The sequence below is a fragment of the Plectropomus leopardus genome, chromosome 8 (assembly GCF_008729295.1).
Source record: "Plectropomus leopardus isolate mb chromosome 8, YSFRI_Pleo_2.0, whole genome shotgun sequence".
Classification (NCBI taxonomy): Eukaryota; Metazoa; Chordata; class Actinopteri; order Perciformes; family Serranidae; genus Plectropomus; species Plectropomus leopardus.
In genome coordinates, this window is record NC_056470.1 from 11,384,137 (window position 1) to 11,456,225 (window position 72,089).

General features: G+C 39.3%; 2 protein-coding genes across 4 annotated transcripts; both read left to right on the plus strand.

Moving 5' to 3' along the window:
- The first annotated feature begins 840 nt into the window (after window positions 1-840).
- Window positions 841-12,650, plus strand: ifrd2 (interferon-related developmental regulator 2). 3 transcript variants are annotated; one of them, XM_042491977.1, is made up of 13 exons: window positions 841-1,354; window positions 3,185-3,241; window positions 6,673-6,789; window positions 7,031-7,115; window positions 7,230-7,354; window positions 7,479-7,636; window positions 8,431-8,484; window positions 8,773-8,951; window positions 9,113-9,221; window positions 9,378-9,512; window positions 9,672-9,800; window positions 10,707-10,799; window positions 11,030-12,650. In XM_042491977.1, exons 1-13 carry the CDS (start codon window positions 1,312-1,314, stop codon window positions 11,108-11,110), a joined length of 1,365 nt encoding a protein of 454 aa, XP_042347911.1. In that variant the 5' UTR covers window positions 841-1,311; the 3' UTR covers window positions 11,111-12,650. The 3 variants fall into 3 exon arrangements, with proteins under 3 accessions (XP_042347911.1, XP_042347912.1, XP_042347910.1); XM_042491978.1 differs by lacking the exon at window positions 3,185-3,241; XM_042491976.1 differs by lacking the exon at window positions 841-1,354 and having other exon boundaries at window positions 2,779-3,241.
- Window positions 12,651-13,749: 1,099 nt separating this feature from the next.
- zgc:136971 (S9 family peptidase) lies at window positions 13,750-25,474 on the plus strand. Its single transcript, XM_042492685.1, is given in 25 exon segments — window positions 13,750-13,761; window positions 14,042-14,168; window positions 15,617-15,720; window positions 15,722-15,753; window positions 16,559-16,634; window positions 16,722-16,797; window positions 16,920-17,032; window positions 17,190-17,312; window positions 17,315-17,326; window positions 17,577-17,630; window positions 17,632-17,669; window positions 18,309-18,346; window positions 18,443-18,564; window positions 18,967-19,027; window positions 20,298-20,392; window positions 21,478-21,529; window positions 22,469-22,572; window positions 22,787-22,919; window positions 23,081-23,164; window positions 23,269-23,349; window positions 23,702-23,790; window positions 23,888-24,081; window positions 24,187-24,289; window positions 25,047-25,153; window positions 25,329-25,474. Coding segments are annotated over 25 exon segments (2,130 nt in total). The 3' UTR covers window positions 25,429-25,474.
- The last annotated feature ends 46,615 nt before the right edge of the window (window positions 25,475-72,089 follow it).

The window sequence follows — 72,089 nt, forward strand, 5'->3', positions numbered from 1 at the left end:
CATCTCCACATCAGATATAGCCTGACCAAACTGTTTATAATATCATAATTCTGATGAACCTGAAAGAGAAGTTAACACATGTGGTAAAATGGTAACCTAACTTGAAAATATGATAATTGTCATATGTGTGTTGTGTCTTGCAACTAATGAAATACAATTTAATTTTCTTTGTACTTTCTGCTGAGCTCTGAATGTATTGTTTTGTCAAAAATAATAACATACTTAATGTAAAAGTAATACTACTGATTGATGGGTTGCACTTATTGAGTCACTGTGGGTTTTAATATTTTTCTGAATTTTAAAGTAAACATTTTTTAATAACACTGTTTCTTTGATTAGAAAATATTGTCTCTTTATTAAAGACATTTCCATTTTCCCATTATTGACTGTCATTTTTTTTTTGTCAATTGAACACTGCTGTGAAAACATGACTGCAGAAATGTTTATACAATATATTCCTCTTAACATCTCTGTGATCAAAAGAGATAGAGCAATGTCTGAAGGTTCTTTTAAGAAATGCTCAAAATTCTACCTTTAATGTCAGTATTGTGATTTATGGAATAGTAAAAAAGAAAAAAAAAGAAAATAATGTTTCTTTAATAATTCGCTGTTTCTTTAAATATTTCACCACTAATCTAAATGTGTTTATACTATATTGATTTTTCATTCACTTTTTTTTCACCCAAATCTGACATTCCCTTTGAATGAGAAAAAAAAATCATAACGGGCTTCATGCAGCATGTCTGCGGTTGATTTTCTAAACCGGAAACGGGGGATGCTAACACCACTAACCTGGCAACCCCGGCTGCCGGGTCGTTCAGTACTGTTACTGAGAGGAAGATGGTGGACTTGGCGACAGCAGCGTGCTCAAAACTCCGTCCCAAACACTTTGGAAAATACTTACCATCTCAACGTGGTATTAGATACAGATTACCGGGGGACAATCACAGATAATACATTGTCAAAACAGCTGAGCAAAGTGACTTTTTCGCCGACGGACAACTATTTATTCCACAAGTGAAGAAAGCAGAGAGTTGCTGAGCGTGTTGGCGGTGGCTCCTCGGAAACGACGCTAGCCAACGTTAGCCAAAGTGTCAACAAAAGTGCGAGAGGAGGTGTAATTTTGGGAGCTTTTTACCCAGCTGTCAGGAAAAACCGCGGAGACTCTCCAGCTGTCTGCTGCTGCCTTCTCCACATCAACTGTCAAATCTGTGAGGAGCGGAGTTGACAGTTTGACTGAAAGCAGGCTAACTTTAGCTAGCAAACAACAGCTAGCTGTGTTGTGAACTGTGGATCAAAGCGACACTCGAAATGCCACGGAGTAAAAAGGGGAAACGTGGCTCCGGCAAGCCGGGTAAGTGCAGCAATAGCGGCCGTGCTCACGCAACATTCAGCGTCTGGCAAATAACCAGCAGGAGTGTAAATGACTGAATATGGTAGTTATGAAAGTGATAGACGCTGTAAATCACGATCGCCACACCTTTCCAATTGAAAAAGATTAGTAGCGGTAGTAGTTTGCCATATGGCTTTTATGATAAAACTATGAGTCAGCTTGTTGCTCCTTTAACTTCAGCTACTTGACTTGTATATGGATTTCCAGCTTGCCATGTACAGCCATGTGGCTTATAAATAGTGCTGCAGCTTAGTAGTGCAGTCTGCATGAGTCTGACATGTATGCCGAGGCCACTCACTTTAATGAGTATATAAATTAGTGTAAATCATTGAAGAATTGTCCAAAAAAGTGTGATTCATTTTATGACACCTGCTAGTGCTCAGGAGGACCCTGATTTGCTAAAGCTGCAGATATAGTGCTAAGGTTAACCACGTTATTTTTAGCCGGAATGACATACATGCTATTTAAAACAGGTAGGTGGAAAAAACTGTGAAGAGGAATGTCCCGTGCAACAAGTGCAACATGGTTTTTCAGTGCATTTACACACGATCTTTGGGTGCTGTGAAGTTCCTGCATCACAGCTACACGTTTTTATGATTATACAGTAGTGGTGCGGACCATGCATGTGCCAGCAAGGGCGTTTCAGCCCCCTCACGTTTCATGGAGTGACGTCGCCCGGAAAGAACACACGTGCCAGCTCCTAAACGCACACGCGCACTCACACACACACACTTCATTTTTATAGATATAGATTGTGCTGAACTAGGGATGTCCCGATCAAGTTTTTTTTCCTCCCTGATCACATATCATTTAGTATTGAGTATCTGCCGATACGGAGTCCAAAACCAAGACTTGTATTTAGCTCGGTAATACAACTGCACAGTGCAAACTCTGTACTTTAAAGTTCTTAAAATCAATCCAGTACGTATTCTTGACAGTTTAGTAGCTCTGCAATGCAATACAAGACAACATTTTTGCATCTAAACCACTCCTTAAGGTTAATTTTTACAAAATAAATAAGTAAACAAACACAAAATATTTTTATATGATACAGTTCATTACAATTCCACTTGGTGCAGCATTTAAATAACAAAATAAAATAACTAAGTACACAAACTAAAATGTCTTTAGAAATTACTCTGAAATCCACTTAGTGTAGCATTGTAATAAAAGTACAGAACACTATAAATGAGTAATATAATTCCACAAATTCTACCAGTCACAACAAATAAAACTTGGTCACAATTCCACGTATTACAGCATTTTAGTTAAACTAGTTAACTAAAAATGAAAACCAAAACTTCAATTCCACCTAGAGTGATGTAGCAGCTTAAGTTGATCATGAAAGAAAAACAGTTTATACATATAGTAGTAGCAGCATTACAATAAACCTGAGTATTGGCTGTAAATTGTGCTCTCTGTTTAGGAAACCTTTGTGACAGCGAACTTAAACAAAGATTTTGGAGGGGTGCATGCTCAAAATAACTGATCCCAATCAATTAAAAAATGGGTGATCGAACCTGATGCCGATCCTTCCGATCCGATCTGGACATCCCTATTAAAAATATGCTAACTTATTAGTTATGCAGTTCTGTTAATCATGCGTCAATATTTTACAATGCAGAGTTTCATGAATGGAAAAATAGAGCTCACCTCTGATGTTTTCTTCTCCATCATGGTCATTACTGCATTTTTTCATTCATTCACAATCCCGCCCATCATTCCTTCTCCAATCTACACCCCCTTTATTTCATCCATCCATTCATCCCTCCGTCCACACGTCATCTCCAGGCTCTCTTCGTCAGGAGGTTCTTCAGCTGCAGCTGTCGTCTAAAGCCTCGCTGAAAGGTAACTCTTCTGACCCTTGACCCCTGACCCCAGCTTTGGAGGCTTGTCCAGAAGCTCTTGGACCTCACTGCAGTGCATGGAGTAAACCCACCAGCCTCTCTCATGCTATACTCACTGCGTTTTTTTTCCCAGCAGCTCTGAAAAAATGTAACTTCTCCCTCCCTCACAAATATTACCTGCCCAGGCTGACTGCTGGTTGACTTTAACACAGCAGCTTTTGTAGTTTTGCTGCACAGGGGCATTAAAATCACTTTGTTGTCTTCAGTCATGATGCATGTCACACCATGAGCAAACACCTCACCATCATGCTGAGTGTGATGGCCGTTGAAAAGATGAACAGCACAGGACTGTAAGGGAGGTTTATCCACATCTGACCCTCTCATACACACAAGCTGTTCACCTACAACTGGCTGCTAACATCCAGTCTTGCTTCATCACTGCCAACCTTGCCTACGCCTGAGTGTGCCCCCAATGGGCAATAATTTGGTTGAAATCTCTCCAACCATTCAACCTCTTTCTCTTACCTGCGCTAGCCCCAGAAAAATATGGAATTCAGGCAGTCATTGCTCCCTGGAGTCTCTCTTCTCGACCCTGTGTACTAATCTTGGCTGCATGGTATACTGAGGAATTGGTTTAATTTGTAATTGTGTCATCATTGCTCTTTGTGGCTTACCCGACCCACATGTCTAACTGCTGCCATGTGTTTATTAATACCTGTTAAAATGTGAAACGCACAGCAATTATGACAGAATCTAATGTTACATTTGTGAAGTTGTAGAGAGGCAACAGCTTGTAGAGAGAACACAAGTATATTTAGGTTTTTATGTTAAAGTTTGTACTACAAGGCTATGGTCCAGTAACTTAAACAAGCTCCCACCCTGTTTCGCTTAGACTTCTGGTTTGTCCACCATCAGATACTCTCTCTGACTGCTGGAGCTGTTTGACTGATTGCTATGTAAGCATAAAGTAGCCAGGTGGAGACAACACGTGAGTCGTAGCAGGGAGCCCACACTTACCATAACTGAAATGTGTGTGGGCAGGTCGGCGTGGGAAGGTGTGTAGCTGTGTGTGCATATGTAACACGATGTGTGTGTGTGTGGCTTTGAGGGAGTAACAGGTTCAGTGGCCTGGGGTTCATGGATGATGACTGGGAAATTGCTGACTGATACAGGCTCGCAGGCAGGGGTGTTATCTCAGTGGTGAACGATAGCTTTGTGAATGAGAGAGGCTGCCGGCTGTTTTCCAAAGAAATCTGAATATTGCATAAGGAAAGCACGGTTGTCAAGGCTCGAGGGCTGCAGCCAGGTTTTTCTTGTAACAATGAAAAACTGGATTTTTTTTCACAAGGTTATCAACCAGTAAAAGAACAGCAGAAAAAAATCTTTTATGATTTCCAAGTCAGGCAGGCGTTACGTTGTGTTGCTTGGTCAGATCTATAGGCTCTTACACACCCAGTTTTACAACAGACTGTGTAATATACTGATGTGAGTGAAAAGGTAACTATTAATAGAAACTCAACATTCAGCTATTGTATCATTGTGTTACAGTACAGTTTTGGCATTGAGCAGATATCCAGCTATTATCCTGTCAGCTCAACTGTAAAATATTTCATAAGCAGCCAGCAGTTAGACGTGTTAAAACTACAGTGCCCAAACAGGTTCCACTAATTATACTGCTATTGTTACGATTTGTTAGGCAATGGCGTTTTCCAAGCCCTTAAATGATAGTCTAGTCCAGGGGTCTGTAAAGTTTTTCAGGGCAAGGACCCCTTCGCTGAAAGAGAGACGGGGCAGGGACCCCTGCATATATTGAGCTGGACTAAAGATAATTCTCTGAATCTTTTTGTGTCTCTCATTTGTGTTCAGTAACTTCCCACTACAACTTTCAAGTTGCATTGTTGCAACAGTGAGTGTGACCTCTAGCTTACCTCGGCTGTCCTGGTTGACCTGAACACACACACACACACACACACACACACACACACAGTCTGAGCATTCTGGATCGTACACACCGAAAGAATGAATGAATAAATGAATGGCCACTCTGGTCTCCAGTAATCCCAGCAACAGTAGAAAGTCCTGAGCCAGCAGGAACCTGAGGGTTAGCTTAGCTTAGCCTGCCTGGCTCTTACCCCCTGTTGTGTTCAGACTCTGTGTAACAAACTAACACACTCTTCATAAAGACAGGGCAGAGCTGTGATGGAACAGTAGAAAACATTAATAAATGCCTTGTACCAATAAAATCGTATAAGATGATGGAGAATTGCCAAATGGAAAAATGGAAACTCCCTTTGATATCTGCCATTTCCTGTTATCGTGTCCTGCTTATTAACAAAGGGAACATCAGCTCGCGTGTGTGGGCGAGAGTGATGATAAAACATGACAGTGGCCTGTTGCAGGGTAGTTGTAAAATTGACAGGAGGTGGTTTGATGCCTTATAGAAGAAGACTGTAAGTTGAGGTTTGTGGATGACAGATTTGTGTTTGCTGTTCATCCTTGTATGTGGGCCTGAGTGTGTTAGCATGCGGGCTGTACTGGTGTACAGTTACTGACAAAGAAAGACAGCTGAGCAGAGTAAGCCTACAGTCAGCTTGCTTAAACCTGCTATTAGTCACTGCTGGAAAATATCCTGCAGCTAAATTCTGGTTAATTTTGGGATGCGTCCTTTTATTATTTACCATTTTCGAGGCTCTTTTTTTAAACCTTTTTATAGAGAACTGTTAAAAAAGAGTTTTCTGAATATACAGTTTGGATATTCACTCTTGGAGCGCAGAGCATACTCTGGGCACAGAGGGAGAAGCAGAACGCCAGTTGCAGTGAACGTGAAACTTAATTCTGTTTTTGCAAAAGTATTATTACGAGTTTCTGCTATTTGGTCCACTCCCTCATGCCGTAGTCTGAGGAAAAGACAGTACAAAGCAAGCTAGGCAACATTTTGGACAATAAAGGGAGAAAATGCCCATCAACATTGTGGCTTCCTCTTTGGAAACTTTAATTCCCATAGTGCTGCTCATCATTTCCCATTTCTACAAGCTTTTTTTGTATTCTGTCCCTAACTTAACAACTTCTGGTTATAAGCTGGCTGTCCTCTTCATGCCTGTCATGAGAGATGAGATAGAGATGCTCAGCATTGTCCAGATCAGATGATTGCAAGTCGCTTTTCACCCAGAGTGAAAACATCCTGCACTCATACTTGTTTGTTTTCAGCGATGATTCATCCACATTTGCTCCGTTGAGTGAACCAAAAAATCTGAGCTTTTGCATTGACCAAGACTCCAAGTTTGAGTTTTGAAATTGCGGAGTTATTATTTTTTCTCGTCCTTCATCATCTAAATATAATACAACCACCTCTATCTTCTTATCCTCACTCTTTCCTTCATTCATTATTCCCTTTCCTCACTATTTCCCAATCTGTCTGTATTTTTTCTCTAGGGATGAGAAATGGGGTGAAGGGTGAGTCGGGTGCCAGCGATGATGAGCTGACATCTGATGTTCTCAGTCACTGCAGCAGTGTCAGTGAAAGCACCTCTGTGCTGGAAGATGGCACAGGTTTGTGCAAAAACGCAGATTATACACAACGCTTTTTAAAATTGTGTCTATTTTTAATAAAGTTAAAAAAAAACAACTGCTTACATACACCAAAGGAAATTAATGCAGCAAACAGTTTATATGCATTTTAATTCCAGTTAGCACCCTTTTTGTGGGGTGACTGTCAAATTTAACCTAAACTGAAGCATTAGCGTTGCATACAGTTAACAAAATCATGTACATGTTGACTGGCCAAACACAGGAGGGGAGCAGGTGGATGAGCAGACTGCCCAGGAGGAAACAGAAGACAAACTCAAGCAGTGCATAGACAACCTGATGGATAAGAGGTGAGGACAAGTCAGAAATACACAAAAAGACATGTAAAAGTTAATAAAAGATCTTCCAGTTGACACCAACCTTGGTTATCTCTATCTCCTTGGCTCTATTTGTGCATCTCTCAGCACCAAGACACGTCTAGCAGGTCTGGAGTCATTACGACTGGCCTTCTCCTCCAGAGTGCTGTACGACTTTCTGACAGAGAGACGCCTCACCATCAGCGACTGCCTGGAAAGGAGCCTTAAAAAGGGCAAGATAAGACATATCAGACCTGCTAGTGCAGAAAACATTCATCTTCAGTTTCTCAAGTTGGCAAAGAAACGCAGTCAATAACAACTGCAATTAACCACATCAAAACTGTTCCTCCTCTCCAGGCAGCGTGGAAGAGCAGGCAGCGGCGGCCACGGTCTTCACCCTGCTGTGCATCCAACTGGGTGGTGGAGATGAGGCAGAGGAGGGTTTCAAGATGCTTCGCCCCATCCTCACTGCAATTCTGATGGACAACAGCGCCAGTATAGCAGCCCGCCAGAGTGTGAGTAATCACATAAACCTTTTTTGATACTGTGCAGAACTTTGGACATGGACTTGTCTGTCATTTACAGCAACTCCCAAAAAAAGAGCAGAAAATTAAAAATGAATGAATGCACGTGTAAATACTGGTGACAAGAATAAGTCATGTAGAATGCAGTTTAAAGGGCAACAATGTAACAACAACAAATCCAAAAACATCTGGTTCAGCCAATGGTTCCCTGAGTTCAACTTCTTCATAATGGATTTCTTCCACCCAGCCGACCTCATTTTCACCTCCGTTGTTGTGCAATAAGTTTAGTGAGTCAAAACTCAGAAATTCAGTGTTAGATGGACTGTCCACTTAATGAGGATCTCCAGGCCTGTCAAGGCTGTAGCTTTGTGTCATACGGCCCTCATCAAACACTATTTTGTGCTCACTGTGTCAATTTTGGAAACTAACTGAAGACAAAAAAACACAACACACATCGGCGTTTAGGGGACTCTTGAGGACCGCTTCCACAGTGTGACATTAACAGCAGCCATTTGGACTGTCAGAGATGGAAACTCAGGAGCAACAAATATAATTCAACAAGTCTGAGTGACATATGCTGTAATTTCCCAGATTATTTTCATTAACAGCCCAGGACAAGATCAGAATATTAAGGTTTTAGGATCATGGCAGCAACTCTATTACAATAGTCATACATGTTTTGATGTTAGCAAACCTCAAGTTTGCATCAGGGGGATCTCAGGTTCACTCTGTTTAATTAAATGTCTTAACTGTTATTTGACTTGGACTGCGTGTGTCTCCATCAGTGTGCCAGAGCTTTGGGGATGTGCTGTTATGTCTCTACCGCTGAAGAGGGAGAGGTAAGAACAATTTGCTTTGAGTCCATCATGATGCTGATAATTGTTTGGGGGTGGGGGGCGGTGTTTTCAGTTTGCCAATTGTTATTAATATATAAACCACAATATATCAAGCAACAAAAGCATCTTATCAAATGTTATGTGGGTCTAGTATCTGTTGCATGTGTCTGCAGCAGCTTAAGATTAGTTGCGTTTACTAATTATTGTGCTGTTATTCATCAACAGTGTTTCCCATCGCTCAAAACATTTTCTCTCTTTTCTCCTCAACATCACGCCTGAACCCCCCCTCAGGACTTGATCAAGTCATTGGCCCTTCTGGAGAGCGTGTTCAAGTCTTCCTACCCCAACAGAGAGGGAACGCTGCCCACACCAAAACCCGGCAGTCCAGGCCTTCACAGCGCCGCACTGCAGGCCTGGTCTCTTCTGGTCACCCTCTGTCCTGCATCTAAACTGACTGTGCTGCTTGACCTGTGAGTGAAATAAATAATAAATAATATATTCTTCATGATAATCCAACAGTTTAGTTCTTTTAAGCTTCATGGATGTGACATTTAAAAAGTATGTTGCAGTAAGTAAAGAGTCATCAGTGGTGAGTAACAGTGACTCTCTCCCTCTGTTGTCTTCCTTGTAGCCACCTCCCGAAACTACAGGCGTGTCTGCAGAGCAGTGACGTCAACTACAGGATAGCAGTGGGAGAGACCATCGCCCTGCTGGTGGAGCTGGGACGGGACATAGACGAGGTAAACACACACGGACAATTTTATACCTTTGGGAGCAGGTGCATGTTTACTGCTGAAACTCACTTTACCATTATACCCATATCTTGGCCTTGAGGGTTTTTTCGGGGGGGTTCAATGTGTTTATGTGCTACAGTTATATCTCGTGTGTGTGTGTAGGAATTTGAGGTGGAAGACAGCGAAAGTCTGTGTGAATGTCTGAAGAGTTTAGCCACAGATGGCAACAAGCATCGAGCCAAGAACGACAGGCGGAAACAGCGCTCCATCTTCAGAGAGGTGCTGCATTACATAGAGGTATGTTTTATAGCTGCAACTATGATATTTCAAATTCAATTTTATTTGTGTGACTAAATCGGTTCTTGAACTATGTTTTTTTTTTTTTTTTTTCATTTTTGAGTTGTGCACATGTGCTCTGACTTTGACATTGTACTGACCTCTCTCTTTTCCCTGCAGAACGACGACTTCAGCGAGGAGAGGATCAGGTTTGGAGTGGAGAGCGTTTATATCGACAGCTGGATGAGGAGAAGAATCTACGATGCCTTCAAAGAGATCCTGGAGTCTGGAGTCAGCCACCATCTACAGGTCAGAAAACACACTGAAGCCAGCAGTGTTCTCCAAAAGTGTGAATCTTCACCGTCCGCTCATTTTCCATCACTTACAACTGGTCAGCACTGCAGCGTCACATGATTGCTGTTGTTTGACATTTTTGGGGTTTACTTCGATAGAGGGATACTAGTTTTAGTTTTTAACTGTGTGTAATTTTCTGCCGCTGGGGCGCTCCCAATCACAACAGTAACATGAGACGGAGCATGGCCATCATTGCAGTTTCTCCCAGTTTGGATTTCTTCAGTGCTGATTATTCTGGAGGATTTTACTGAAAGCCGAATTATCTGCATACATATTATATCTTAAAGCAATGACTGTGATTACATCTGGCATGGACACCATTACACAAACCCCATAAGTTGAGTAAGAACGCTATATTTGTCTCCAGAGCCAGTTTCAGCAGCAGGCTGTGAGCAAAGAAAATGTAGTTTTGTGTGGTGTGTGATGCTGGTGACACACACAATGACACGTGTGTGTGGCTGAATCGCACCACCTCAAAATGAGATTTGTAAGGTAATGTGCTCTAAATACGATTTTTAGCAAAAGGGCAACTTTATGTGCCAAAACGTTACAGTTATTGACACCTTAGAAAGGAAATGATCATTTAGGTCCTTGATAAGCAAAACGAGTTTACGCTTCAGTTGATTTAATTAAATTCATCATATTTTAGCAGATTTTAAAGGTGAAAAGTTTTCAAAGCTGTCATAAGTATATATTTCACATTTAGACTGATCCATTCATTTCTATTTTTCAGTTTTGTTGACTTGTAAAGGTCTTGCCATAAAATAAACACAAAAATCAGCATTTTCACAGTTGTACATTTATGTCCACACCCCATGTTTGGTCATTTTAGAGTGTGTTTTTTTTTTTTTTTTGTTGCAGTTCAACCCACTACTGAGGGACATCTTTGGCCTCGGCCCTCCCCTCATCCTGGACGCTACCGTCAAAGGCAACAAGATCTCTCGATTTGAGAAGGTAACAGCTTCTCTTCTGTCCTTGAATCTCAACCGGCATGCTGGAACAAGCTGACTTTGGAGTGTGTGATTGCATGTGTCAGGATTTTCCTTCCTCGTCTTGCATTCACGATGCATCCTTGTCCAGTTACAAGTGCCAGCCATAAAATACAAAGAAAGGTATCCAGTGTATTTAGAGATAGAGGAGAAAAAATACAGTTGCACTCATCTCTTCATCTCTCTCTTCAACAGCATCTTTTCAACTCGGCTGCCTTCAAGGCCAGGACTAAACAGAGGAACAAAGTCAGGGACAAACGGGCGGACGTCATGTGAGAAAAGGACGAGGATGGAGTGAATGGACGAGCGTGTGAGGAACTCCTCTGGCTATTTTGAAATGAATGCAAAATGATGCCTTCAACACTTCAGCTGTCAGACACACAAAATCTACAGGGCTTTTTCACTTGTGCTCTTCACCTGCAAACTAATACTCCAGATTACAGATGGCCAGTTATTCCTGGCTGCCACAGACAAATGCTTTTCTGAGCTGCAAAAGTTGCTCACAGTATTTCCCAAATATAAGTTCTGATGCTTCAAAGTGGATATCAACCGTAAAACAATGCTAAACCTCACGTGGGAATGAAACAACTACATTACACAGCAGAGTAAAAGATATCAAAGTGTATTTTATAAAGTTTATCATTAAAAATACAAAAAAAGTATTGAGTTCCATTGTAAGACTCAAACATTTTGAAGCTTTTTGGGACACTTGACATCTGTGGAAGCCGTCTGTGTTACAATCACTGCAACCCTCTTTGGTGCTGATGAGTATTACTTCTGATACTCAGCTTGAGCTGCTGCCTGGTGCCTTGACAGGTCAGTCGAGTCTTTTTAATCCTAATTATTGACTTCACTTTCCACATAAAGCTGCTTTTCTTGGATATAATCAGTCCTGGTTAATCTCTGAAGTGTAATGTCCAACCATCAACTTCTGTGACACAAAGCAAAAAGAGCCATGGAAATATTCATCCTCCGCTCTACTGTGGACTAAATATTCCTCGTTATTCCTCAGTCGTCGTCTGTCTTCAGCTGCCAAACCAGAAACTGACTTCACAAACAATGCAACCCTAAGAGAAAATGTGTGTGGTGTTTGTGTGAGAGTGTGTTTTAAATGACATTTTATTTAACATCATGAAATAAAACACATAAAGACACATAAACATGAAGATGCCTAATTAAAAAAAAATCAGTGATTGTCATCTTTGTATTAATATTCTTTATTAGAGGAAAAATGCGTTTTAACCATTTCTGGTGGATAATGTATTTCACCTACTAATTTATTAAAAGAGCAGTACTGTGTGATTTTTAAGAAACTTAAAAATGCTAAGAACTGTTTACAGAAACAATAATGGGATGACAAGAAAGAATTTCTAGTTTTTTTTTCATGTATATTTTTAATGCAGGTTGGTGGTTCATGCAGTTTATCCATGTGCATGCATCGCAGAGTGTACATAGGGATTTATGGTAAAGAGTACTTGAATCATTGCATTTGAATGATTTTCCTTCTCTTGAGCTGTAAATACAAACAGGCCACTGACCAGAGCTGCTGATCAGAAGTTCGATGGTGTTTGTAATTGTGGTCAAGTGTTTTGAATTATATTAAATTTAAAAACAGACTTTAAAGTTGCCTGGGAATTTCTGTACCTGGTGTAAAAGTCATCAGCTTTGAATTGCTGAATCAGGTTTGACACCCTGGGTGAAAAGCAACAACAGGCCTCTCAAATAACAGCTTCACCAAACTGTCTCATCAGTGGCTCTGGTGTTACTGCACATGGACAGAAGATGGATCAAATGAAATAAAGACTATTTAAGCATGTTCTTGGTGTTCTTTGTAATTTCAAACACTTCTGAAAGGAGATGTAATTTCTGTCTTCCCTGGCAAGAACAACAGATAATTACGGGTTAAAATAAGTGTTATATGTACACATTGTGATCTTAGTTAGATTGTTATTTAAGAAAGTGATGAGATTTTACCACTATATTAACATTAAGAAAGGGTTAGCCTGAGGCACAGATGTGGCAAACTATAGTATTTTCCACTTTGCCTTTAATAGGGTTTACAAAACACACACTTCCAGATGATAAATGCTGGGTGCTGGACAGAAGAACAAGTGAAAGTGGTGAAAAAAGAGTCTGCACACTAGATAATGCACACACAGTATATTTATTTGACTTGGTTGCTATGAAATCATATGTTCATGGGAGCAATATCGAACAGTTTTTCAGTCTTCCACATTTTCAAAATTTTTGTGGCAAAGATTTTGTAACAAAGCAGTTTAAGTTTGAAAAATTCAAAAGCGGTTGTGAGTAATAAACATCTAAAATGTTAAATCTAGGTGAAAGGATACTATGAGGCCATGATGTTTACAGTTTTTCAGGCAGACAATGAAAGATAAAAATGGGACCGTCATATTTATTTTCAGAGAAAATAATCCCTTGAACACATATTGAACACACTTTTTTCCCCAGTCACAGTTTGTGGATTCTGCTTTGCCATAATTTCTTAAAAAAATGTTTAGAACCAAAACTCTCTTATATGTGGTTAACCCACAGAAGAGATAACAGACTTATAGAATTGTAAAAAATAAAATAAATAAATAAATAAATAAAATAAATAAATAAAAAAAAATGAGCGCTGGTGACGTACATTAAAATAGCTGAATTGATGGTAGTTAAATACTCAAACACTTTGATGATATTATAATTGAGTGTTAGCATTACTAATATTAATTAGTAGAAATAAAAATGTTTGAAACTAAAATCATTACGATCGAAACGGACTGTTTTTGTGATCTTCTGCTGCCTCTGTGCGGTCTTTTTTCTCTATTACACCCCTCCAAACTGAGCCCAAGTGGTATCGTCCATTCATGAATTCAACATGGAGGCGCTGCCGGGGTGAAAATCATCGCTGTGAAATGTTGATTCAGGTCTCAGGGAGGCGAGAAACCATTGACAGAGTTTTGTGGATAAATTTATGAACGGAGCCGCAGGAACCGGGAGCCTCGCGACTTGTTTAAGCGTCTGAGCAGCTGCGGACGGTAAAACGCTGTGCGTGAGTTTGCATGTAACTTGTCTGAGCTCCTGACGTTGCAAGTGTGGCAGGTTGGTGAGTTGACGTGAGCTGTGTTTCTGTGTTTCTGTGTTTCTGTGGGTCTGTGGGTCTGTGTGTCTGTGTGTCTGTGGGTTTGTGGGTCTGTGGGTCGGCAGTGGACGCAGATGGACTCCGGACAGGTGACCGGGGTTTACGCAGAGGTCAGCTGCGTCCCCGCGCCTGTTTCTGCCCGCGTGAGTGAGGAGCAGCAGCCGGAGGTCCGGATATACACCGTCACTACAGGTGAGCTGCTGGCTCTCTCTCTGTCTCCCAAATTTCAGTTCAAGTCAGCTTTATTGGCATGAATGTTCGTCACATTGTTGCCAAAACATGAACAAAAATATGTTCCTGCCAAAAGCAGTTCAATAATAAATAATAAATAAATAAATAAATTTACACATTTTACAAACATTAATTCATAAAATACATATATCTAATTTACATGTACTGATATTGGTTTTTCAGGGTCACTACTGATATCTGTTATTATTGAGACGATAACCAATATCGATATGCATTTAAAATTGCAATCAAAATCTTTCCGCCAATATTTAGAATTTGGAATATGACAATTTTCAGTGCCAAACTTTGTTTAAATAGCGTTGGTTGATGTTTAATCAAAACGGAGACTTTCAACATTATATACAGTTTGTCAGTGTTGAAGACATTCAGAATAATTAAGGTATAGTTCAGATTTTTAAAGTGGGGTTATATGGAAGTACTCATTGATAGTCTATTAGATATTAACAGCTAACAGCTAACAACTTTTTTTAAGTAAAAATTTAAATAAAAAGTTAAAGTTAAAATGGCTCTCTGAAGTTTTACAAAGTAAAAGTTCCTTCCAGGCCCGTCGGGCACGCTTGAAATCCTTCTGTGGGGATGATGCATTACCAGATCAAAATGTATGACAGTCTGGTCAGTAGTTTTTTGGATATCTTGCTCACTATAAGCTATAATAGTTTATAGAATCCATCCCTCCAGCAGGAATAAAAAACCCCTGTGTGAAAGACTATGACCTCAAGTATTTCCTTTGATTTCGTGACAACCTGCCGTTCAAATGCTCTGCTACTGACAACAGTGATCTCGTCTCAAGGGTTTAAAAAGGTTAACAGAGTGAATCCATCTGTTCCCCTGGACAAAAACCATTCAACCTGTCTGTTGTTTATTGGATAATGTACAGATTGTAGGTTCGGTAAAAGGACACTCATGTCGTTGTTATTGCACTACCGTTACCTCTGATTCAAACACAACAGCTGTTCAAAAGGCCTTGACACAACATAAATAACATAAAACATTACATAATGTCATGACATATAAGATTTTCTTTACGCAACCTCAAGATGCCGTAAAGTTATAAGGCAAGATATTTTAAAGCTGAACAATAAACACAATCAAAGATCAGAGTAACAGTAAATTAAGGATGGTTTTTATGTGTGTTTATTGTTTTTTTTTATACAAATATCATTATCGATTCTGCTTATTATTTCTTGATTCCCAAATTTTTTTCTTTTTTTTTTTGGATTGATTCCCATTCCTAATAAAATGAAGTAAATGTAATATTACATTTTAATCAGTAAATGTTACTGGAATTTCTGCATGCAATTTCTGCAGTCTGCATGCTTGTAACACTCAGGTAAGGATTTAAATAATTTGATTCAATTTGTGAAAGGTGTCACCGTGTTTATGTCCAGAGTGGAGTCAGAGCGACCTCGTCCGCGGCTCCAGACTTCGCTACTCGCAGCAGTGGACTCTGATCACCGACAGCAACGACCGCAAGAACATCAGGACTGTCCTCCCCACCAGGGCCCTGTGCACCTGTGTCTGGAGAGTGAGTATACACACACACACACACACACACACACACACACACACACACACACACAGACGAAAAATACTGTGAGAATTTTCCCTGAATGACCCTCGCTTTAACCCTTTAATAGCTGGAATTACATCAGTTTTTCTGTGCTTCATTCAGACACCTTTCACTGACACTTAAACCTGAGAACATTAGTTAGATTTCTTAAGGAAAACAAAAACGAATGAGCAACATGACAAGAAATATCCCGCAAACAGCAAAAAAAGTAAGTAAAGGGTGACAAAGCAATTATTTAAAAATTTAGCTGGGCGGGGGAATCATATATATATAGATATGATCAAAAGAACATGGGAAAAATATCAAGGAAACTATATTTAAAATTATGTCACAAAAAAGATAAAAACGTCTTTTTAAAACTTTTTTTTGGTTAACTTTTCTTTCTTTAAAAAAAGTATTGTCAGGTATTTTTCTTGTAAGTTTTACTAATTTCTTGCAATTTTTAATTTTTTTTTTTCATTACAACTTTGCATTCAAATAAATCACTGTGTTTTTGTAGCCTGAATATTTAATCCGAGCAGTTTAGGATATGCAGATACTTCTCACCATTTATTTTAAATCTGCTGGCTATGGTGGGATTTAAAACAATGTAACAACAGCTAAAAAATCATGTCTTTGTTTTGCTTGAACTTCTCACATTGCTGCATTGATGTAGCAGCACGAGACCACAGTGTGTGTGGTTACAGATGCAACAGAAACAGCTGTTAAGAGTGCAGTGAAGCATTTAATTTCTTTAACTGAAGCGAAATCTGCTCTCCAGGTTACTGAGTGAACTCTCTCCCGTTCGAGGCCAGAGGGCTGTTGTCAGGGAAACAAGTGGCCACCAGCTCCTCGAGGTGAGAGAAAAACAGGACACAGTTTCCTCTGAGATCAACGTAAGAGCATTATACAGACTGTTGTTGTTTATGCTTGTTGCTGTTCAGATTTGGGACCACCATGGCCTCAGGAAATGTCTCAACCTGACTGCTCTCAACAAACACGGCAGAGTTTACGATGACGGTGAGATGACGTTTTTGTGTTTCCACACATTTCGTTTCCCCAAACAAGAAAGAAATAGCTAATCATCACTGAGCCAGGTTATATATGCAAAGATTAAACAGTGTGTGTTTGTGTGTCTCCAGCCCAGTTTGGCTGTCTGTCGTGGTCAGAGTGTGAGAACAAACTGCTCTATGTTGCTGAGAAGATGAAGAATGCATCAATAGGAACACACGAGGGGGAATCTGCATGCAGAAAGGTATAATATGCACACATGATCGAGGTGCATTAAGATGATTAACAAGCAGAACGTTAATCCAATTGTACAATCAATTCTTTTGAAAATGACATTAATGTTAATTGAAAAGTGCTGATGTATATGATGTTTTGCTTGTGTGTGTTTTGTGCCCAAACAGGACAGGAGTGTGTACTGCGAAGACTGGGGCGAGGCTCTGACCAATAAGAGCGTTCCAGTGATTTGTGTGGTGAATCTGCAGAGCGGCTCCGTCAGCATGCTGCAGGACGTCCTGCCTGACGTCTCTCACCGGGACAGGTGAGGACAGACAGAGAAACTTTCAGATACTTCATCTGACACTACAGGGTGTTTGTGATTTTGGAGTGTAATTGTGTGGAGTTAAGTGTCCCAATGATACCAACAGAAGGATGTCCTCTTGGCTTCTGAATGTTTTTTTTCTTTTTTATTACTATTTTAAACACATCTGTCTGTGTGTGTGTGTGTGTGTGTGTGTGTGTGTGTGTGTGTGTGTGTGTGTGTTTGTGTGCGCGCACACGCTGTTCTCCAGGCTTTATGGGCTCCTGGGAGTCAATCAGTGTTTTTCGTTGGTTGGTACCATGAAACCATTCAGACTCGGACTGAAGTTCTGCTCCAACCGCAGGTCAGAGAGTTTTGTTTCTTTTCAGTTTTAGCCTTTTCTTCAGCACTGAAATAGACGAAACTAATGTCAAGTGAATGTTATTTATATATTTGAAAATTACAAGTTTTCATTTGGGTAAGTGTAAAAAAAAGAAAAATAAAAAAAAAAGAAGAAACTGTTATTTCTTCTAATTCTCTCTCTTAACCGAATCCTTTGAAGGATACTTTACTTCCCAAATTACCATTTGTTTATTAATTACTCCCCCGTGTTATATTGAATTAGTGAAGAAAACATTGTTTTGATAACCAAATCATCATTTGGGGGTTGAAGTGTAATTTGATCATTATTGATCTGTTTTTAAACAAAACCTTATTTTTAAACACATAATGAAAGCACTAATTATGATCTTTTTCACGTCATAAAAGTGATTAATTGTTGTTATGGTACGTTGGTGGCAGGGAGGAATTTCTTTGTGCATGTGCTGAATCAAAACCGAAAAGGAAAATGAAAAAACAGCAGCAACAAAGCAGAAAAAAATGAAACCTTTAGTTTAGTGAGTCATGTAAAAATACAGTTAATTTGTACAGGTTCAAACCAAACAGTGGAAATAACCGTCTGCAGTTTCTTTTTGTTTCTCTTTCCCGTAAAATCCTGTTTCAGATCATCGTTATTCAAGCTCGACCTGGATGGAAACTGTGGTGAGCACTTTGTCTTTGACTGTTAATAAATCACACTCACACACTCTCTCTGCTCTGCCTATCTGACGCCTGTCCATCCTTATCACTTCAAAACAGAGTGTTTGTCTGGGGACAACCTGTCGGTGTCCTGTCCCAGGCTGAGCCCAGACGGGTCCACACTGATCTACCTGCAGGGTCGAGTGTTCGGTCCTCACAACCAGTGCCTCAGTCTGCAGCAGGTACACTGTGTGTGTGTGTGTGTGTGTATGTGTGCGCGTGCGTGCGTCTTTTTGCAGGTGTATCTGTGTTTTCCTTCTGTACAGTCAGTACATTTACAAGATGTTTTGAAAAAGTGAAATTATTGTGTCAGTCTGACTAAAAGTGGACTTCTTAAAAAACACGTAAACTGGCCAAGGCATTCTGCGCACGCTCCTGTAGCCGCTGACGCCTCCCTCGGTGGTTAGGGACTGTTAGCTATTTATGAGGGGGAAAAGGGGTAGTACAAAACAGGAAAGGCATTTAAAAAAAAATAAGCACTGGGGAGGGAACTGTTTTTTATTTTGGCTTTGGTGAGGGACACACAACTTTAAATGGTTGTATTTTGTATTTCTTTTAATAAAGTGACTGTTAATCCCCCACAGTTGGACCTGAAGAGCAGGAATACATCGACACTGCTGGATGTTGTCAACAGACCACAGAGTGGTAAGTTACATACTGTTACAGTAGTGATGTGGCTCTAGAGATGGTAAGGTCTGCTTTTTTATTCATTATCACCAGAGGTTTAATCCTAATGACTTTGGTAATCCACTGACTTTTCATCTGGTGTCACTGGTGTCTATGAGGTTAACCTTTATGGTTTTGAGTAAAAAGTCTTGGCAACTATTGGTTGGATTGCTGTGAAATTTGGCACACACGTGTTTGCCCCCCTCAGGATGAATTGTGGTTACTTTGGTGATCTTCTGACTTTTCATCTTGTGCCATCAACAGGTCAAAAAAAATTGATTTGCTAATTAGTTGGTTTATGTTCAATTACCTGCAAGACTAATGGCATTCCCATCAGCCTCAGCTAACGTCAGCTTGTGTACATGTTAAATTAGTGAATATGGTGAATACTTGCTAAACATGAACATGCTAACATTTTCATTGTGAGCACGTTAGCGTGCTGACACTAGAATTTCGCTCAAAGAAACGCTTTGCCCAAGTATGGCCTCAAAGAGCAGCAAGCCTGCAGATCTCTTTAGTTTAATAGAGTATTTTTCGGGGTCTGCCCTTTGTTCCCTCAGTCCTCAGTATCAAAGCTGGCACTTCCAAAACTGGGTTAGGGGTTAAGGTTGCCCGTGTTATTACGGGGGCTAAAACATTACCTCATTGGCGGAGGTACTAATCTTAGGGAACATAGGTCTGGGGGAACATCTAACATCTATTTTCTCTACAGTTTGTCTTGGACAAGGTGAAAGAGGATTTGATTGATTGTCCAATGTCCAGAAATAAAACTTTTGTGCATAGTTTTTGGATATTTTTCTCCATGTTTTTTTTTTTTTTTATGGAAGAACACTAATCTCAGAGTTATCATCAATACAGATGATGATTAAAACTTTGCACTTCAATCCAGACACCTCTAAACTGGCACCTTTTTGTTATGTCATCTGCATTAATTGACTTGAATATACTGCTGGTTGGCATCAGAAAGTCAACATCTGTACAATATATTAGACTAAATTTATATAATTATCTTTGTCCAGAGCAACTTGCTCATTATTCACAACTATAAATACAATCCTTATTTGGCTTTTTAATGTCCAGTTTAGCACTGAATGTCCATGTTTGTTTATAAAGCTGGTAACTCTTGCTTACGCCGAAATTGGCAGGTGCAACAAGTCTGAGTAAAATGTAAGAATAAAAGATCTGATATAGGATTATTTTAAAAAAATAAAATTACAACATCAGTTCTGTCCATGTCTGTCTGTTTCAGGTGAGTTTGCAGGTGTGTATGAGGCTCTGCCATCCTGCTGCTGGTCTGCAGACAGTCAGAGAGTGGTGTTCAGCAGCGCCCGCAGAAACTGGAAGGTAATAACCACCTATTAAGTGTCTTATCTAATGTGTGTAGTAAGCACACTAGCCAAAATGTAAAAATCACAACTTGTCTTTACCAGTAAGTTTTCTGTTAGGTGGATTTTGTTACATTTAGGCAGAGCCAGGCTAGCACTTTCTTTTTAGGCATCCACATTCCTGTGAATGTGATCTCTCGAGAATGCCCTGAGGGAATTTCTTCAAATTTCACACAAACGTTCACTTCTTAGACTCAACAATGAGCTGATTAAAATTTGGTGGTCAAAGGTCAAGGTCACTGTGACCTTGCACATGTCTCAGTTTTGTGAAAGCAATATCTAAAGACGGGCTTGAGGGAGTTTTCTCAAATTCTGCAATAATATCCACTTTTGGCCATCATTTAAGAATTCAAATGCTCAAATTTCACACAAATGTCTCACTGGATATAACGCTAAAGTCAAAGGTCAATTGTTGCAAAATAATGTTCTTTAAAACAGATCAGATCAGATCCCTTAACTAAGTAAAAGAGGCCACACCACATTTTAGAAAATACTCAATTAAAAGGGAAATACGTTCATCCAGAAAGATAAAAAATTATATTCTCAAAGTACAGAAGTTAAAAAAAGTAATTGAGACTAAAAATACTCATTATAGTAAAAGAGTCGGAGTTTGCCCTTTTTTGGCCATTACTCAACGTCTTATCTCAGGAACAAAAAGGGAGATATTTGGTCAGATACTGAAATGGAGACTGTAATCTCAAAACTGTTGCTGATCTGCTGGAGGAAGATGTGTGTGAAGCGTTCATGTTTTCACAGACGTGGATGTAAACTGTGCAACTTGACTGGTGCGTGGAGGCATATAACCGTGTGGCAGTGATTCTAGTTTATTCCAGCTCTGGCTCGAGCCTCACAGTCAATACACACACATGGGAATGGTATAGATCTTCTCGTCTAAATTTTAGCTAAGTGTATTTCACAAAAATGTTGAATTATTCAATTAAATAAAGAACGCTTACAGTACACTGTTTTCCTGCATTTTCGAAATTGTATCATTTTGTGCTCATCACGATTATGTTTAAACACGACTCATTTATTCTCTCTCAGGATCTCTATATGGTCGACAGAAGATCAAACAAAGTCACCTCCCTCTCTGATAGTAAGAGTCCATCCTCTCCGCCGCCTTCTCTCTCTCCTCTGTCCTCGTCTCCATCTCTCCCTTTCCCTTTCCCTCCTCCTCCATCTCCTTTCCTTCATCCCCCCCTCTCCCCTCTGCTTCCTCCTCCTCCTTCCCCCTGTTGGCCTCCCCATCCGCCTATATCTCCTGCTTTTCCCTCTTGTCCTCCTCTTACTCCCCCTCCTCCTGCTGTTTCTCTTTCACCTCTGTTATCTCCTCTTCCTCCAACTCCCCTCTCCCCTCTTCCTCCACCTCCCCCTTCTCCCTCTCTTTCACTTCCAGTTCCTTCCCCTCCTTCTGACTCTCACCCTCCCTCTCTTCCTGATCCCCCTTCCCTCCCTCCTCCTTCACCTTCTCATCTTCATCATCAGGAGCACAAGAGAAAACAGGAAGGTACGACAAGACCTACAGGTGCAGTCTTTCCATCAACATCCTGTCTGGGAATTTCAAAATAAAAGTCAGAAGTTACAGAAATGCCATAGGAGCATGCACTGAGCACAAAGGATGACACAAAGTTCAAGTGAAACACAATTTATAGATTACCACATTTCATCACAAAATGTAACTCTAATTATTTTGTTGGTACTTATATTTCAAAATGTCCTCAGGAGAAAATAAAAAATTTGCAAGAGCTGAAAGTTGCCAGCAATGTGCATTTATAATTAAGATAATTTAACTATTCAAAGTAAAATTATTTTATTTCAAATGCATCATTTTAATACACAAGTACTGAACACAAAATCATCAACAGCTGCACAATTGAATGTGGGGACATCATTTCAAAATCCCTTTTAAATTGTTTAGCAGAGCTTCATCTTTGCGTTTGTTTGTCTCTTCTGTGTTCTGCCTTTCCGCCAGTTACTTTTCTTTTCTCTCTCTCTCTCAATTCCTGTCTTTGTTGTTGCCTTCTCACCTCTGCAGGTCTCTCTGATCTTTCCAAAGTTTATGGCAGCTGGAAGCTGCTGACAGTCCAGAAAGACCTGATGGTTGTCTGCTGCTCCAGCCCTAACACACCTCCCACGCTGGTTAGCACACACACACACACACACACACACACACACACACAGAGAGGCATAAAATATACAACAATGAGCATTATGTAAAAATGCAGTGTACGGCACTGTTAAACAGGATTAGTCAAAAAACCCATGTAATTTCTTTGTTTTATGGACCACATGTGTTTGTGTTTGTCTGTGTGTGTGTGTGTGTGTGTGTGTGTGTGTGTGTGTGTGTGTGCAGAGAGTGGGTTTCCTCCCATCAGCAGGTGAGGCTGTAACCTGGCGAACCCTGCAGCAGCCCATCATGACCTTCGACTCTCACTGGACAGTTCTAGATGTTACACCTCCGCCAGAGGAGGACAACACACACTACTGTGAGCATGAGACACACACACATCAATGAACACACTGACAGTGGGTCAGAAATGAGGAAGATCCATCACTCTGTTAATTTGAATCTTGCTGTGATGTCAAGCTCTCTTTCTTTCTCTCCCTCTCTCTGTCTTTCTTGTTGTCCGTGTCTTCCTCTCATCAGCTGGGTTAGACTTCGGGGCTGTTCTGGTTAAACCGTCTCGTCCTCTCCAAGAAACCAAGATGCCTCTGGTTGTCTTCATCCATGGTCTGTGTTTACTTATCTGTGTGGTTGCTGTTTTTGTCTCCATGGTAAGACATGGCTTTACTTACCATAATGGTTTTGCTGTGTTTATTTGTTTGCTCCCCCAGGTGGCCCCCACTCTCAGTTCCCAGCAGAGTGGAACTGCACCACAGCTGGACTGACTGAACTTGGCTTTGCTGTGCTCATGGGTGACATGCCATCACTTCTGTCATGCACAACACATGCAACATGCACAAACAAACAAATCAAAAAATGCTGAACCACCGCTTTAATCGAAATGAAGGCTCGTTTGCATTCTTCAAACGTCACAAGAGAACAGGGTTTTTTGTAAAAGTGATCTGTGTCTTTTTTGTGTCAGGGTATATAAAAGCTGTTTAAAAAAAAAAACTCTGAAGAAGCAGATTGGTTTAGTTTCTTTGGTGAAGCCCAGTAAGAAAACTAAGGCAGTAAATCCCAAGTTCACATGATCAACGGCTTTCCCATTCGTCTTTTGATTTAACTGTCTTCCTTCTTTCTCTCTCTTTGTGTCTCTCTATCCAGTAAATTACCGTGGTTCCACTGGGTTCGGGCAGGACAGCATTTTGTCCCTGATCGGTCAGATAGGAAGCCAGGATGTAAAAGATGTGCAGGTATCTGCTGACACAGAGTCCTGGGTAGAGTGAGGTTGGCATACTTTTTAAGAGCTCAGTATTACTCTGGAGCTAAAAATAATTTGTCCTTACCCAGACAGCCGTGCTTACGGCACTGCAGAGGGACAGCACCCTTGACCCCGAAAGGTTGGCTGTGTTTGGTGGTTCTCACGGGGGTTTCCTGTCTTGTCATCTGGTTGGTCAGTACCCAGAGTTCTACAAAGCGTGTGCGGCCAGGAACCCTGTCATCAACGCTGCTACTTTACTGGGCACCAGTGACATAGTAGACTGGTGAGACACACACATGAACACAAACAGCTCATCCGCATATAAGTTTTACCCTCACTGAATCACATTCAAACCAAATGACTGTTCCTGTCGTCTCTGTGTCTGCAGGCGTTACACCAGTGTGGGACTGCAGTACTCCTATGACCAGATACCCACTGCTGAGGCCCTGGCTGCTATGTTAGAGAGGTCACCCATCACACATGCTGCTCAGGTCAGACACACACACACACACACACACACACACACACACACACACACACACACACACACACACACACACTTTTAAATACAGAACTTTAATCTGAATGTGAAAACAACCCACATAGACTTCTATCCATCTTTTAACTTCTTTATATCAAAATGAGTCAAACTCTTCTGAGTGAAAGTCCACATTCCCGATCTAATGCTGAACCTAATACTGTCTTTTTACTTTATATTTGCACTTACAGTTCCTCTTGGCAAAATGTAGATGAACCTAAATCACTCTAATAACCATATTCATACATAAGAACCTACCTTACAGGACCTACCTGTACAGGACAACATATTCCTCTTACCTTGATACTTACCTGCAGTGCTTGAATAATAAAAAGATGATATGACCAAAAATCAACTTAAATGTGGTTAAAAATGATCATGAAAAGGCCCTAAAAAGCATTAAATTTAAGCGGCTATACCTATAGACACCCCAGTTAGAGCAATGGCTTTGCTTGTCTCACAGCTTATCAGTAATGATTTTTTAAAAAATATAGTTTGCCTTGCAGGTCGTAAAAGAGGAAAGGCCGATGGCGATGCATAAAAAAAATGGTTTTAGCGTTCTATGGCAATCTGTCCATCCGATTTCTGTATTTATTTTGTTTAAGTAGACATTTAGACCTAATTCAATAAAAAATTTGCTATGAAAAAATTCATAGCACATTACTTGGAAATGGTTTCATGCCAGTGTGTCTACCTGTGTGTGTTTGCAGATCAAAGCTCCAGTGTTACTGATGCTGGGGGGCAGAGACAGGCGAGTGTCTCCTCACCAGGGTCTGGAGCTCTATAAAGCACTGAAGAGCAGAGCTTCACCTGTCAGGTACCCAGTACACCCAATAAACAAACCTGGACAATCTGATCCAACATAACAGCCTGCAACAGAGGTTTTAACTCAGTGCCGGCTCCCTATTTTATTCACACCCTCATAAAGACTAATAAAACTGATAATTACGACAGATTTTTAGCTCTGCCCATCATTCTGTTTGCCCATCTAGATTATTGTGGTTTCCAGAAGACGGACATTCTCTGTCCAGAGTGGACACACAGGCCGACTGCTTCCTCAACACAGCGCTGTGGCTGCACCAGCATCTCTGACACACACACACACACACGCACACACTCACACACAAACAAACACATACTCATGCAGGCAAACTGTGATGAAACTTTGCTGAAGGAGTGCTGCTGCTGATGAACATTCTTAAAAAAAGTATAAACCAGTTTAACATAACAGCAGTTGACAATCTTGGACACACCTCTGCTGTTTTAACAACAAAAACACACTGTATGTCACAATATATCCAAGTTTGTAAAAAACTTTCCAAACCAAAGCATGCAATAAAACAAATCTTACAAACCTGTATTAATACACATATTTGACATGTGTGGTTACTCAGTGCTACTTATAAAAAGTGTCCCAAACTATAACCATCGCATTTATTTATTTTCCCCTTACAAGGACTGAAAACCCTAGTTACTACTCCTCACTTATCTGCCAAAACCAATACTTAAACTGAATGCCTGATGAAAATGAGTCATGTTTGGAGTGAATATAATGAAGCAGGCTGGCAAAGTGTTATTTTCTTATACAGTACAATGTAATTAGTACAATGTCCAGCAGATGGCAGTCTCTGCCTGTTCTAACAGCTCGACTCTCTGAACATTTATTCCTGAAATAATTTGACCTTTTATTGTACTAGCTTTAGTTTATGTATATGGCTGTTTTAGAAATCTTCAAGAAAATATGTAATGTATATGTAATGTACAAGGATAAATCACACTGGATGCACACATATTGCAAATTAACCCTATGAAACCTGAGCAAATTGGCATAATATCTCACAAAAACATGGAAAAATGGTGATGAGTAACCATAGAAAGACATGACACAAAAATGTGCAAGGAATAAGTAAAAATTTACAAGAAAATTACCTAAAATTATAAAAAAAGAAATAAAAGAACAAGACCAGGAAACAACCTGAAAAAGTGATAAAACTGAATAGAATAAAAAAAACCCTTATAATTTTAGAGATTTTTTTTCTATATCCTAATTTTAACACATAATTATATTACTTGTAAATAAACTTTCCTTGATATTTTTCCCTAGTTATTATTATTTTTTATGATTATCCTCCTTGTTTTTAAAGCTAATTTTCAGGTCATTTTCTTGTCACATCTCAATTTTTTTTTTCAAATTTTCTGGGACAATTTGGGTCTAGTTGCTGATAGCTTTTTCTCCAGTGTATTTTTTTATTTGCTCATGTTTCAAAGGTTTAAATGCTTGTTAAAGGCAAAGGAATGCAGCACAAGAAGACTGATGTTGATCCAGGTTTTAAAGGGTTAAAATGAGTAGCTTTGTTTCGTGTAGTGAGACCCTCTTAGTGGCCATATCATAACTCTTACGAAAAAAGTGAAGTAAAGAAAAAACAACAACTAGACACCCAGAGCTTAAAGTGTTAAAAATAAAGTGCTGAAATGTAACTTTAACAGTCAAACTTTAAAATGTGACATCTGAAGCTTTGTAACCACAGAGACCCACTGCAGAGCTGTAAAACACCCAAACCACTCGAAATCTGATCTGGAGCCTTTAATTGAGACTCTTGACCACCTTCCTCACGGGGCTGCCCGAAAAAATAACCTACTGTAACCCCGCAGCCAAGTTAACATTTACAGACAAGATCCGACTGTTCACGTCTTGTTCCCTCACTTCTGGATTTCTTGTCGTGGAGCTCAACTCTTGAAAAAAATACCTGACTCTGTTGCCTGACAGATATTTACGTCTCCTCACCAGACACTTGTTTGGCTTATTTGTTATCCATGTGGCTCTGGGCAGCTCTTTCCCACATTTCTGGATTTTTTTTTTCAGTCATGGACTACCCACAAATTCTGGGGTCAACATTACAGACTTGAATTGTCTGCCACTCAGCAAACGGACCTCCCATGCAAACTGTAGCTTAGATCTCAGAGGTTTGTTTTTTACAAACAAACCCTGTCCTACTTTTCTTGTTGAAAGGACGAAATGTGAAGTTGGTGGCCTTGTTGAGACTCGATCGCGGCCTTGAACAGTACCCCTACTCTCATTTCCCAGACAACACTTGATACTTGATACTGGCGACAAATGAAATTCACAGATGCAGATTTAAAAAAGTAAGTGCCTCGATATGAGAAACGGAGGTGGTTGATATCTTCCAGAAGTTTCCTTTTAGCAGTCTCACCCTGGCGTCCCAGACACGGCGGCGGTGTTAATTGTCCCCTCCACCAACACTTTGCTCTGCGGCCTTGACTGCAGCTGCTGCCCGATGAAGTCACTGTAATGTGGGTGTGGGGTGAGGTCACCACTTTTGAGAGACGGAGGGAGTGAAGGATGGAGATTGCAAGAGAGACCGTCGATGAGAAAGCGACTGATAAAGAAAAGAGGAGTGAGACAGCGGCGACTGGGTGTTCGAGACAATGAGTGTGCCAGATAGAGGGAGAAGTTCACGGCGCCCCGTTGTGGTATTCTGCTGTGTGGGCCGGGGGCACAGAGATGGAGCATTGTTGAGAGCTGAAGACAGGGGAAAGACTCATGCTCATGCTGGGTGTATGTAGGAGGTAGACAGACAAAGGGAGGAAAGAGTGCAAGCGTGTTTTCTGATGCTGGGGGACAAAGAGTCTTTTGGAGTTGGTTTGTTCTGGTGCTTCCCCTCTCCAGCCGGCTGCAAAGAAAGACGGAGAAAAGCTGAACAGCACAACAGAGGAGGACAGAAAAGAGCTGAATACAATATAAGAAGAGAGAGAGAGTTTAGGTTACATTGTCCTGCAAGCAGACATCAGTGAGTGAAGGCTTCATTCCCAAGACAGCATGAATGTACTCGGCAAATGTCAAGGGTTCCATGATTATCACAGATATTTTGGCCTGTGGATGGTGCTAGAGGGAAGCTCATAAAACACACAAATGGAAAATGTTCTGTCTTTGGGCAAAAACTTCAAATATAAGCTTAGTTCCAATTAGACGCCCAGTCCCTTTATGCCCAGTCCACTTGCCCGGCCTGGCTGCACATTTTGACAAATAAAGGCCCGCCTCTGTTAGAGGCCTGGCCTGGTTACCATGCAGTTTATTTTTATAGACGTTCTTTGGATGTATAAAATGCCGGTTGTTGGCTAACCTCTGGAGATAATGTAAGTTAGCTGCTTAGATCATGCGTACAATATGCATGAATGTTTGAACTTTTGTCAATATAAACACAACTTACAATGATAGCTTGGTAATATTATCTACAATTTAATCATTGAGTTAATTTTTACTGAAACTGTCAGCACCAAAGAAGATGTATTATCTGTATAGTAAATGAGAGAAAAGCAAAAGAAGTCTGTTTAAAAAAAAAAAAAAAAAAGTCCAGTGAACTGTATTCATAATCATATATTTAGAATTATATTACAAAATTATTAGAATTTTTAAACTTTTTTGGGTAATTTCCAGCTTCATATTTTTTATTTTACTTTCTCCATTTTTTGAGGGCAAATTTCAGGTAATTTTTTGTATTTTTAATAGAATTCTTGCTAACTTCTGGGTCATTTCTTTTGTCGCTCATTACCTTCTTCCCATTTTTTTTTTTTAAAAGAAGCCCTTTTGCCTAGGTTTCAAATGGTTAAATAAGTAATTTGATCATACTTCCATCTTTGCTGGGCAACAGTTTTGTGTAAAAGGAAATAAAAGCCTGTCCCATAGACATCTGTCCCAAATATAAGCCTGTTGAGTTCAGTGATTCAAGCAAATAATAGTCTGGGTTATTATTTACATGTTCATGAGCATGTGGTTTCGAAAAGAGGCGGTACACAAAATGATTCTTTAACTGTCTGACTTCACACGATTCGTTCCCCGTTATGTTTCCCTCTCGCCCCCATCCTCTGAACTCTCTTCCTGCCCTCGTTATTTTCTTTGTCTCCGTTTGTTTTTTTTACCACGATGCAGCATTTGTGTGTGTACACAGGGTTCATTCACAAGCCTGTGAACACAGGTCTTAACAGGGGGAAGCAGCATTTTACCATCTCCCCTTTGATTCGCCCTCTGACTGTTAAAGGTTGTTTGAACAGCGAGGGCCCCGCTCAGGGAAGGCCGGGACGTTCTGTTACGTCAGTGCTACGTGTGGTGTGACCTTTCACTTTTTTAATTCTCATTCTTTCTCTCTCATCCATTCCTTTCTGTCCTTCTCTCACTTTCTCTCCTGCTATCTTTCTTATTTTTGGGTTAACCTTAGGTCAGTGCTTTGTTAAATGCTGACGATTCACAACTGAACTGTTGGTTTGTCTGTGGTTTTACAACGCAGCCGGTTGGGAGACGAGACTGGTTTGTTGTCTTTCGCAGGTGGAACCATTGTCTCTGTAGTGAGGGAGGTGGAGTGTGTTGGTGGTTATGAGGATGCTTTAAAGGCTTTGGGGTCTGGTTTGTGTTTGCTTCAGGTTCAGTAGAAACGTGAGATAGCTACATGTTGATGGGTAAACATTGGGGAAAAAAAATATGTCTTCTGAGTACTTTTGTTTTCATGTTCAATCATTTTTTCAGAGGATGAGATTGTTAGGACTCAATCGCGCTGTCATCATCCACTTATTTTTATGTGCGTTTTTCGATTTGTGCTTAAAAAAGCCCGAGTGTAACGATACAAAAATGGTTTCATGCTAAGGTAGAATCGATGGTGCATCGATAAGTCTTGCTCAAGATTGCTTTTTGAAGGTCCTGGTATTGTTTTGGACTCAATTGCATTTTTGCATATTTTTGGTCTCAAACAAAAATAGATATTTGTTTTCTGTGGGTGTTTTTTCATGAAAATGTGGATCTTTCAGATCACTTTAGGGAGAATATGCTTTGCAAGTTTCACATTTTATCACAAGTGTGTCATTGCACTGGTCTTGGTCATGACTTGGTCCCCACACCTCAAAGTCTTTGTCTTGTTGTGGCCTCGATACACTCTGGTCTTGGCCACAACTTGATCTCAGCTTAGATGGTCTTGAATACAACACTGCAGATGTGTAGCACAATAAGGAAACAGAAATGTTCCTCAATTTCATACACAAAACAAAAATGAATATTTCAATCACTTTTTTTTTTACCCTGATAAACTTCTAATATTTGCATAACAGAAGCAGATGAAAATATGCAGGTTTTCTCCAAATTTGGTTGACAATTGCATTAAATTTAAATGTTAAACTGGCTTATAAAAGATAAAATACCTTGAATGGAGAGTGGTGATTGCTTGTGTAACCTTAGTTCTTAAGGCATGTTGGAAAGCTTATCGATTAAGCATTATAGTTTTCCATTGAATTTGCAATAGAATTCTGTATGTTTGGCATAGTAATGCCTGTACTGTACTATCTACTTTACTATCTTAAGTCCACAGTTCATGGAAATATTTCCCCTCTGCTCTTCTTTAGCTGTGGGAGCCATCTGAACTCTGTCACACACACAAACCTCTTTAATCTCTCCTCCTCCATCCGTTTGGCTCGCCTCCATCTTTCTTTTGTCACGTTTATCTATCTCGCTATTCCCATGCTGCGTCCTAAGCCACTTTTGTACCGTTGCCATACAGGATAATGTAGAGAGGGGATTTCTTGGCTCCAGGTTACTGTTTAGGCTTTTGGCATGGCACTCTTATCTGGAGAACAACTTACACTGAAAGAAAGACAAGTGAAACAGTGATATCTGTTGACCTTACTGGTGTTGTTGTGATTACTAGATGATAATGCAAGTGTAAATGACCTGTTGGTTTAGAAAATTTGTGAGCTACGTTTGTTTATGTGCAGTATTATGTCACCTCCATTTGCCTATATTTGCAAGATGAGTTCATGAGTTATCCTTAGAATTAAAGGGTCCCTCCGCTGAATGTGCACGTAAGGATCGCTTTACTTGCCTGTGGCTCTGCACTGAACTGTTTGGAAAAACAATTATGTCTGCAATAATTATCTTGGCTTGAGGACTTCAAATTCATAATAGCAGGCTTATGTTACAAATTGAGGGGGTGGAGTTTGAAAGACATTGGCATTTATCAGGCAGAGAGGATCTAATGAAAGACTCTAATACATTATAAGAATTGCAGGATGCTGTTTTTTTGTAGCTTGACACTAAAAGTCATAAAATGTGACAATTAATGTTTTTGTTAGTCTTATATTGTTTTTATTTCTTTTAAACATTTTTATGCCTCAGGAAGTGCTACCTGAATTTCATTATTTTATTGCCTATTATGACAATAAAGCAACTTGAACTTGAACTTTTTCTCACTAGATGTGGCACTTTGCCTTGATGCTCAACCGATGATGCAGATTTAAAAAAAAAAACAAAACTTGTATGATAATCTTTTAGAGAGAAAAGGTAAAGTAAACACTGTTTCAAGAATTGTAACCAGAATACAATAAGCCTAAATAAAGGAATGAATGAGCTGGAATCAATACAATCTTTAATCCAACTTCACTGATATTAGATTTGTTGGGTATGAAATTGGGGATGTAATAAAAAAAACCTCTACACGAATCAACATTTAAGGGACAAAATATTTTAGAATAGATGCTGTAAAACAACAAATTTACCAAATCTTTCTTTAATGTAATAAATTCCACTTGGCATTTTATCTGATGTCACTAAAAGTATAGTTGTCCTTATACTGTCATTCATTTTTCTGTTGTGTTGCAGCTTCTCTGTCCAGCTGTCAGTAAGTCCATTCACTGTATTATGCTCCCAAACACTTCTGCCACGATTCTGCTGTCATCTCCAAAACGTCAACGTCAGGACTCAGGAATGACAAGAATTCAGAATAACAGCCGTGAGTGTTTTTCAGGACTTCTGGAGTTATTGAGACTCCCAGAGCAGTGAAAGGACTGCACAAACTTTACAGATATAAAAGACATCTTTAAAGATCTTTAAATCATGTATCACTGTGCTTTCTGACAGTTGTTTTTCCACTCGTAACCTTCTCTATTATAAAATCGTCACCTTTTCAAAATCACTCAAACATGCTGTTTTAACCTCAGTTCACTGCAAACTCATCTGTGGTGAAGTCTAACCTGACCCTGCCAAGTTAAAATATCAAAATCTATGCGCCTGAAAAGTGTAGAGAATAATGACTAGAATAAGCGTTTTTCAGCTTCACCATCTCTCAAATGTTAATAAACTTTCTGATCTCAAAGTCAGTCGACTTCGACCCTTTGATGTTGCGGTCAGATGTTATGCCAGTACTTAAAAACCTTCACTTTCTCCAAAGAGTGTAAACACATATAAACACCTGGCCTTGTTTTAACACTATAGTTTCCCACTGTTGTGACTGGGGTTGCAGAGGGTCGGAACATTTTCAAGGGAAGTTAAACTTTGGAATTTTGGAAATTTTGCACAATTTGAATACAAAAATCGTACTTCTTTATAGTGAACTTGTGCAATATGCCTTTATAAAACGCTATACTAGATGTTTTGGCAAATTTCGGTGAAAAAGTGTACGAAAAGCACACAAAATCACGAACACCCAGATGAAGGCCTGAGTAGATAACCTGTATATTTGAACTTCTCCACATTATTTCCCCTGAATTCCCTTAAATTCTTGTTATTATCCGTTGAAAGTGTTCACCCATAATATTCACTACAGCACTAATTTGGACCTTTTGAATGATCACAAAGTGAAAGCATTCACTTCATGTACATAACTTAGTTAGCCTATGCATTTTCTTTGCTCAGTCTTTTTATATCAATAGTGTCTCAACATACGTTTGCTGCCTTTTCTTAAACTCAACCCACATTGGCCATCTGCTAAAACTACTGAAGGCTAATAAACTTGTCCCCAAACACTCGTAAAAATACTTCAGTGCAGATGTGCAGATGAAGCTGCACTTTATTGTAGAATTTTAACTGTCATACATGATGCACATCACTGATGCTTCAAACAGTTTTTCTTTTCATCTCATAGACAGTTAAAGGAAGTCCTGCAGATTAAATATTATCTGCTAGTCTGGCGTTATCTCCCTTTGCTCTCCCCTGCAAAGCAGCAACAGTTTTCACTTATCTGTTACCTAACATAGATTCTACTGTCTCAATTGATCAGAATCTGTTTTATTGCCAAGGTTTTGCTTTACTTTGATGTTTTGGTGCATAAGAGACTAAAGAAATAAAAACAAACTTAACTATTGCAATAATCAAGAAATATAATTATAAAATGGTGGAAAACTGCAATAAAAATATTCAAATGTGCCATGCTATAAAAAAATAATGGTATATCTGCATTAAAATGAAAGAGCTGTATCTGGGATGTAAATACAAATGCAGGCAGTGCTGTTGCAGTGAGGCCCATGAAGTGGGGGTACCTGTAGAGTCAGATTAATGATTAATTTCTTACTTTACTTTGATATTTTCATTGATATTTTCATCAGATATGCAATGAAGATTGCTTGGTTAATTGACTTTGTCCAATGTTGAGTCTCTGTTTGATCATGTGACAAGACAGCACGTGCATGATAGCTTGTGTTGGGCCCGTCATAAGAGCATGCACTGTGGCCCATTGTGACTGTCTTATGCATCTGTGCTACACTGAGCCAAAACTCGTTGTTACGAATTCCACACTGGAAAGATAGCCAACAAAAATAAATGCTTCCAAAACATCGACATCTACAGATAGCTTAGCCCTGCTGCCGAGCTTGCCTTTTTTAGTATTTGGCTACAGTATTTTACTGTCGTTACATCTTGCCTAATTTTGGCTGGTATTGAAGACAAACTCCATAAATGGGCTGCTTTTTTCCCTCCTTACAAGTGCCTTTAACATTACCAGCATACTGACATGCAGTTTAGGCTATCTGTCTGATTTTATCTTAAAACCTCAATCTGATGTTCAAAGCGGGAGGGCCTCCTGCTGTAAAATGTGAGTGCGTAAAACATCCTCTCTTTTCACACAAATGATTTCTGGTATTTTCTCTCTGCTCTGATTGAACTCCTGTTCTGTCAGCAGTTAACAGCCTCACCATTAACCTCCTGCCCAATGGACATTTGTACAGCATGCTGGGACTCACCACAGGTCAGACTCAAAACACACTCATCTTCAGGCCTTATATGACATAAGAGAAAACTAAACCCCTTGCTTCCTTCAACCATGTACTGAATAATTCATTAATATTGGGACTAAGAACAATGATTAGGCTACTATTAGTAATAATAAAAAATCTTTATACAGTACTGTACAGTGCATATATCTGACACCTAGGACTGTGTGTACATACTCTTAGGTCCAGTTAAATATAGCTTTTTAGTCATCTCATCCATCATGATAGATGCTTTGAAAGTCAGTGTCTTCAAAGTAAAAATGTTGTTGCAGACATATTATCTTTCATTTTGATGCACAACTTTCAATCCAAAATATACAGCCTGTTACACTCTAATGTGTCTTTTATTGCTTTTTAGCTAAATCACACAAAAAGCAACTATCCTGGCTGAATAGATGCAACACAAGCAAGCTGCAAGTATTTAATATCAAAACCTTTATGAGGCACATTTTTGGTGTTTGTGCATGTTTTCTTTTTACCTTCAGAGTTATTTTTGTTAATTTCAGCATTTTTTTATGTTTGTGTCAGCATGTCTGTGTGTCTGTGTCTACTTATATGCAGAGTGTGTGTGTGTTTGTATTAATAATCTATGCAGTGGAGCGTTTTGTAATACGTGTGATACATAATTCATTGATAAGAGATGGGATGCTCTTTCATTAGTCAAACCAATAGGGATGCTGCCCTGGACACACCTGCCATTACACTGCTCAGTGATTCATATGGCATGTGTGTATGTGTGTGTCATTGTGAGTACATCAGGTACATAGTTTTGTGTTTAACTATGCAATGAATATTAGAAGTAAAATATAAATTCATTTAAGTGATGTGTTTTCTGCAGTGTTGCCGACTATGCAGCTGCCTATTTAAAATGTTTTTTATGACTTCTGTCTAAATTAAGTGTACAGTGATGACAGTAATCCAGATTTTATGCTAGGTCAATGCTTTGAGCAGTCCTTTAAAATCCAGACACACACTGCTGATTTAAGACAGTGAACATGTATGTGGTGCCATTAACACAGTGTCTTTTTAATGTCACAATTTAAGCACATTTATTGCACAAAAAAGTGTAAATGTAAATCTAAATAATAAACCATAGGTGTTAATGGATCTCAGTAGTGACCTGAAATTCTATACATAAAAGTTATCAATCGTGGCTGCCATCCCAAGGACAGATTTGAAGGCAATGCTTGTTCGGCATATTGGATATCAACAAAAAATCCTATATCGTGCATCCCTTATAATATACAAATTCAAGGAATCCTGAACAAAAATGTTTCTGTATGTTGATAAATTAATGCCAATAATGATAAGTTGTGCTCTACTCATGAAAAAAAAAACATAGCTGCATAGCAAAGTGAGTTCACCAACTGTGTTCACCCTGCAGCTGCATCCTATGAAAAACCTTCCTGAATGTTGCGACTGTAAGCGGGTAAAGCTACATTTTTTTCATCATCAACTGTCATTATCTGTTGTTGCAACCAATGCGTGGGAGGCATGTCTGTGCCACAAAGCAACACAACTAACTTGTTAAACAACCTGAAAAAACACAATTTGTTAATCAACAGGGATGTGACACAACATGGAAGTAAAAGCAGCTCACTGTTTATTTAAATGTGAAAGCACATTAAAAAAAATTTTGCTCCTAAAAACAATAAATAATCGTGACAAATAACTGTGATCTCAATATTGATCAAAAATAATTGTGATTGTCATTTTGGCCAAAATTGTGCAGAAGTTAACCAATACAACACTAGATGTTAGTCACCTTTGCTTTATTTTAAAAATGCAGAGAGTTTCAAATTTCAGGTTTTAAGGAAATCAGTTTGCTTGTGTCTTTATGGCTTTTATTTTTCTCAACTTTTTCTTCTTACTCTTACTCTCCTGTAGCATAACATGTCTATTGTTTGGTCTGTCTGGAGATTAACCTGCTCTTTATCTTTATCCATCAGTGGACTGTGGAGAGAGAGAGAGAAAGAGGAGTGTATGAATATGTGTTTGCTCTCTTATGCGCTTTCATAGGTGCTTGTGCATTTGGCGGCTTTGTGTGTGTGTGTGTGTGTGTGTGTGTGTGTGTGTGTGTGTGTGTGTGTGTGTGTGTATCTACATTTTGCCTAGTGTATGTTGATATATTCAGTTGGAGGGTTTCAGGCAATGAGGGTGTGTGAGGATATTGTGTGCATGTGTTTCATAAATGTAGGATTACCCTGCCCCCCTTTTTTGCACAAAGACAAACACAATTTAATGAAACGCACACACACGCACACACGCACGCACACTGGTCTTTGTGTCATTTGTTCGACTTTTTATCAAAAAACTGTGTGCTAACTTAATGTATATTAAGGCTGTATGGTGTATGTGTACTTTTATGTGTGTCTTACTGTACCTGTGTTAAGATTCAGCGGGAGACACACACACAGCAGCAGTGTTTATATATTGTCCGCTGTTCTTAAAAGGAATGTGTGTACGTGTGCGTTGCATAAATGTCCCTCCTCATGTTTATTCATCAGCTGTTGAAACTTCACTGCAGTGTTCGTCTAACTCTCCGCACTTTGATCTCTGGATTGCTCAAACAGCTGAGTCAGGAGAAAAACTAAGGACACACACACAAACACACTGCTGAGCATGGACACACTAAGTTGGTACGAATATACTGACAGCACATGGCAAAGGCACTTAAAATTCATACACACACACACACACACAGGCACAGACATGTTAACAAGGTACTGCACAGACAGGTATGTCGATGTAATATAGCATGTAGTGCATAAACACAAATATTGATTTATTACAAATTTAAGCACACGCACATACGCACGCACGCACGCACGCGCACGTACACGCACACACACACACACACACCTGCTAAAGTTGCTGACTTGTGATAAAGCCAAACCACTCCAAACTGAATATTTAACCTACTGTATCCTCAACTCTAAGTACCAGGGTTCAGAAAGTAGAATTGGGAGTTACGTATTTTTTCTTTGTGCTATTATTACAACTCTCTCTGTGTTTCGCTTCTTCTTCTTGTTTTTGGTGGTGTAATGATGTCTAGGTATCCTGGGGCTTGTATCCTTACCTGCACACAAACACCTTGGGTTTTGCCATTGACAGTGCAATCCGGGAACACTGCACATTCACAGTTAAATAGATTTCCTGTTGAAACCCCTCTCTAATGTAAGCACATGACTGTCATCTGTGTTGGTGTTGCCAGTTAGATTTTATTTAAATATTTTTTAGCCATGCTAGTGGCCTTTAAAAAAGACAGTAATGACATGTGCTTGTGTGTTTCTGTGTTGTGGCCTTTGCTGGATTTTGTGTCAGTGAAAGCTTGAATGGTAGTCCAGTCAGCAGGGTGGTCCGAGCTAATGGCCTTGACCCAGGAGCAAGGAAAGCACTCACTGATGTTGACGACACTGATGTGTGCTTTTGACGTGTAGTAAAGAAAGACCAGACTGGTGACATGATGGATAGCATAGTTTGGGGGTATAGACAGATCTCTGAGTTAATTGGTTTTACTGATTGAGGTGCTGAGTAGGGACAAAGAGAGCTGTGTGTGTCTGTGTGTGTGTGTGAATGAAAGAGCAAGTGTGTATCAACTGGCCTACTCCTAGAAAACAAATTCCATGAGATAGGCCAGTAGCATATTATATGTATAATCAAGCTGCCAGCAACACACTGGCACGAGGAGAGGGCGACAGGTGAGAACGTGGCTTGACAGAAGGGATTGCGTTGTTGTTATATGCCGGTGGATGGCTCCTGCTGCAGCCAACTGATATGTGCACTGGTGGTATCACTTGTGAAAGCGGCAGGACGGGACCTGTCCTATGCATGAAACACAACAGGATGGCGTCAGGTTTAAATGCTGCTGGTGATGATGAAATATAAGGAGCACAAGGCTGCCTCTTCCCCTTAACCTACCTATTTATGCCCTTGTTACCTAAACCCAACCATCCATCCATGTTTGTTGACTGCCCGCATTGGTTACAATGTGCCCCTGTTGTCGAAACATGACCACATGCGTTGTCATCCTACCATATGCATTTGTTGACACCAAGGCAGCGCCTTCCTTGAGTGTAAACAGCAGATGCAGAAGGATACCTAGAGTGTATAATAGATGCAAAAGTCCACTGAAAAAGCGGCAACATGTAGTGAACTGGGATGAAAACGGTTTGAAACCATAAATATTTATGCTAGAATTTATACATCACCAGTTAGTTTATGGACTCCAGTTTTGAAGCTTTAAGTTCAGCATTTTGGCAAAAGGTATATTGGAGTTTTGGAGCCAGAGTTGAGCATATTTGAACAAGAGGGTGGAGCTGTTGAAGAGCGAGGGATGAATCTGACTGAGAGCCTGAGGACACTATCGGCAGACAGCCTGTCACTCAAAGCAAACACACCCTCAATTATGTGTAACTTTAAGCCTTAATAACATTAAAACAGTGAAATGTTATATTGACCCCCCCCCCCCATGTGCAGTTGTCATGATTGTTGAAATTAGCTATAGAGAGCAAAACTAATTTTTGTACCGGGCTGTAAATATGCCCCCCTCCCCTTTTTTTTTTTTAAAGATTGAGTATAGATATTGATGAGTAGATGAGTAAGATAAGAGTATATAGGGACTGACTCGCTGTTAGAGACACCCTCAAGTGGTCATTTAAGGATCTGCAGTTATTAGCACTTCCTAAATTGGCTTCATTTTTCAGCCCCTAAGCTTGCAGCATGGATGACATACATGACTGTGGAGCAAAGTAGGCAGATTGAGATTGCCCGTCCACGAGCAGAACATCCTCATACACTGTAAAAGTTGTCACTGCAGAGTAACTCTAATGTTTTTAGTCACGTTTTGAGAGTGCTGAGCCTTCTTCTGAGTCTATTGAATGTGTTTATTTTTCTCCTGTGCACCTCCCATCGCTCTGAGTCAGCATGAAGATATTAGAACAGATTTCTCTTTGCCAAACACCTGAGGGTTCAGCCTTTGGAATGGGGCGTGTGTGTGTGTGTGTGTGTCTGTGTGTGTAACTTTCCATGTTTGTATCTAAAAGCAATTATTTTGCAGATAACAGCAGCTGCAGCATGTTTCTGAATGAATGTGATGCACGGAAATGGGACTAAACTGTCTATAAAAAATCCTTCCAGAGAACATGTGGTTGTGTTTGATGCTCATTTGTGTCGCAGATGGATGGATGGATGGATGGATGGATGGATGGATGGATGGACGGATGGATGGATGGTCTCTCATTTCTCCTCACTGGTTCCACTTGGCAGCTCCACTCAGGCTGTCAGCTCCACTGAGAAATAAATGTTGGTACAGGACAGATTAATGCAGTATCACACTATGGTATCCTAATGTATCCTCACAATGGTTCGTATGATACTTTATAAAATAGCACCCCACTGACATTATTTCCCTGACGTTATTTTACTGAGTTAACGTAAAGTTCCAGAATTCAGTTTAGGCAAACAAAGTTTTAGGTTCTGGAAAAAAACTACTGTGAGGACATACCTGAAAACAGACTCAAAATTATTATGGTTTGGAACATGCGTCTCCATGGGAACGTTCAGAGGAAAAAGATGTGGATTTGTGACACATTCACCACCCCAACCTGCGTCCTTACTCCTGTCAGTGCCTTTGTCACGTGATTGCAGCCTATCAAAAATGATGGGTTATGCATGAATCACTGCGTCATGATTACGTCGCATAACATACAAGCAGTCAGTGAAAAGAGCCTGATTTAATACATTGTTTCACATCCATGCCACTGTACAAATAGGCTTATTATAAGCTCCAACTAATGGCACACATGCTATTGTGTCCTGATGATTGTCTCTTGTGGATGTACACAATTGCAGATTTTCCACTCCAACCTTGGCACTGGAAATGGTCCGATAAAGGAGGTGGGCCTGAGTCTGGAGCTCTGCAGCTAGACCCTTCTCAATCTTTTACTGAGCTAGGTGTGGGGGGTTTAATATTTAGATTCCAGGGATAGTATTTTTTTACATATAACTATAAGCAGCCAACAGTAAGAAGAGCAAGTTCAAAATGGCGAGGCTCATTTATAATAACCTGAAAATATTGAGTATTACAGTTATAATAGTACAGTTGTCCCTGGAATATCTTTATAAGAAAGACTTGATGGAAACAAGCCCCACAAAAAATATTTTCTCCTAAAACAGTCCAGAGTTATAAAGTTAAACAAGCCTGGTGTACAGAGGGGCATTTAGGGATGATGATATTATTACAGAGATTACTTTTTTTTCTATTGCTGTCGCATTCTTCTGGAGCACTGGCCCGTACCTTTGAACCGTCATCAGGCCCAGAGCGAAATCTGTCCTCAGCTGCTGCACAGACTCTAGGTCCTGCAAGTGAAATCCTCCAGTTTGTCTGTGTTTATTAATGTATCCAGTTTGTGTGTGTGTGTTTGAAAGGGAAAAAGAGAGAGACAAAAAGTACACATAAAGAGGGATAATAGCCCCTGAAGCAGCCTCTCCTGCAGCTTGTTTAATATAATCTCAGACAGATGCTTGTTTCACATGACATGATGTTGTGTTTCAATCAGCTGCTCCAGCTTGTCTTTGTAGTTCTGTCTTTGTGGTTTTTAAGTTAGAGGGTGTGTTTATATTCATCTGCTTTTAAAGGGTACATGTGATTGTTGCAGATTTTAAAAAAAAACGCAAAATGACAAGTTCTAAACATTTACAAATATTTAAACTAGAGCGTGAAGCCTCATCTGAACATTTATATCACTGCCTGAATTTTATGTTCGAAGACAACATTTCTTTCTGGTAATGGAAAACCTACATTTTCTGCCTAGGCTTTAGAAATCGATGTTTGGGAGGATGGTGGATCTACCAGGCTCTTATTTTAACTGTTGGTGGTGCTATGTGTAGTTTGCTTTGGACGATGGTGGCATGTGGCAATGATCCACTTGGATATGGAAATCAACTCACCACTCTGTAAACTCTCCCTCGATCGACTACTAGCTAGTTAGCTGCTAATGAGCCAGGCTCAGGGTTTTCAAATGCAAGTATTAGTAAACATGGAGGAAAACCATCAGCTGGCACCAGCTTAATAGCATCTTGTTAGCTATTGTACAGGCATTGAATAATAAACTGGATATCAGAAACTATCAAATGCTTTGATTTACAAACCTTGGTCAAATCCTGGACCATTCAACCAGGTGACTCTTTTTCCATTTGCTGATCTGATAGAGCTGAGGACTTGGCGAGAGAAGGAGGGGAGGCATGTGCTTTATGATGAATACTGATTGGTATGACAATGAGAAAATGAGGTGCTTTCCCAGTTCTGCTGTGGATAACTTCAACATGGCATTTAGAGGCAGATGCAGTGTTGCCCTGCCCACGATCGGGAGAAGGGATCATACAGCTGTCTTGTTGAAGTTAGGATGTGTGGATGAATTACCAGAACCATCCATGGACAATTATAAAGCAGCAGCTAACAATGTAAGAAGATGCCAAAAAAGACTAAATTACAGTGCATAGGTTAAAATCACATTTCACTGGAGTTGTGCCCTGTATAATTCCATGTGACAAATAAATGATTGATTGTCTCTATGAGTAGATATGGTGTTGCTAGATTGCTTATTTTTAAACGACTGAAATACGATCTCAGTGAACAGTTTGCTGTTATGTTCAGTATTAACATTTTTGCAACCTGCCAGGTACATTAATGAGCAGCATTTCCTCTTCATGTTAGTAGAAAACATACTTTGGTCAGCATTAAGTTTTCCTCAAAATGTATTTGCTGTTTTCACATTATTTATATAAAAACGTCTAGGAGACAAGGCTGCTTAAGTGGAGGTTGTGAGTTTGTGTTCAACAGTCATGTAATTTGTCTCTTATGTTGTAATTTTAGATTGAAGTTCAATTAAGAATAATTTTTTATGATTCCGCTGGAATTTCAGGCTCTTGAGTTCGATATTGTTTCTTTTGTCTGTTTTGAATAACGGTGGTTTATTTTTGAAAACGTAGCTTAAACGTAACAATTTGACACCTGCGCTCCCCAATAGCTCCTTTGCTCTTTCTCTCTCTTTTTTAACCTATATTTGTTTGTGAATTCAGGCAAATTAGCTATTTGCAGTTCTTGTTTATGATTTTCCCATGGCTGTATGAACAACTAAGACTGGAGCACTTTGATTCAATTATAAGGACTATGTTTTTTTGGTCATTTTTTGTGGATTTCTGACATTTGTTCACGATGAACAGCAGAGATAATGACATACTGTAAAAATGGAAGTCACAGTCAATCTAAAAATATGTTTCTCATGTTCAGATAAGGATGGAATTATGACTCCAAAAAGGAGGACATAAGGGGAAAAAAGGAATGGAAATAAATTGTGTCCATTAGCCACGATTGTTGATGAGGGGCCAAATCAACAGGCCAAACAACGATAACTAACTTCTCATTGCTCTAAAACATCTGCATGGACCTGTCCCTCTAACCTCACACAGTATCTTTGCCTCATGTCTTCTTAACTGTCCTGTACCTCCTCAGAGTTTTAAAACATCTGCTGTAGACTCTTCCAGCTCGTTATATTCATCAAAATAGAAACACAAACAGATTCCTCAAATATATTTTTATTGCAGATGCTTCTGACTCATTCCTAATGTTTTCTTTCCTTTGTTCACTCTCGCAGATTTTTCCCTACATAAATATTTTGGGTAAAATGTTTTTCTAAAATGATTTAAATAGTTTGGATCAAATATGGAACCACAATAACATCCTCAAGACCCTGAACCATTAACCCTTCCAAACACTGACCATGCAATGTGTCATCCGATACGACCTGCGTGTTTCTGCAGCAAGTTTCATTTTTCTGTCAACACTGTGCATTTACAAATTGCATTCCTGATCCTGTTCTCCTATCATAAACAAAATACTCTGCTTTACCATTTTGCCCCCAAGTCAGCGTTTTTTTTCCCCGGTGGTGTTTATGGGACACACAACCGTATCCTCCCATCTTCTTCTCTCCTGGTCCTTGCTCCATCCATCACACCTTTCCTTCCTCTGTCAGTTAAGCGAGCTGTTGAGAGATTTACAGCTTACAAACATGAACGCTGTGTACAGCACATTTATATCCACAGGACCTGCCTGCTCTGCTACTTGTCTTCTCTATATAAGAATTTTTAAATTGTATATGACTCTATAGTAGCACTAAATAAGGGTACTAATTGTAGAAGTAGTAGAATGCTAATAATAGCTTTATCAGTGTGGATGCTTTCAGCAGTCCTACTGTTGTTATTCGTTTCTTTATTCTCCATCAGCTCCTGACTGTTTCTGTAATATCATTGCTACCACAACTACTATTAGTACTTTTACTTCTACTACAATTACTACTTCTACTACTACCACTGCTACTTGTAAACTACTAGTACGAGTAGTTCTTCTACAACAACTTCTATTGCCATCGCTACTACTACTAGTAGTAGTACTACTACAACTACTTCTTCTACTATTGCTGCTACTACTAACAGTAGTACTACTACAACTATTTCTACTACAGTTACTATTAGTACTATTACTCCTAGTACTAGCACTACAACAACTAATTCTGCTCCTGCGACTGCTATGACTACTACTACTTCTGCTACTATTACTACTCATTTTAGTAAAAGAAGTAGGCCACTGCCACTTCTTCTACTTCCACTGCTTCTACTACAACTACTACTACTGCTACTTATACTATTAGTAGTACTTCTTCTGTACTTTTTTTGATTGACTACTACTTCTGCATACTTTCAGTTACAGAAACCAAATGTCAATACAATACGCTCATTAAGGAAATTTATGCCTCTCAATTTTTCCTACGTTTTATGCTTAGTAGCAAACATTTCCTCTTTTAACCTTTTCAGTTAAAATCAGCTTCTTCTTTTGGCACTCTTCCAGTTCAACTCATAGTGCCATCATTTTAAAGCAGTTCAGCTTTCATTTCTGCCAGTTTTTCAGATGTTTCTGGCAGTTAGTATATTTCTGCATTTAAGACATGGTTTTGAGTTCCTTTCAGATTTAAACATCCACACGCATTTTCCACAAGCATATGCATTTTCTAGTTAAACATGTAAGGCAATATAGCTAATTTAGTCTAAAGTAGGCACCTGCGGATAGGTAACCATCCACACTTAAAACCAGGCCAGCCATACAGATTTTGGGCCTGGGGAACAAAATTTTCCAAAGTGGCCCCGCTATTTAACCCCCCATCCGTGGAGAAGCAATTCCAAAAGTTTTCAAGGACCTCATAGAATAAACACACTGTTTTGAAAATGAACTGTACTACATTTATCAGAGTAGGGGGGTGGCTTTGGCATTTGCACCATAATACAACTTAATATGCAAGACATAAACACAGATCATTCAATCATACGACACATAAGCTGTTTATGTAATTACCCTGGTCTTAGTATTCCAAATTAATGAGCTAACTAGAAGGACAGAATACTGCCAAGACCAAATGTCCAAGCCATGATGATGAAAGTAAAGAATAATTGTATATCTGCCTGTCTGATCCACTCCAAAATTTTATGGGTTGCTCCTCGGCTAATGCTACACTCTTCCACCAAGTTACATAAAAAATTGCCCCGGTGATTTTTCTTTAATCCTGCTGACAAACAAACTGAACTGAAAAATAACCCAATAATCTGATGAATAAGCGAATAATAATGAAAAAAATTGCATTCTGCCACCTACAGTAGCTAAAACAGAAAACATGGCGATGAAGATGTATTTAAAATGCTAATTCTTGAGAAAATAATTTTGCAACCATGAAGGGTATGATTTATGAATTGCCAGGTGTGTGGCAACCATTAACTGATGTCATGTGTAACAGCAAGATTTGTGGCATGGAAGAAAAATTGAGATGAAGAAAAATTATGTTTCAGTAGTCAAAGAGAAGAACTTTTTTCTCTCTCTCTCTAGATAGGTATGTTCATACCTCTATGAAAACGTAATGGCACTCCTCTTACCAGGTCATTTATCCATTCACAGCCCTAACAGAGGTGACAGTTATTACCCTAAAGTGCATTACAGCTCTGTGAGGTCAGTTTCTAAAGGACATGCTCTCTGAGAAGCTATGGGGCAAACTGCTGAATAACACAGCTGTGTGAGTGTTTTTCACTGTTTCGTGTGTGTTTGTATTGCTCTATACAGTTTTGTGAGTTACCTAGTGCAAGTACCTCATATGCCTGCGTGTGTGTTTGTGTGAATGGAGGTTTTTTTTGGATGTGTGGGGGAAAATGCCAACATGTAGTCATCCCAAGTCATCACATATTGCAGCTTTGCAGTGGACTTATCAAACATTAAAAGCAGCTTTCAAAAGGTGGGATTTGAAAGTGTTGAGGTGAGTGCCGTATCTGAGGGGTTTGGGGAGTGAATTCCAGAGGGTGGGGGCAGCGGTGCAGAAGGCTCTGTACCCCCAGGTCTGGTGCTTGGTCCTGAGAGGTGTGGAGAGAAAGCTGGCATCGGAAGAGAGGAGGTTATGGGAAGGATTGTACGGGTGGAGCAGGTCAGGGATGTCGGGGGGCATAGTTGTGGAGGGCTTTGAAGGTGAGGAGGAGCAGTTTGCACAGGATGGGGTGAGGGATGGGGAGCCAATGGAGCTTCAGGAGGATGGGGGTGATGTGGTTGTGGGAAGAGGTTTGAGTGAGGAATTGGGCAGCAGAGTTTCGGATGTATTGGAGTTTATTTAGAGCTTTGGAGGTGGAACTGCAGAGGATGCTGTTCATACTTGTGATGATCAGGCGTCTCCAGCTGAGCACCTGTGTTCAGATGTCATTACCGCCCCGTGCACATTGTGCTTTTGCTAATGCTCTGTAGCATGTTTGCTACCCACGTTAGCAGTTCTGTCAGTACATCTGGAGATAATGCAGCAGAAATCAACACGTCTCCTTCCATAGGGAAAAAAGATGAATGGTCATTCAACACTTAGTGGTTGTTTTGGTGATTGTGTTCTGATGCTCTGTAACTTACTCATTTCATGTCAAGTAGGACTAAGTCCTACACTGATGGCATGGTCATTGTTGGAGATGAATCAGGACGGTGTTAGTATTTAAACTACAAGACGTATGTGGTCAATTACATCCAAGACCACCTCAGCAAATGGTTTAAGTGTTTGGAGTGGAAATGCGTCTTGGTGGCTGTATATTATTCTGTATTCAGCACTATAATATCAGATCGCCCGAGATACATGTTGATGCCAGGTCTAAACAGGGTTGCTTGTTCTGTCTTAAAAAGTAAGTACAAGCATCTTTCCTGGGTATACTGCAAAGAATGTCCTCCTTTTGTCATCATCCTTAAATTTAAGCTGGACCTTGTGCTTCTTTTCTTTGATGGAGCTGTTTTTAAGCAGTTAGTTGAAGGCTATGAAAGGTGTTACAGAGAGGCATACTGTAAGAAAAAGCCTAAAACATTTTGTATAATTGTAGCTCACTTACACAAAATTGATGGTTTTGCTCACACAGCTTTCTTTCTTTTTTTTATTTATTTCTTTGCGCAAAGCAAATCCTCCTTTTGGCTCCAATGGTGGTGCCAGATGTAGTTGATTTGTGACACAAGTGCAAAACCTTAATGAGGTGACAACATCTCTCATATAATATGTAAGTATTTGGACAGAGGCCTGAAGGTGAGACAGCCCGTCTGAACCTGCCCTCTATCACATCCCAGTGGACGTTGGTCAGAGGTGGAAGGAGGCCCCTTGGATGAATGGGCGAGAAAAGAAAGAGAAAGAGGGTAACTGATCGACAGAAAGAGGATGATGTTGGAGTGAAAGGCCTGGAGCTGTGGAGGGACTGAATGACGGAAGAGGCTGTATTTTCCATGTGAGGACAGATTAACTGACGGGCGAAGTGAAAACTCTCCACTCTTCATTTTCTCCATTTGCCTCTCGGCTCATTATTTAAAAGCCTGGTGATTTAGGTGACAGTTTCTTTGTTCCCCCTTCCATGTCTTGTACTCTCGTGATATACTCTCCCTGTCAATTTAATTTAGCCGATGTAGCTCTTGTGCCCCTCTTGCTTTGCTTTCTCCCTTTGACCGCCTTCGTCCCACACTGTAGCCTGCCCCACAATTCACCCTCTACTAACTCCCCATGACCTTTCTATGCAGATGATAAGCTTTGAATCTATAGTATGATAATTGTGAACCAAAATTTCACAATTTTCCTATATAGTTTTATCACAGCCAGGAAAGGAGTTCAGACAGAGCTGTGCACTTCCAAATCTTTTTTCTTTTAAAAAAGAGTTGCTAAAAAAAGTTGCTAATGTTGTTGTTAATGTTGTTGAGCTTTTTTTCAATCTGGGTAATCAGGAGTAATGACCAATATTATGAAAACAAGAGCAAGAGAGTAAATTGAAGGGCACCCTTCAATTTGTAGACTCTTAAAAAGTTTTTTTTATGTTTCCTCCAACAGAGCCCCTGGGTGTTGCTGTGGTATGCAGATAATGTGCTACAGAGCATCAGACGGTGCATCTTTCATCCTGTCACTGGCAGAGATTACGTAGGGTGTTGGATAACTGATGCAGGTGATAAGAATCAGAACAAGGTCATGCAGGTAATCCTCTAACCCACATCCACAAAAACTTAAAACCAGCACCCTTAGCCAAGGCTGAATTTGATACACACCTGATACACACACAAGACAGGTGGGCTCTCACATAAACACACACGCACACAGGAAGAATGGTGGACACGTACGCATACTCAGACACACATTTCTTTACCTGACTATATCAACCTGCATGAATCTCACCATACAAATTAATCAAAGTCACAGAGGTGATTTTATGTGTAAAAACTGAGGTATTTACAGTATACAATATATCTTGTTTGTATTGTAATGAATGTATTTTACATATGCGATGTGTGAATTTAGTCACTTATGGCTCCAAAAGTCCAAGATGGTGACTACCACAATGCCAGACTCGAGTCTTAAAATGGGAGCCACGAACCAGTGGGTGATGTCGTGGTGGTTATGCCCGTTCAACCTGGTTTAGTAAAAGGCTGTTGCCGTTGGACTTGGAAACACCAAAGCAACCTCTTAGTGGCTGTATGAAACATAGCAGCATTTTTTAACTACCCTACTAAAAAGAGTGAGATAGTTAGCATAGGCTGAATGGGTCAAACAAACTGCAGACGTTCACCCAAAAGTGTGCTCATACGTATTGTGACGTATGTCAGGACAGATTTACTATGTCTGGAAACATTTTAGGGTCATTCTGATAGATATTTCTTATCTGACAAAATGATGTAGTCTGCTTTTCATTACAATTATAGAGGTAGTAGGTCATTCTGATAGATATTTCTCATCTGCAAGACAGATCAACTACACTCTTTAACTGCTTTTATAGAATTATTGGGTCACTGTGATGACATTTCCTAACTAGCAGAATGAGAGTAGTAGGTCATTCTGATGGATAAACCATGCCTTTCAGAATGACCTATGCTATTTTTAACTACATTTATAGAAGTAGATGGTCATATTCCCTACCTGACAGAAAGACCTACTCTATTTTTCAACTACATTTATAGATTCACATTTCATTCTGAAGACATTTCCTACCTGACAGAATGAGCTATTCTACTTTTTACTACATTAATAGAGGTAGTACATAGTCTATATATATATAGTCTATAGTCACAAGGGCAGTAGGTCATTCTGATTGATGTTCCTTCCCCGGCAGAATGGCTTACTCTATTTTTTGGGGGGTACATGGGGTTTTCCGTAAGTAAGTGAGTAACTGAGTAATAGAGTTGGTACCATTGATCAGTGTGACTGAGATCTGATGCAGCTGTTTCCCTATTGGCCATTGTTCTTTCTAAATAAATAGACACCAAAACAGCGGACACGCTGACAGACGCTGACAGTCTATATTACTGTCACGTTATTCCTCATTCTCTGTAAGTGGTGAAACATGGCAGCATGGTGGAAAAATAGCAATATAGACAGCTAACGAGCAATCTGCGGTTGTTCTGCCAAATTTGGACGTAGAAGAGTGAAAGGACCACTTCATCAGTTTGTCTGAGGAACAGCCGTTTCTGTAACACACGAGCCTACATTTATTTAAACGTTATTAAATGATGCGTGTCACAGTGAATGGGTTGACCAGTGGAGGCATACAACAATGTAGTGGTATATTTAGTTTAAGATGGATGTTGCGTTGCAGTCCCACTTTGGGTCCTGGGAGATTATAATTTCCAGAAATCTGAAGTTGGAGTTGGATTTTGGCTCTTTCATGGACAGATTTTGCTACCATTTATTCATTTCATTTTGCTGTTTCCAGATGTGTATGCTCATCACAAAGTCACAGAATGATATAGAATTAAAAGGTCAGTATGCACACACATTAACACACAGAGGCTGATGGGCAGGTGTACACATAGAAGCACTCTGCAGGTTCACCCCCACCCCTAATCACAGCTGACTATTACAGCAGTGGAATGCGATCCTGGACTGTAACCAGGATGTTGACCCACATACTGATTACAACACTGCAGCTCCAACCACAGCGAAAAAACTCTGCACTCAGCATTGAGTTCTTTAGCTACTGTTTTTCATTACTGTTGCACTTTTCAGCCAGGAAGTATTTAGACATTCAATATATTTTTTGCTGGAAAGGCATTCGAAATATGTTATTGCTTTATTATTTGTTTTGACTTCGTTCCTCTGGCTTTTGATAGCATTCATTACTTGAACCAAGGAACACAAAAGTCTCAGGCTGCAGTTGAAAGCATTTCTGTATATCCTTGATCCCTGATTTCAGCCCTGATCGTCTTTGTCTTTCTCTTGGCAATTAGCCATTTATCTCTGTTCCACTTATATTTTGACAGATCTCACTTCAAACATGTCCTAACATGACAGTTTAATATATTTCATGTGTTTGTAGCTTCTCAAAGCACTCTGATTTCCACATCAAAGCCTGTCTGTATCATCTCCACCTGCATCTCACTATGTCTACAAAAACCTGTTGGTGGTTGCTCACGAAGCTATGAACTCAGGGCTTCATAACAATAGAGGCGACCTGTGTGTTTACATGGACATGAATAACCTGTTAATGATGGGGTTTTTGGAGTATTCCATTTATGTGTTGAGCATATTCTGTTTATGAGAAACCTAAATTTGCAAGATGGAGAACTCTGACAGACACTGTGGTGTATACGTGGAATATGAATAACCCAGTTTCTCTGTACTCATCTTAACACAGTAACCTGAATATGTTCATAACCTTGATAAGCCTCATAAACGGCAGTTTTGGATGAGATATTATAGTGTGACTTTTTGTGCCATTTTTGATGATACACTACAGTATGACTTCTTTATCATATTTCGATGTCATACTATAACTCTTTAAAGCTATTTTGGAGAACATACTATTGTATGACTTTTTAAAGCTATTTTAGACGACATACTATAGTATGAATTTTTTTATGCTATTTTGGACGACATAATTTTACCGTTTCCAAATAATCACTTTTGTTAAGTTTAAGTTTAATGATAATTTGTTTCAATCAAACCATACTTATAATTTGCTTATTTCTTTAGTAACACCCTCCAATGGTTGTTTTAAATTCACCCCAGAACAGAAAATATTTGTGTCCCCGGGCCCCACACAAAGCCCATTGGGGCCCAATAAAATGCCTTCCCTTTTTTTCTTTTTTTTTTTGCTCATGCATAATGCTTTTCAAAAAATCCCTTCCCCAAAATAGCATCGGAATGCCTAATCCATCAATGATTTATGTCTTGTCGGAGTTTGTCCACCTCCCCCCCCCCCCCCCCAACCCCCCCCCCTTCTGTTGGCACTGCATGGACTATTCCATAATGCGCATCACCGTACTGCGCAGCGCTTATGCGGAAATGATTCCAGCGCGCTGAGATTCAATTCATGTAAACACACTCCGACAGAGAGACAGAGAGGCTAATCGAGATAAACCTCAAAGCGAAGCTACGAGAGCGGTTCACAGAAAAACGAGGAAAAACTGGAGTTTTCAACAAACCTGCCAAAGGTATCTACCTTTTCAGAGCAAAGCCAGTGTCGTGCTAAAAAGTGATCGTCTGCCAGAAAGTGATTCAGCCTGTTAAAGCTCAGTGTTCAGTGTTATAGTTTGATCAGGCATGACATTTACGCAATTATAAACAGTATTGTTGTTCCCATTCTTTGTATGTGTTTAATATGTCTAAAATCTCGTTTACATTTGTGACGGGTAATGTAAAAATATTTTTATTTATTTTTTTTAACCTCCTTTTTCCTGTTGAAATATCTTTGAAGAGCCAATACAACACATAAAACTTGCCAAAAAGTGATTGCAGCTCTTATCTTGTCACTGAAAGGTTATTACTGTCTTAAAATGACTCGATTTCAGTCATAGTGATATATTTGACAGATTATAGCTCACCCTGTTCTTTTTTACCTGTGTAAATACATTTAAAGGGCCAATGCAATGCATGAAATGTAATTTCTTACTTGCCAAAAAATGATTACAGCTCCTTTTTTTTGCCACTGAAAGGGTGTTTCTGCCTCAAAATGACTTGATTTCATTCATAGTGATTTTATTTGACAGATTGTAACTTACCCAGTCCCCTTTATCTGTGCAAATTCCTTTGAAATACGAATGCAACAAATAAAATGCAATTTTAACTTGCCAAAAAGTTATTGCAGCCGTTATCTTGTTTTGGCTTAAAAATGTCTAGTTTCTATTCTTGGAGGTTGTATTTAATTGTTATCACTCCAGTCATTTCTTTTTTATCTGTGTAATTACCTTTAAAGGGGCCAGTGCAATGCATAAAATGTAATTTTCAACTTGCCACAAAGGAATTGCAGCTGTTATCTTGCCACTGAAAGGCTGAGTAGATTTAATTCACAGTGATTAAATTTGACTGAGTGTAGCCGACTCAGCCCTCTTTATCTAAAAAATTAGGTTTTTAAGAAACATTTAATTTCACAAACACCTGTGCCCTTACCGCAGACATAAAGTTATGTGTATTTACATGCTACGACTGTTTGATCCATGTGAGAGTAGCTGAAGCCGTGAATACTAGGCTATTCAGCTTTAACAGGCTGCGCACACTTCCTTGTCAACAGCCCACGCCGCTCGCTCTTAGTAACATAAGAAAAAAAAGAAAGATGTGACAGCAAGATTTGCTGAACCCAAGGCTTGCAAAGTCAATTTTTAGATGCCAAAATGGAGAGAGAGATAGGAGATATGAAAACAAACACAGAGAGGAGAGATAAAGACAAAAGCACAGAGGGAGAAGAAATTCAGACAAACGCACACAGAGGATATGAAAACCAGCAGAGAGAGGAGAGATGAAAACAGAAAGAGATAGGAGATATGAAGACAAGCACAGAGAGAGGGGAGAGATTGACTAAAAACGAAATGTTTCCATGTAACTAAAACAGTATGTATGTAATATGTGTTTAAAATATATTTCTTTAATGTATGTAATTATTTAATCTGTGATTTTGCCTTGGCAACGATGTGACAAAAATTCATGCCAATAGAGCTGATTTGAATTTGAGAGGAGAGATTGAGATAAGCATGGACAGAAAGGAGAGGTTAAGACAAAAGCAGAGAGAGAGAGAGGACAGATCAGTCAGTCATTACATTATATGTCTAATGATTACCTTCTTATTGTCTTCTTATATCTGTCTTACTGTCTTGTGTGGTATCTTCACTTTGTAGATGTCACAAGATACAGTAGAGCACAAGACCATGATAAATCTCCTGCCACCCTATGGAAAACCAAGGTAAATGATGACATGTTAAACCCCTTAACAGGCATTGCAACTGCACGGTAGACATGGTTTTGCACTCAAGTTGCTTCACTAAAAACTTGGCAAAATCCAATTTAATTTTATACAAATGTTTATATACAATGCTTTTTATTATTTTGATTATGCTGTAATGCTGTTCAGTTCTATTTTTATTATACTGTACTGTTTTTTTTATACCATATACTTGTGTTGTTTTTGTATATGTATTTACTTGTATTTTTGTTCATTTTATTGAGCGAATTGTATTTTCAGATTTTTATTATATAACACTGCCATTTCTTTGTAACCCTAAAGATTTGTTTTTCACAGGATTTATTTTTATTTGCAAGTTCACCACTGTGAAAAGGTGTTTGTTTTCTGTATTTTTTTTTTTTTTTTACAAAGGTATAACTTTTTAACTTTTTTTAAGGTATAACTATTTACATTTTGTTTGGAATGAGAAATTCAAAATCCCTTTAATTACTTTTTATGACAGTAATGTCATATCAACATTATCAAAGTCAGTAGACTTTTTGTTTTTCCATTTTTTGACAATATCCAATATCTCTTACTCAGTTGCTGCTTTACGAAATACTGAGTTGGGATTTCTCTCAAAAAACTTTCCTGGAGTTTCCTCTGATGTCCCAGGATTAGGGAGTTTTCCTGCCAAGTCAGGTCCAATATTAAAAAACTGATTGATGCTATTAGCCACAACATCCATATTATAATTTTCATTATCTTTATCAATAAAATACTTATTTTTCTAGAGGTATTTTTTATAATACATTTTAGTGTATTCCATATTCCTTTAATATTGTTTTTTTTTATCATCTAGTAATTATTTATAATATCCTTTCTTATTTTTCCTTATCATTTGAGTTAACTCATTTTTCTATTTTTCATATTTATTTATGTCTTATGAAAACTCTGCAAAGTGTTTTTTTTTCTTTTTGCAGGCATTTTTCAATCCCTTTGTGATCCACTGACAATTAGTTTATTTTAGTTTTCTGCTATACTCTTTAAATGGGCAATGGTTTTTTTTTTTTATCACATAACAACCTGAATATTCTTAAGACTGTTTCATAAGCACAGTTCAGGCCTTTTTCAAGGTATGTCATTTTCCAATTCTGTGCTAGTAAGTTTTCAGTGCATTGATGGATTCCTCTGACCTCACATGTCTGTATTCTGTTTGCTTCTTTGATTTATTATACGTGTAATTGCTATTATAGACTTTAAGAACTGGCAGGTGGTCACTGATATTGTTGATTAATAATTGACTTTCTGTTTTGTTTTCCATGTCACTGGTGGATATATAATCAATTAGGGTGGCACAATGGGATGTAATTCTGCTGGTTCAGGTGATTTTTAGAAATAGGCCCATATATTGTATTAATAATAGGGTTGCACCTAACAATTATTTTTTTTATCAATTAAGATTATTTTTTCAATTAATCGATTTATCTATCGATTATTTCTTTCATTGATCTAACTATTAGTTTTTATTACTCAATTAATATAACAACAAATTTACCAAAAATAACCAGTCTTACTGGTAATCTGTTTTACAGTCTGATGTAAAGTCTCTCCAAAATAAAATTAATGCAAGAGCTTGTTCCACTCAAGTAAAAGGCATGAAGTGCAATCTACATTTAGCAATCCAACAGCAAAATAGATAAAACAATGTAAAATTAAAGTCACTTTTAGGAGGAGTAACAAAACAGTTACTCTTTGTTGCAGTAAGAAACCTCAAATCGAGAAGTCCAACATCTTACAGTAAAATTCGTGCAGTTTGAGTAACACTATAATTTTTCTTTAACATCAATAATTATAGGGCAGCACGGTGGCGTCGTGGTTAGCACTGTTGCCTCACAGCAAGAGGGTCCCTGGTTCAAAACCCAGTTGGAGTGGGGTTTGGTCCATGGGCAGGGGCCCTTCTGTGCAGAGTTTGCATTTTCTCCCTGTGTCTGCGTGGGTTCCCAGGGGTCTCCGGCTTCCTCCCACAGTCCAAAGACATGCCGGTCAGGTTGATTGGTGACTCTAAATTGCCCTTAGGTGTGACTGTATCAGCAACTGTTGGCATTCTGTCCACAGAGACACAGACAGATAGCTTTTGTTTTGAAAGGGAAGCAAGGAAGTTGAGGTAAAACAAACATCTTTGTATTTCCTCATCTCTGTGTCAGAGAGAGACTTTAATAGAATAGAATAGAATGCTCTTTATTGTCATTATACAGTGTATAATGAGATTGGAGAAACTGCAGTATAAAGTGGTATAGAGTCAATATAATCATTTAGTTTGTCAGCATTCGATTCCTGCTGACAAATGCGAGCATCACGCCTAAAAAAAATGGCTAGCCACAGTTTCTCTAGATGTGTTGCAGCTTACAAAGAGTGGAGACCGCCTGATAGGTGCTGCTCAGGCAGGCAGTGTGCACACTCTAACTTGAGACATGAGCGCCAGGACAAAAACAACACGATCGGCCCTGCTCATGCTCTCATGGCGCACGCTGTGTGTAACGGTGCAAAGCATCGACGCATTTTACGTGAATTGGCGTAATTATGTAATTGATTACGTCAATTCTGTCGATGTGTCGCCCCAGCCCTAATAAATAAATGAATCTGTAAGTTTGTGCATATTAGAATTTAATTAGGTCAGTATTCATATCTGCACACCCGTATTTTGTCTATGACTGCACTTGAGTTCATAACCATCCAGCTCAAAGTCCATCCCTTTTTCCATGTTGACTGAAAAGTATGACCTTTTTTTATGCTATTTTGGACGACCTATTATAGTATGACTTTTTTTGGACGGCATACTAAAGTTTACCCCTCCCTGAGCTACCACCTTATCGTGGTGGAGGGGTTTGTGTGTCCCAGTGATCCTAGGAGCTCAGTTGTCGGGGGCTTTACGCCCCTGGTAGGGTCACCCATGGCAAACAGGTCCTAGGGGAGGGACCAGACAAAGTGTAGCTCACCGGACCCCTTCTGATGAAAACAAAAAATGGTTCAAAGTTTCCCTCGCCCAGACGCGGGTCACCGGTCCCCTCCGGTTCCCAGGCCTTGTGGTGGGACTTGATGGCAACGCCTGGTGGCTGGGCCTTTACCCATGGGGCCTGGCTGGGCACAGCCTGAAGATATGACGTGGGATCTCCTTCCCGTGGGCTCACCACCCATAGGAGGGGCCAAAAGGGTCGGGTGCCGTGTGAGTTGGGCGGCAGCCGAATGGGGGGACCTTGGCGGTCCGATCCTCGGCTGCAGAAGCTAGCTATGGGGATGTGGAATGTCACCTCTCTGGTGGGGAAGGAGCCTGAGCTGGTGCGCGAGGTTGAGAATTTCTGACTAGATATAGTCGGCCTCACCTCAACACATATCATGGGCTCCAGAACCAGTCTTCTCGAGAGGGGTTGGACTCTCTTCCACTCTAGAGTTGCCACTGGTGAGAGGCGCCGGGCAGGGATGGAAATCCTTATTGCCCACCCAGCTCAGTGCCTGCATGTTGAAGTTTACCCTGGTGAACGGGAGGGTAGCCTCGCTCCGCCTTCGGGTGGGGGACAGATCCTGACTGTTGTTTGTGCCTATGGTCCAAACAGCAGTTCAGAGTATCCACCCTTTGTGGAGTCCTTAGAGGGGGTGCTGGAGAGTGCTCCTTCTGGGGACTCCCTCGTTCTGCTGGGGGACTTCAACACTCACGTTGGCAACGACAGTGAGACCTGGAGGGGCATGATCAGGAGGAATGGCCCCCTTGATCTGAACCCGAGTGGTGTTTTGTTATTGGACTTCTGTGCTTGCCACAGATTGTCCATAACAAACACCATGTACAAGCATAAGGGTGTCCATATGCGCACTTGGCATCAGGACACCCTAGGCCACAGTTCGATGATCGACTTTGTAGTCGTATCGTCGGACTTGCGGCCGCATGTCTTGGACACTTGGGTGAAGAGAGGGGCGGAGCTGTCAACCGATCACCACCTGGTGGTGAGTTGGCTCCGATGGTGGGGGAGGACGCCAGTCAGACCTGGCAGACCCAAACGCATTGTGAGGGTCTGCTGGGAATGTCTGGCAGTATGACCTGTCAGAAGGAGCTTCAACTCCCACCTCTGGGAGAGCTTCGACCATGTCCTGGGGGAGGTGGAGGACATTGAGTCTGAGTGGGCCATGTTCCGTGCCTCCGTTGCTGAGGTGGCCGACTGGTACTGTGGCCATAAGGTGGTCGGTGCCTGTCGGGGCGGCAACACCCGAACCTGTTGGTGGACACCGCTGGTGAGGGATGCCATCAAACTGAAGAAGGAGTCCTATCGGGCCTTCTTGGCCTGTGGGACTCCAGAGGCAGCAGACAGGTACCGGCAGGCCAAGCGGAGTGCAGCTATGGCGGTCGCCGCGGCGAAAACCCAGGTGTGGGAGGAGTTCGGTGAGGCCATGGAGAACGACTTCCGGACGGCTTCGAAGAGGTTCTTGACCACCATTGGGCGTCTCAGTAGGGGGAAGCAGTGCTCTGTCGACACTGTGTATGGTGGGGACGGGGCGCTGCTGACTTTGACTCAGGACGTTGTGGATCAGTGGAAGGAATACTTCGAAGACCTCCTCAATCCCACTGACATGACTTCTGGTGAGGAAGCAGGGCCTGGGGACTCAGGGATGGCTCTTCCATCACCGGGGCTGAGGTTGCTGAGGTTGTCAAAAAGCTCCACGGTGGCAGGGCCCTGAGGGTGGATGAGGTCCGCCCGGAGTTCTTTAGGGCACTGGATGTTGTGGGGCTGTCATGATTGACACGACTCTGTAACATTGCGTGGACATTGGGGGCAGTGCCTCTGAACTGGCTTTTTAAGAAGGGGGACCGGAGGGTGTGTTCCAACTATAGGGGGATCATACTCCTCAGCCTCCCTGGTAAGGTCTATTCAGGGGTACTAGAGAGGAGGGTTCAGAACAGTCAAACCTCGGATTCAGGAGGAGCAATGCGGTTTTCGCCCTGGTCGTGGAACTGTGGACCAGCTCTGGACCATTGGCAGGATCCTTGAGGATGCATGGGAGTTTGCCCAACCAGTCCATGTGCTTTGTGGACTTGGAGAAGGCATTCTACCGTGTCCCTCGGGGAGTCCTGTGGGGGGTTCTCCGGGAATATGGGGTATCGGACCCCCTGATACGGGCCGTCCATTCCCTGTACGACTGGTGCCAGAGCTTAGTCTACATTGCCGGCAATAAGTCGGACTCGTTTCTGGTGAGAGTTGGACTCCGCCAGGGCTGCCCTTTGTCACAGATTCTGTTCATAACTTTTATGGAGAGAATTTCTAGGCGCAGCCAGGGAGTTGAGGGGGGTCCGGTTTGGTGACCTCAGGATTGTGGTCCCTGCTTTTTACAGATGATGTGGTCCTGTTGGCTTCATCAGGCTGTGACCTCCAGCTCACACTAGATCAGTTCGCAGCTGAGTGTGAAGCGGCTGGGATAAGAATCACCACCTCCAAATCCGAGGCCATGGTTCTCAGCTGGAAAAGGGTGGCGTGCCCTTTCCAGATCGGGGATGAGATCCTGCCCCAAATGGAGGAGTTTAAGTACCTCTGGGTCTTGTTCACAAGTGAGGGAAGGATGGAGCTGGAGATCGACAGGCGGATCGGTGCAGAGTCTGCAGTAATGCATGATGAGGAGGGAGCTGAGCCGAAAGGCAAAGCTCTCGATTTACCGGTCAGTCTTCGTTCCTTCCCTCACCTCTGGTCATGAGCTTTGGGTAGTGACCAAAAGAACAAGATGGCAGGTACAAGCGGCCGAAATGAGCTTCATCCGTAGGGTGGCTTGTCTCTCCCTTAGAGATAGGGTGAGAAGCTTGCTCATCCGGGAGGAGCATGGAGTAGAGCCGCTGCTGGGAACGCCTCGGGATCCCCTGGGAAGAGCTGGACGAAGTGGCCGAGGAGAGGGAAGTCTGGGCTTCCCTGCTTAGGCAGCTGCCCCCGCGACCTGACTCCGGATAAGCGGTAGAAAATGGATGGATGGATGGCTGGGTGGAAAGTTTACATTTTTTAAGCAATAAGTATAGTATGACCTTTATGCTATTTTGGACAAAATATTATAGTATGACTTTTTTATGCTATTTTTGATGACACTATAGGATGACTTTTTAAAGCTATTTTTCATGACACACTGTAGTATGACTTTTTCATGCAATTTTGGACAAGATACTATGGTATGACTTTTTTAAGGTATTTTGGACCACATAATATACTACAGGTGTATGTTTCGAAAATCGATAAAAACGCTATAGTATAGCATAAGGTCCATAAACTTATCAAAATGCCATAGTCTAGTCTAAAATTTATCAAAACGAAACCAAGCTGCTCATTCCCCCCGAGGGAGATGAACCCCTTCATGAACATGCAAAATGCCACACCCTGACTCATGAGCATGTTTATCATGTTCATGAATCACCAGCAGAAGCTGTTTAAGCAACCATTGATAGGAAATTACATGCAGAGGGTTGGAAACTCGCCAGCAGCATCAGGAGGAAGCCTCTACCAAACATGACACCCCAAGCAGAAGGAGGAAGTTTCGACTCGAAGAAACCATTCCAAGGTCAGCCAATGAGGAGAGACTGAGAGTGTAAAGAGTGATGACAGGAAGGACTTCCAGATAAAGAGGAACAGATCACTGTATACGATTTTTGAGCTTTTGCCCTGTCTTGCTTGGAATCTGTGTAAGAGGATGCATGTAACTCCAGTAAAAGGGAGTGAGGTAACTGTTGCTTTTGATATATGCTTTTGACATTTTTATCTTTGAATGAAGCCTGCCTCGAGCAGTTTTAACCTTTGTCTACCATCCCTGGGTCTTCGCCTTTTCATCCTTCTGAGAATGGCTAAAAATGTCAAAAGTAACATGTCCAAAAGATAGCTGAAAAAAAAACTCAAAACAACTTAAAATAGGGTTAAAAGACAAGCCATAGCATAGAATGTTGCAAAAAGACCCCAAAAAACCATAATAATGCATATTGAAAAAATGACCGAAAAGGCAAGGCTATAGTATGGAAAAATGTCAAAATATGACATGTCCCAAAAACAGCTGAAAACACCTTAAAACAGCATAAAAATAGAGTGTGCCGAAACACGCTATAGCAGAGAATCTTTCAAAAATGGTCAAAAACACCATAAAATAGGATGTGGAAAAAATGACCGAAAAGGCAAGGCTATAGTATGGAAAAATGTCAAAATATGTCATGTCCCAAAAACAGCTGAAAACACCTTAAAACAGCATAAAATAGCGTGCCGAAACACGCTATAGCATAGCAAAGAATCTTTCAAAAACGGTCAAAAAAACACCGTAAAATAGGATGTGGAAAAAATGACCGAAAAGGCAAGGCTATAGTATGGAAAAATGTCAAAATATGTCATGTCCCAAAAACAGCTGAAAACACCTTAAAACAGCATAAAAAGCGTGCCGAGACACACGCCATAGCATTAAGAATCTTTCAAAAAAATGGCCAAAAACACCAAAATAGGATGTTGAAAAAAATGACCGAAAAGGCAAGGCTATAGTATGGAAAAATGTCAAAATATGACATGTCCCAAAAACAGCTGAAAACACCTTAAAACAGCATAAAAATAGCGCCGAACACGCCATAGCAGAGAATCTTTCAAAAACGGCCAAAAACACCGTAAAATAGGATGTGGAAAAAATGACCGAAAAGGCAAGGCTATAGTATGGAAAAATGTCAAAATATGACATGTCCCAAAAAACAGCTGAAAACACCTTAAAACAGCATAAAATAGCGTGCCGAAACACGCCATAGCAGAGAATCTTTCAAAAACGGCCAAAAACACCATAAAATAGCATGTTGAAAAAATGACCGAAAAAGGCAAGGCTATAGTATGGAAAAATGTCAAAATATGACATGTCCCAAAAAACAGCTGAAAACACTTTAAAACAGCATAAAAAAGCGTGCCGAAACACGCCATAGCATTAGAATCTTTCAAAAACGGCCAAAAACATAAAAATTTGCATGTTGAAAAAATGACCGAAAAAAAGGCAAGGCTATAGTATGGAAAAATGTCAAAATATGACATGTCCCAAAAACAGCTGAAAACACCTTAAAACAGCATAAAAAAAGCGTGCCGAAACACGCCATAGCATTAAATCTTTCAAAAACGGCCAAAAAACACCATAAAATAGCATGTTGAAAAAATGACCGAAAAGGCAAGGCTATAGTATGGAAAAATGTCAAAATATGACATGTCCCAAAAACAGCTGAAAACACCTTAAAAACAGCATAAAAGAGCGTGCCGAGACACGCCATAGCAAAGAAATCTTTCAAAAACGGCAAAAACACCATAAAATAGGATGTTGAAAAAATGACCGAAAAGGCAAGGCTATAGTATGGAAAAATGTCAAAATATGACATGTCCCAAAAACAGCTGAAAACACCTTAAAACAGCATAAAAGCCGTGCCGAAACACGCCATAGCATTAGAATCTTTCAAAAACACGCCAAAAACACCATAAAAATAGGATGTTGAAAAAATGACCGAAAAGGCAAGGCTATAGTATGGAAAAATGTCAAAATATGACATGTCCCAAAAACAGCTGAAAACACTTTAAAACAGCATAAAAAGCGTGCCGAACACGCCATAGCAAAGAATCTTTCAAAAACGGCCAAAAACACCATAAAATAGGATGTTGAAAAAATGACCGAAAAAGCAAGGCTATAGTATGGAAAAATGTCAAAATATGACATGTCCCAAAAAACAGCTGAAAACACCTTAAAACAGCATAAAATAGCGTGCCGAAACACGCCATAGCAAAGAAAACTTTCAAAAACGGCCAAAAACACCATAAAATAGGGATGTTGAAAAAAAAATGACCGAAAAGGCAAGGCTATAGTATGGAAAAATGTCAAAATATGACATGTCCCAAAAACAGCTGAAAACACACTTTAAAACAGCATAAAAAGTAGCGTGCCGAGACACGCCATAGCAAAGAATCTTTCAAAAACGGCCAAAACCATAAAATAGGATGTTGAAAAAATGACCGAAAAGGCAAGGCTATAGTATGGAAAAAAATGTCAAAATATGACATGTCCCAAAAAAACAGCTGAAAACACCTTAAAACAGCATAAAAGCGCGTGCTAAAAACACGCCATAGCATTAGAAATCTTTCAAAAACGGCCAAAAAAACACCATAATATATGCATGTTGAAAAAATGACCGAAAAAAGGCAAGGCTATAGTATGGAAAAATGTCAAAATATGACATGTCCCAAAAACAGCTGAAAACACCTTAAAACAGCATAAAAGCGCGTGCCGAAACACGCCATAGCATTAAAATCTTTCAAAAAACGCCAAAAACACCAAAATAGGATGTTGAAAAAAATGACCGAAAAGGCAAGGCTATAGTATGGAAAAATGTCAAAATATGACATGTCCCAAAAACAGCTGAAAAACACCTTAAAACAGCATAAAAAACTAGCGTGCTAAAGACACGCCATAGCATAGAACTTTCAAAAATGGCCAAAAACACCATAAAAATAGCATGTTGAAAAAAATGACCCAAAAAAGCAAGGCTATAGTATGGAAAAATGTCAAAATATGACATGTCCCAAAAACAGCTGAAAACACCTTAAAAAACAGCATAAAATAGCGTGCCGAAACACGCCATAGCAAAGAATCTTTCAAAAATGGTCAAAAAACACCATAAAATAGCATGTTGAAAAAATGACCGAAAAGGCAAGGCTATAGTATGGAAAAATGTCAAAATATGACATGTCCCAAAAACAGCTGAAAACACCTTAAAACAGCATAAAATAGCGTGCTGCCGAAACACGCCATAGCAAAGAATCTTTCAAAAAAAAAAACGGCCAAAAACACCATAAAATAGGATGTTGAAAAAATGACCGAAAAGGCAAGGCTATAGTATGGAAAAATGTCAAAATATGACATGTCCCAAAAACAGCTGAAAACACCTTAAAACAGCATAAAAAGTAGCCTGCCCGAGACACGCCATAGCATAAGAATCTTTCAAAAACGGCCAAAAACACATAAAAAATGGGATGTTGAAAAAATGACCGAAAAGGCAAGGCTATAGTATGGAAAAATGTCAAAATATGACATGTCCCAAAAACAGCTGAAAACACCTTAAAACAGCATAAAAAAGCCTGCCGAGACACGCCATAGCAAAGAATCTTTCAAAAACGGGCAAAAAACACCATAAAATTGCATGTTGAAAAAATGACCGAAAAGGCAAGGCTATAGTATGGAAAAATGTCAAAATATGGACATGTCCCAAAAACAGCTGAAAACACTTAAAAAAAGCATAAAAAAGCGTGTGCCGAAACACGCCATAGCATTAAGAATCTTTCAAAAACGGCCAAAACACCATAAAATATGCATGTTGAAAAAAAATGACCAAAAGGCAAGGCTATAGTATGGAAAAATGTCAAAATATGACATGTCCCAAAAACAGCTGAAAACACCTTAAAACAGCATAAAAAAGATGCTAAAACACGCCATAGCATTAAAATCTTTCAAAAAAAAACGGCCAAAAACACCATAAATTTGCATGTTGAAAAAATGACCGAAAAAGGCAAGGCTATAGTATGGAAAAAATGTCAAAATATGACATGTCCCAAAAACAGCTGAAAACACCTTAAAACAGCATAAAAATAGCGTGCCGAGACACACCATAGCAAAGAAAATCTTTCAAAAACGGCCAAAAAACACCATAAATAGGATGTTGTCGAAAAAAATGACCCAAAAGGCAAGGCTATAGTATGGAAAAATGTCAAAATATGACATGTCCCAAAAACAGCTGAAAACACTTTAAAACAGCATAAAAGAAGCGTGCTGAAACACGCCCATAGCATAAAACGTTTGCAAAAAAAAAGGCCAAAAACACCATAAAATAGGATGTTGAAAAAATGACCGAAAAGGCAAGGCTATAGTATGGAAAAAATGTCAAAATATGACATGTCCCAAAAACAGCTGAAACACTTAAAACAGCATAAAAATAGCGTGCCGAAACACGCCATAGCATAGAATCTTTCAAAAACGGCCAAAAACACCATAAAATGGGATGTGAAAAAAAAATGACCGAAAAGGCAAGGCTATAGTATGGAAAAATGTCAAAATATGACATGTCCCAAAAACAGCTGAAAACACCTTAAAACAGCATAAAATAGCGTGCCGAAACACGCCATAGCAAAGAATCTTTCAAAAAAAAGCCAAAACACATAAAAAATAGCATGTTGAAAAAATGACCGAAAAGGCAAGGCTATAGTATGGAAAAATGTCAAAATATGACATGTCCCAAAAACAGCTGAAAAACACCTTAAAACAGCATAAAATAGCCGTGCCGAGACACGCCATAGCATTAGAATCTTTCAAAAAAAAAACACGCAAAAAACACCATAAAATGGATGTTGAAAAAAATGACCGAAAAGGCAAGGCTATAGTATGGAAAAATGTCAAAATATGACATGTCCCAAAAACAGCTGAAAACACCTTAAAAAACAGCATAAAAAAGCGCTGCCGAAACACACCCATAGCATAGAAAGTCTTTCAAAAACGGCCAAAAAACACCATAAAAATGGCATGTTGAAAAAATGACCGAAAAGGCAAGGCTATAGTATGGAAAAATGTCAAAATATGACATGTCCCAAAAACAGCTGAAAACACCTTAAAACAGCATAAAAAATAGCGTGCCGAGACACGCCATAGCATAAAAACTTTCAAAAAACGGCCAAAAAACCATAATAATTTAGCATGTTGAAAAAATGACCGAAAAGGCAAGGCTATAGTATGGAAAAATGTCAAAATATGACATGTCCCAAAAAAACAGCTGAAAACACTTTAAAACAGCATAAAAAAGCGTGCCGAGACACGCCATAGCATAGCATAGAACTTTGCAAAAAACGGCCAAAAAACACCATAAAATTGCATGTTGAAAAAAAAAATGACCGAAAAGGCAAGGCTATAGTATGGAAAAAATGTCAAAATGTCAAAATATGACATGTCCCAAAAACAGCTGAAAACACCTTTAAAACAGCATAAAATAGCGTGCCGAAACACGCACGCCATAGCATAGAAAACGTTTCAAAAAAACGGCCCAAAAACACCATAATATAGGGATGTTGAAAAAATGACCGAAAAGGCAAGGCTATAGTATGGGAAAAAAAATGTCAAAATATGACATGTCCCAAAAACAGCTGAAAACACCTTAAAACAGCATAAAATAGCGTGCCGAAACACGCCATAGCATTAAATCTTTCAAAAAAAAACGGCCAAAAACACCATAATATTATGCATGTGAAAAAATGACCGAAAAGGCAAGGCTATAGTATGGAAAAATGTCAAAATATGGACATGTCCCAAAAAACAGCTGAAAACACCTTTAAAACAACAGCATAAAATAGCGTGCCGAAACACGCCATAGCAAAGAATCTTTCAAAAAAAAACGGCCAAAAAACACCAAAATTTGGATGTTGAAAAAATGACCGAAAAAAAGGCAAGGCTATAGTATGGAAAAATGTCAAAATATGACATGTCCCAAAAACAGCTGAAAACACCTTAAAACAGCATAAAAAAGCGTGCCGAGACACGCCATAGCATAGCAAAGAATCTTTCAAAAAAAACGCCAAAAAACACCATAATATGCATGTTGAAAAAAATGACCGAAAAGGCAAGGCTATAGTATGGAAAAATGTCAAAATATGACATGTCCCAAAAACAGCTGAAAAACACCTTTAAAAACAGCATAAAAAGCGTGCGTGCCGAGACACATAGCATAGCAAAGAATCTTTCAAAAACGGCCAAAAAAAAACACCATAATAAAATGCATGTTGAAAAAAATGACCGAAAAGGCAAGGCTATAGTATGGGAAAAATGTCAAAATATGACATGTCCCAAAAACAGCTGAAAACACTTAAAACAGCTAAAAAAAACATAAAATAGCGTGCCAAGAAACACGCCATAGCATTAGAATCTTTCAAAAAAAAAAAAACACCATAAAAAACACCATATAATGCATGTGTTTGAAAAAAAATGAAAAAATGCAAAAAGTATAGTATGGAAAAATGTCAAAATATGACACATGTCCCAAAAACAGCTGAAAACACCTTTAAAAACAGCATAAAATAGCGTGCCGAAACACGCCATAGCATTAAAAATTTGCAAAAACGGCCAAAAAACACCATAAAATTGCATGTTGAAAAAAAAAATGACCGAAAAGGCAAGGCTATAGTATGGAAAAATGTCAAAATATGACATGTCCCAAAAAAAACAGCTGAAAACACTTTAAAAACAGCATAAAAAGCGTGCCGAACACACGCCATAGCAAAGAATCTTTCAAAAAACGGCCAAAAACACCATAAAAAAGCATGTTGAAAAAATGACCGAAAAAAGGCAAGGCTATAGTATGGAAAAAAAATGTCAAAATATGACATGTCCCAAAAACAGCTGAAAACACCTTAAAACAGCATAAAAAGCGTGCCGAAACACGCCATAGCATAGAATCTTTCAAAAAAAAAACGGCCAAAAACACCATAATTTAGGATGTTGAAAAAATGACCAAAAAGGCAAGGCTATAGTATGGAAAAAATGTCAAAATACATGTCCCAAAAACAGCTGAAAACACAAAAAAACAGCATAAAAAGCGTGCCGAAACACGCCATAGCAAAGAATCTTTCAAAAAACGGCCAAAAACACCATAAAAATAGGGATGTTGAAAAAAAATGACCGAAAAAGGCAAGGCTATAGTATGGAAAAAAATGTCAAAATATGACATGTCCCAAAAACAGCTGAAAACACCTTAAAACAGCATAAAAGCGTGCCGAACACGCCATAGCATAGCAAAAATTTCAAAAACGGCCAAAAAACCATAAAAATATGGATGTGTTGAAAAAAATGACCGAAAAAAGGCAAGGGCTATAGTATGGAAAAAATGTCAAAATATGACATGTCCCAAAAACAGCTGAAAACACCTTTAAAACAGCATAAAATAGCGTGCTGCCGAACACGCCATAGCAAGAATCTTTCAAAAACGGCCAAAAACACCATAAAATAGCATGGATGAAAAAAATGACCGAAAAGGCAAGGCTATAGTATGGAAAAATGTCAAAATATGACATGTCCCAAAAAACAGCTGAAAACACCTTTAAAACAGCATAAAAGCGTGCCCGAGACACGCCATAGCAAAGAATCTTTCAAAAAACGGCCAAAAACACCATAAATTTGGGATGTTGAAAAAATGACCGAAAAGGCAAGGCTATAGTATGGAAAAAAAAATGTCAAAATATGACATGTCCCAAAAACAGCTGAAAACACCTTTAAAACAGCATAAAAGCGTAGCCTGCCGAAACACGCCATAGCATAAGAAAGTTGCTTTCAAAAACGCCAAAAAACACCATAAAATTGGGATGCATGTTGAAAAAAAAATGACCGAAAAGGCAAGGCTATAGTATGGAAAAAAATGTCAAAAATGACATGTCCCAAAAACAGCTGAAAACACACTTAAAACAGCATAAAATAGCGTGCCGAAACACGCCATAGCAAAGAAAATTTTTCAAAAAACGCCAAAAACACCATAATTTTAAATGCATGTTGAAAAAATGACCGAAAAGGCAAGGCTATAGTATGGAAAAAAAATGTCAAAATATGACATGTCCCAAAAACAGCTGAAAAAACACCTTAAAAACAGCATAAAAAGCCTAGCGCTGACAAACACATAGCATAGCAAGTCTTTCAAAAACGGCCAAAAACCATAAATATGGGATGTTGAAAAAATGACCGAAAAGGCAAGGCTATAGTATGGAAAAAATGTCAAAATATGACATGTCCCAAAAACAGCTGAAAACACCTTTAAAAAAACAGCATAAAAGCGTGCCGAAGACACGCCATAGCAAAAATCTTTCAAAAAACGGCCAAAAAACACCATAAAATAGCATGTTGAAAAAATGACCAAAAAAGGCAAGGCTATAGTATGGAAAAAAATGTCAAAATATGACATGTCCCAAAAACAGCTGAAAAACACCTTAAAACAGCATAAAAGCGTGCTGCTGAGACACGCCATAGCATAAGAATCTTTCAAAAACTTGCAAAAAAAACGGCCAAAAACACCATAATAATGCATGTTGAAAAAATGACCGAAAAAGGCAAGGCTATAGTATGGAAAAATGTCAAAATATGACATGTCCCAAAAAAAAAACAGCTGAAAACACCTTAAAACAGCATAAAAAGCGTGCCGAGACACGCCATAGCATAGAATCTTTCAAAAACGGCCAAAAAAAACCATAAAATTGCATGTTGAAAAAATGACCGAAAAGGCAAGGCTATAGTATGGAAAAAATGTCAAAATATGACATGTCCCAAAAAAAACAGCTGAAAACACCTTAAAACAGCATAAAATAGCGTGCCGAAAACACGCCATAGCATAGAAAATCTTTGCAAAAAAAAAAAAAAAACACCATAAAATTTGCATGTGTTGAAAAAATGACCGAAAAGCAAGGCTATAGTATGGAAAAATGTCAAAATATGACATGTCCCAAAAACAGCTGAAAACACACTTTAAAACAGCATAAAAAAGCGTGCTAAACACACCATAGCATAGAAACTTTCAAAAAAAAACGCCAAAAACACCATAAAAAAATGCATGTTGAAAAAAAATGACCGAAAAGGCAAGGCTATAGTATGGAAAAATGTCAAAATATGACATGTCCCAAAAAACAGCTGAAAAACACTTAAAAACAGCAAAAAAAGCGTGCCAAAACACGCCATAGCAAAAAAATTTTCAAAAAACAAAAACCCAAAAACACATAAAAAAAATGCATGTTGAAAAAAATGACCGAAAAAGGCAAGGCTATAGTATGGAAAAATGTCAAAATATGACATGTCCCAAAAACAGCTGAAAACACACTTAAAACAGCATAAAAAATAGCGTGCCGAAAACACGCCATAGCATAGAATCTTTCAAAAAAACGGCCAAAAAAAACCATAAAATTGGGATGTGTTCGAAAAAATGACCGAAAAGGCAAGGCTATAGTATGGAAAAAATGTCAAAATATGACATGTCCCAAAAAAAAAAGCTGAAAACACCTTTAAAACAGCATAAAAAGCGCTGCCGAGACACGCCATAGCAGAAATCTTTCAAAAACGGCCAAAAACACCATAAAATAGCATGTGTGAAAAAAAATGACCGAAAAAGGCAAGGCTATAGTATGGAAAAATGTCAAAATATGACATGTCCCAAAAACAGCTGAAAACACCTTAAAACAGCATAAAAAGCCTGCCGAGAAACACCATAGCATAGAATCTTTCAAAAAAAAAAAAAGCCAAAAAAAACCATAAAAAATATGTTGAAAAAAAATGACCGAAAAGGCAAGGCTATAGTATGGAAAAATGTCAAAATATGACATGTCCCAAAAACAGCTGAAAAACACCTTTAAAACAGCATAAAAAGCGTGCCAAGACACGCCATAGCATTAAAATTTCAAAAAAAACGGCCAAAAACATAAAATAATATAATGTTGAAAAAAAAATGACCGAAAAAGCAAGGCTATAGTATGGAAAAATGTCAAAATATGACATGTCCCAAAAACAGCTGAAAACCTTTAAAAACAGCATAAAAAGCGTGCCGAAACACGCCATAGCAAAGAGAAAACGTTTCAAAAACGGCCAAAAAACACCATAATTTGGCATGTTGAAAAAAATGACCGAAAAGGCAAGGCTATAGTATGGAAAAATGTCAAAATATGACATGTCCCAAAAACAGCTGAAAACACCTTAAAACAGCATAAAAAAACTAGCGTGCCGAGACACACCCATAGCATAGAATCTTTTGCAAAAACGGCCAAAAAACACCATAAATAGGGATGTTGAAAAAATGACCGAAAAGGCAAGGCTATAGTATGGAAAAATGTCAAAATATGACATGTCCCAAAAAAAAGCAGCTGAAAACACTTTAAAACAGCATAAAAAAGCGTGCTAAACACACCATAGCAAAGAAAAAACTTTCAAAAAAACGGCCAAAAACACCATAAAATGCATGTTGAAAAAATGACCGAAAAAGGCAAGGCTATAGTATGGAAAAATGTCAAAATATGACATGTCCCAAAAACAGCTGAAAACACTTAAAAGCATAAAAAAAGCGCTGCCAAACACGCCATAGCATAGAATCTTTCAAAAAAGGCCAAAAAAAACACCATAAAATGCATGTTGAAAAAAATGACCGAAAAGGCAAGGCTATAGTATGGAAAAATGTCAAAATATGACATGTCCCAAAAAACAGCTGAAAACACCTTAAAACAGCAAAAAAAGCGTGCAAAGACACGCCATAGCATTAAGAATGTTTCAAAAAACGGCCAAAAAAACACCAAAATGCATGTGAAAAAAAAAAACCGAAAAGGCAAGGCTATAGTATGGAAAAATGTCAAAATATGACATGTCCCCAAAAACAGCTGAAAACACCTTTAAAACAGCATAAAAAAGCGTGCCGAACACACCATAGCATAGAAAATCTTTCAAAAAACGGCCCAAAAAACACCAAAAAATAAAATAGGATGTTGAAAAAATGACCGAAAAGGCAAGGCTATAGTATGGGAAAAATGTCAAAATATGACATGTCCCAAAAAGCTGAAAACACCTTTAAAACAGCATAAAAAAGCATAAAGCTGCAGCTGCCGAAACACGCCATAGCATAGAATCTTTCAAAAAACGGCCAAAAAACACCATAATTTGGGATGTTGAAAAAAATGACCAAAAAGGCAAGGCTATAGTATGGAAAAATGTCAAAATATGACATGTCCCAAAAACAGCTGAAAACACCTTTAAAACAGCATAAAAAGCGTGCCGAACACGCCATAGCATAGAATCTTTCAAAAAAAACGCCAAAAAACACCATAATTTGGGATGTTGAAAAAATGACCGAAAAGGCAAGGCTATAGTATGGAAAAAATGTCAAAATATGACATGTCCCAAAAACAGCTGAAAAAAACACTTAAAACAGCATAAAAAATAGCGTGCCAAAACACGCCATAGCATAGAATCTTTTGCAAAAAAACGGCCAAAAAAAACATAATAATTGGATGTTGAAAAAAATGACCGAAAAAAAAAAGGCTATAGTATGGAAAAATGTCAAAATATGACATGTCCCAAAAAACAGCTGAAAACACTTTAAAACAGCATAAAAAATAGCGTGCCGAGACACGCCATAGCATAGAAATCTTTCAAAAACGGCCCAAAAACACCATAAAATTTGGATGTCGAAAAAATGACCGAAAAAGGCAAGGCTATAGTATGGAAAAAATGTCAAAATATGACATGTCCCAAAAACAGCTGAAAAAACCTTAAAACAGCATAAAAAGCCTGCCGAAACACGCCATAGCATTAAATCTTTCAAAAAAAAAACCCAAAAACACCATAAAAAAAGGATGTTGAAAAAAATGACCGAAAAAGGCAAGGCTATAGTATGGAAAAAAATGTCAAAATATGACATGTCCCAAAAACAGCTGAAAACACCTTAAAACAGCATAAAAAGCGTGCCGAAACACGCCATAGCAATAGAAAAGTTGCAAAAAAACCAAAAAACACCATAAAATTGGGATGTTGAAAAAATGATAAAACCGAAAAGGCAAGGCTATAGTATGGAAAAATGTCAAAATATGACATGTCCCAAAAAGCAGCTGAAAACACCTTAAAAAAGCATAAAAATAGCGTGCCGAGACACGCCATAGCATTAAAAAACGTTTCAAAAACGGCCAAAAAAAACCATAATAATAGGATGTTGAAAAAATGACCGAAAAGGCAAGGCTATAGTATGGAAAAAAAAATGTCAAAAAAATATGACATGTCCCAAAAACAGCTGAAAACACCTTAAAACAGCATAAAAAAAAAAAAGCTGCCAAACACGCCATAGCATTAAGAAAGCAAAAAACGGCCAAAAAAAACCATAAAAATGGATGTTGAAAAAAAATGACCGAAAAAGCAAGGCTATAGTA

Excerpts from the sequence above, each read along its gene's own strand:
- ifrd2 (XM_042491976.1), top strand. The coding sequence starts at position 3,052 with ATGTTTTCTTCTCCATCATGGTCATTACTGCATTTTTTCATTCATTCA. Across the intron at positions 7,116-7,229 it reads GACAACCTGATGGATAAGAG|CACCAAGACACGTCTAGCAG; the intron begins GTGAGGACAAGT and ends TGCATCTCTCAG. Across the intron at positions 7,637-8,430 it reads GTATAGCAGCCCGCCAGAGT|TGTGCCAGAGCTTTGGGGAT; the intron begins GTGAGTAATCAC and ends TGTCTCCATCAG.